Source organism: Peromyscus eremicus, chromosome 15, assembly GCF_949786415.1.
Source record: "Peromyscus eremicus chromosome 15, PerEre_H2_v1, whole genome shotgun sequence".
NCBI classification, from domain to species: Eukaryota; Metazoa; Chordata; class Mammalia; order Rodentia; family Cricetidae; genus Peromyscus; species Peromyscus eremicus.
In genome coordinates, this window is record NC_081431.1 from 65,526,377 (window position 1) to 65,598,465 (window position 72,089).

Sequence of the window (72,089 nt, forward strand, 5' to 3'; positions counted from 1 at the left end):
ACTGAGAAGTACCAGATATGTAGAAGAAAACTGAATCCACATTGACTGGAGTGTGGAGGACATGCCTAGGTCCTTGAGCTTCTGGCTAGCATAAAGCTGAGCATGCATCAAGCCTCACTGTCCTATTCCACCCCTTCCTTGAGAGAGAATCTACAGTACATCCATGTTGTCTTCTGATGTCAGCCATACATTTGGCTGAGTAAGGCAGAGAGAGTTGAGAAGAACCAGTGGAGGTGGTTAGTGGTGCCTGCGGCCCCATCAGGCAGAGCCAGCCTTTGACGCGATGACGGACATTGCCATCTGAGGATCGCATGCTCCAGAACTGTGCGGTTGAGCTACAAAACTGTTCTGTAAAAATCTCATCATTGTTGCACAAATCTTAAAAGGTCTTATTAATTAAATCAAACCTGGGGCCAGGTATTGTGGTGAATGCTGGAAGATCAGAGAAGCAGAACAAGCCACAGCTACCTCACCTCTCCAGTTCCTCAGCTGATCCTGTTTCCTCAGACTGGAAACCTCTGAGCCCTCATCCAAATGGATCTCAGCTGAACTGCTGCTCAAAAGCCTAAAAGCTTAACCAACCAAATGCTTCTAGTTTCTGGTCCTCACGCCTTATATACCATTTTGCTTTCTGCCATCACTCCCTGGGATTAAAGGCCACTTCTTGGGATTAAAGGCGTGTGTCACATGCCTGGCTGTTTCCAATGTGGCTTTGAACTCACAGAGATCCAGAGGAATTTCTGCCTTTGGAATGCTAGGATTAAAGGCATGAGTGCCACCATTTTCTAGCCTCTGTACCTAGTGGCTGTTCTGTCCTCTGACCCCAGATAAGTTTATTAGGGTGCACAATATTTTGGGGAACACAATACCACCACACATCATGGCCTGGGGAGACAGCTCAGGGAGTGAGGTGTCGCTGTGTGAGCATGAGGACCTGCGTTCAGAACCCAGGTGAAGCAGAATTCTGTAGCATTTGTCTGGAATCCCAGTGCGTACCTGTGACCTCAGTGTTCCTTCAGGAAAGTGGGAGGTGGAGACAGGATGGAGAATCCCCAGAAGCTCACGGGCCAGCTCCCCCCTGTGATAAGCGGCGAAAAAGCAAAAATGAGACATGGTTGCAAACAATGTGAAAGGCAAGGGCTGGCACTTGAGGCTGCCCTTTGACCTGCACTCATGAGCTGTGGCACACATGTGCCCACACTGACATAAATGTGCATGGACAGACAGACTGACACAGAAAGTTTTTATTGAGAGAGAGAGACAGAGAGAGAGAGACCGCTCAATGCCTACCATGTTTTGGGCTGGAGTGTGTATGCTTGTTTGTGGGATGTGCCTAAACTATCAGGGAGAGAGCCACAGTGGAGACATGCCCAGAGACCACATGTGCTCACCCTGAAATTAGACAGAGCTAGGGCCAACTTCGGTGGTTTAAACAGAACCCCATCACCCCATCTGGTAGATTTCAGAGCACAAGTCTTTCGTATTTTCTAAACGGATGAAATTTTGCTTTTCTTTCTAAGTGGGCATAATTTCTCCACAGATTAAGCGGGGCACTCTGTGGCACTGGCTGAAGCCCTTTGTAATGTCCTCATTGTCATTCCCGAGGTCATTTCCATCGCTGGGGAGTTTCTGAGAGAGCCCTGGTGAAGAAAGGGGTCCCCACCCTCAGGTGGCGTCCCATAACAGCCTCTCACTGCTGTGATCCTAGGCTTGGAAGCACGAGGCTCCCCTTCACCATCTATTGATTCCCTCTTTGCAAGCATTTATGCCTTCCTTGTCGTCCCTGTATTGAATTTCACACACATCTTGTTGAATCTTTGTTCACCCCTATGATTATATATTGTTCTTTCTTCTCACTTATTGTTCAGGTCGGTTTTTTTCAGTACAAAACTGATAAATAACCAATGAATAATTTCATCGTTTATCTTTTCCAGATCACTTTATCGCCTCTTCAAGTTACCACATTTGTTAAAGATTCCCTCTAGCGGCCTGAGAGATGGCTAGGTGGTTAAGAGCACTTGTTACTCTTCCAGAGGACCCAGGGTTCAAGCCAACAGGACCACAGGGGATCCAATGTCCTCTTCTGGCCTTGGAGGGCACCCCACACATGTTGCATACACCCCACACATGTGCATCCACATATGCGCATACACCCTCCATGTACAAAAACAGCTCTAGCTTGTCTGGGCTTGCATTTCAGCTTTCCTCGCTCCCTTCTTTCTTCCTTTGTGGGGGACCATCCCACCCCCACTTTTCCCCAGGGCACTCTTGAGTAGGAGCAGCAGGAAATATTAGAAATATAGAGGGGAGAGAAACAGATAGAAAATACAGGATAGCCTCAGAAGGGCCTGGATCCTAATCCATTGGGCCCTGACCGTCTCTGCCAAAGGGCTTTTAAAGGAATGCCAAGGGGTGAAGCAAAAGACCTCCCCCCAGTACAGCCAAGTGCAGACCATCTCAGACACCTGGTACTCAGGCCGGTGGTCCAATCATCCTCTGTATGCAGACCTGCTGGGTAAAGCCACTGGAAACCCTAAATGGGCTCCAACATTCCTTTCTTCTTTCTGCAGTGAAGTTCCATGGTCTGTTTTCCCTAAATGACTCCAAGGTGCCTCCCAGACACGACAGGACTGAGGCACACATGACCTACTGCCCAGAGACCAGGCACATGCACAGGTTCAAGAACACAGGGTCCCAGCACTGAGGGAAGTGGACACAGTGTCCCGCTCTTAACCTAGAAGTGATTTGCAATTAGCACCAGCTGGCGAAGAGAAAATCAGCCTTTTCCAAAGGTGTGTCACTGGGTATATCAACTACACCCCAGGGCAGGCCCCGTGCCCAGTAGTAGCTGATCAATACAGAACAAACTCCATGCCCCTCCATGCCCCACCTCCCTGTGGGCTTTTGGTTTAATTTTGACTGTTTTCATCTTATTGGTTTCTATTTATTTGTTCAGATTTTTACTTCTCTCTCTCTCTCCCTTCCTCTTTCCTCCCCCATCCTGTGTGTATGTTTTGTTTTTGAGAAAGGGGGTGGAGAGAAAGAGAGCTAAATCCTGAAGTTGGGTGGGTAGGGAGGTAGGCAGGATCTGGAAGAGGTTTGGGAAATGAAAACATGATCAAAATATATTGTGTGTGTGTGTATTAACTCAAGTCCTCATGACTGAGCCAGAACTTACCCACTGAGCCATGCATGCCATTGCTGGTCCTTTCTTGGGAAAACTGATTTGAGTTATGCAGCCAACATATGGTAGCAGGGAGAGAAGAGAAAGTTCAGGGCATGGTTACAATACCTTTCCGTCCAGAGTCTTTGAGAAGAGCTTGTGGGTCTGACCTGTCTTCCTGCTGGCAGCGGTTATCCAAGACAATGGCAGAAGAGAAGAAGAATTAACACAAGGACAGCGTTGTGCACTGGGAGGCCCTCGTGCCTTGCCACCTCAGCACTGTGACACAGGTATAACCATCACTTCTCTGAGCAGAGGACTCTGCACCTCAGACCAGCTGAATCGCTTGCCCATAGCTGTCAATAGCAAAGCAGACAGTGTGACCTTAGGTGCCTAACTGTGAATCCTTCTGCTGTAAGCAGTTGTTTGGGCTGGAATGGAAGGTTGCTTTTTTTTTTTTTTTTTTTTTTTTTTTTTTTTTTTTTTTTTTTGGTCATGAAGGACATATATGGTGGAGATGAGGTTGGGGCAGTTGGTCAAACTAAAAAGATGTCTTGAGAGAAACTGGGCCCCAAATCCCTCTCTTCCGTGTTGCTTCCTCTTCCATGGATAACTAAGTCTAGGATTGTCCCAGTCCCATAGGCTAGTTAGTACCATTGAGGGACTGATATCCTCGGGAAATAACCAAGTTCTCTAGGCAACACATGCCTATGAAAACCCATAATCCCAAGACAACATACTTGTGTGTTCCTGTAAATATGGTGGGAGCATTGCATACACACACACACACAAACACACACACACACACACACACACACGTACACAGGAGTGTATGTATATACTCTTGTGTGTGCATGCTCATGTAATCATGTTTGTAGGTATATGGACATGTTCATATGAATATGTGCACATCTATGTGAATGTGTGTAGAGACCAGAGGACAACCTTGACCTTCCCTCAATTGCTCTCCACCTTGGTTTTTGAGATACAGCCTCTCATTGGCTTGCAGATCACTGATTAAACTAGAATGTTGGGCCGGTGAGCCACAGGCTCTGTCTGTTTCTCCTCCTCTTTGCTGGGATTCTTTGCTGAGTTTTTTTTGTTTGTTTGTTTTTTTGTTTTTTTTCTTTTTCAAGACAGGGTTTCTCTGTGTAGTTTTGGTGCCTGTCCTGGATCTTGCTCTGTAGACCAGGCTGGCCTCAAACTCACAGAGATCCGCCAGCCTTTGCCTCCTGAGTGCTGGGATTAAAGGCGTGCGCCACCGCCCCCGCTGCCCCCCCTCCCCCGCTTGTGCTGGGATTCTAAGCATGGGTTTTTTACATGGGCTCTCAGGATTGAACTCAGATCCTCATGCATAAGTACTTTACTGAGCTAGCCATCTCCCGAGCCCCACTATATCGTTCATACTGGTACTCATCCTAAACAAAAGAGTTTTACTTTACCCAGTGTCCCAGTTACCTTTAACTGTCAACTTGCCCCAGCCTGGAGTCATCAGAGAAGAGAGCCTCAACTGAGGAATTGCCCAGTTCAGATTCGCCTGTGGGCCTGTCTGTGAGGGGTTGTCTTGATTGTTAACCAATGTGAGAGAGCTCAGCTCACTGTGGTAGAGCCTCGGCAGGTGGCCCTGCACTAAAAACACCAACTGTTAAAGAAAATAGCAGACCATCGGGGAGGTGATAAGGGGAAGCCAGAGCTGAGCTACTCAGCTGCTTGTCCCAAAGCTCAGGACAGCGGTTGCTGTGAGTCTCAAGAGAGCAGTGTTCGGAAGCCAGAAGGGCCCCATTATGTTACTGTCATTGCAAACGTCAAGTCCAGTCTCTGTGTCCCCTCTCTTCCATCTTTCAAATCTGGGTAATCATGGTACCTACGTGCAAAGAGCTAATTCACCCCAGGACTTGGCTGAAGACCCATCACACAGACGCAACCATGAGTGTCTTGTCTCTTAGACATTTGTTGACCTGCTTCTCTACAATGCAGCGACAGAGACTTTGGAGGCTGTGAGGTCTCCTCATGATTGCCTGGGACAATAACTAGGGAGGTGTGCTTGGCAAGAACAAATTCCAAAGCTGTGCACTCATCATCTTGTCAATTGACTTTGGTGAACTCTTCAGTGGTCAAGATCCCACGGAAACTGTAAGACTTTACTTGACTACAGCAGCTGCACTTGTGTGTAGTGAATTTTCTTTGGCTTTCCGACACACTGGTGAGGTGTTCCTTCTTCCTGTCTTCTGAAGCACTTCTTTTAGATGCAGGGACTTTAAAACACCATCACTGAGTGCAGAGAACATTTAAAGTCCCCCTTTGTCACTCTCTCCTTCCCTCTTCCTCCCTCCTTCTCTCTCCTTCCCTCTCCCCTCCCTCTTTCTCCTTCCCTCACCCTCCCTGCTTCTCTCCTCCCTCTCTCTCCTTCCCTCTTCTCTCCCTCTCTCTCCTTCCCTCTCCCCTCCCTCCCTCCCTCTCCTTCCCTCCTCCCTCCCTCTCCTTCCCTCCTCCCCTCCCTCTCCTTCCCTCCTCTCTCTCTCTCTCTCTTTCCTACTCCCCTCCCTCTCCTTCCCTCTCTCCTCCCTCTCTCTCCTTCCCTCTCCTCTGCCTCTCTCTCCTTCCCTCCTCCCTCCTTCCCTCCTCCCTTCCTCTCCCTCCCTCCTCCCTCTCTCTCCCTCCCTCCTCCCTCCCTCCATCTCCCTCCCTCTCTCTCCCTCCCTCCCTCTCCTTCCCTCTCCCCTCCCTCTCTCTCCTTCTCACCTCCCTCCCTCCCTCCCTCTCCTTCTCTCTCCCTCATTACCTCCAGAGTTCCCCAGGTCAGCATCTTGTCCTTACTCAGGCCTTAGGCCTGCATCAGCACCAAATCTTGGGGTGAATGAGACTACCAAAGAGCTGATTGGTTTTTGTCTCTTGGTTTGCTTTTGACAGGTGGGGAGTTGAAGGGAGAGATAGACGAGCAGGGTTAGAATCTCTGCTCTGCCAGCTTCTAGAAGTGACGATGTGAACATCGTTGACAAATCTTTAACCCAGTTTGTAAGTCTGCAAACCGAGGATAAATACTGCTTACCCCATAGCATTTCATGAACACTGAATAAAGGCAACACAAGTAGCGTCTAGAACAACCATGTCCTGGTTAATTTTATTAAACTTTTTTTTTGAGAATTTCATATGTAAGTACTATATTTCATCATTTCCACCCCTCCCTCTTCCCTGTCCTACCCCCAGTGACATCCTCCATCAAGGCTGCACCTCCTAAGCCTCCCCACGCAGTAGCTCCAACTGAGGACCAAGTGTTCAAACGCCCAGACCTAAGGAGGCCATTTCATATTCAAACCACCACCCTGGCCAACAGGTCTAACCATGTCTGTGAGCTCTGGGTTCATCGAAGAGACCCTGTTTCAAAAAATAAGGCTGAGAGAGATTGCGGAAATGATTCTTGTTGTTCTTTGGCCTCTACATGCACACACACACATCACACACATACAGGTACACTTGAACATAAACAGGCCAAAACAAAGTAGGAACATGTGTAGCAAAAGAAAGCATACAAACTGGACTCTGTATGTCTGTCTGTCTGTCTGTCTGTCTGTTCCCCCCCCCCCCGTGATTATTTTCTTGCTTCTAATGTTCTTTTAAAAATAACAGAATCAGTTAATCTCTGAAATTCTCTTTCTGGAATGCTGATCTGTTTGCTCATTAAACACTTATGTCAAACTTTTAGAAGTCCAGGTAACAGGCAGGCCCAAGATACCAGAGACAGGAAGTACTTGACACCTGAGACCAGAGTTCCTCTCTTAGCTCTTCTGTATGCCTTCTGATAAGTCCAGGGAGGCTACCATGCAGGCGTCAGGGCAGGCTGTGGAGAGCACTCCAGGGACACCGGCTCTTCTAAGAGCTTGAGAGCTGCTGGAAGTCACAGTGGTGGGTTAGCCCTGCCTTTGGGTTTGGGGACCAAAGTTCACGTTATCTAAGTTAATTTCAAAAAAGAAGATGGCCGGTTGTGCATGGATCTTTCTGCCCTTAACACAACTTGGTGGGGAACTGACTTCACGGGGCAAAGACTCTCTGAACCCATCTGATGCACCAGGGTAAAATGCTTATTTTAAAATGCACACAGAGAATTGTCCTGCCTGTGTTTGCTGGAGACATTCTCCATCTCAGACCTCCACCCACCATCCTCCCAGCAGAACACTGAATAAGATGAACATATGGAAAGCACTGGTCATGCACCCTGTACTAGGCTCTTCCCTGTTTTTAAATATCATCCTGTGTTTAATGTCATAGATAGCTGCTATTCCTCTCAGGGGCAGTTGCCGGTTTCCCAGTTCCAAAGCAAACTGAAATCCCAGGGTCCCTTATTCAGTTAAGAAGTCAAGAATGGCAAGAGGAAGGGGAAGCGTGATCCTAATTAGTCTTCACAATAAAAACCTGGAATCAAATAACAAGGGAGAAAGCTGAAAGGTCAGAGAAGCAGAACAGCCACAGTTACTTCTTACCTCTATGACACCTCAGACTAAAAGGGGGGCTCCTGTCTTTAAGAATCCTTAGACTGAATGGGCAGGGGAGATCCTGTCTCCACCCGCTTTATATTCCTGTCTCCACCTCCCTGGTGCTGGGATTAAAGGCGTGCACCTCCACCACCCAGTTCTGTTTCTCTTTTAGACTGGACCAATCTCCTGTAGCCCAGGGTGGCTTTGAACACCTGATCTTCTTGCTTCCTCCTCCCAAGTACTGGGATTAAAGGCGTGTGCTACCACTCACTGCCTGGCCTCTATGGCTAACTAGTGGCTGGCCCTGCCCTCTGATCTCCAGGCAAGCTTTGTTTATCAGAACACAAACAAAATATCATACTGCAGGAAGGCCCGTGAGATGGCTCTGCAGGTACAAGTGTTTGCCACTGACCTGAGTGGAGATCCTGATGACTTGATCCTGGGGAACCCACAGGAACTCCTCTGACCATCTACATGGGCACACATATACACAAAGTAAACAAATTCATGTAACAAAACAACCGTGTCAAAAGGTAGCACATTGTTACACCTACAAGTCTCTGCAGAGGACAGAGTTCTGCAGGACTGGGAAGATCACACGTCCATGAAGCCAGCCTGGTCCTCTCTCCCAACCTTCTCTTTAGCTTCCCAGTGTGCTGGGTTTCGCCTTTGAGCAGTTCAGCAAGCCGTCCTGAACGGCAGGCACATACATCACCCTTCCTCATGTTCTGTCTTGTTGGGAACCACAGACAGTTTTATTAATATGAAGAAAAGGCAAAGGAATGAGTGTGTCAGTGTTCCCCGGCTCACATTTTCCACAGAGAGACAAACTCAGGCTGTGTGCCTCCTTCTGGGTAGTCCACTAAAGGCAGGTGTTGGGAAGAAAGATCAGCAGGGCAACCCAGGGGGCCTGGGCTTTTAAAATCTGTAAGCCCAGGTGAGCTATACCCCTGGGAAACCAGCAGTCAAGAAAAACTCGAAGGCTCTTCCATTGACTTATTTTATCTGACTTATAGCTTGCTTTGTCATTATTCTATTTTTGAGACATTTATCTACTTATCGACTGTTTGGTGTCAGAAACTGCCTAAACTGGCATTTTTGAGTGTTTTTTTTGGGGGGGAGTATGTGTGTGAGAGAGAGTGTATACTCACTCATATTTGTCCGAGTATATGCATGTCCATGTCCATGCGGAGGCCAGAGAAGGAAGTTGGGGGTCCTCCTATATCCCCCTCTACCTTGTTCTGCAGTGACAGGCTCCTTCACTATAGGGAGGCTTCCAGCCAGCAAGCCCCGGGTTCCCTCCTGCGGAGATGAGAGACGTGCACAGTCACACCTGGCTTTTTATGTGGGCTCTCAGGATTTGAACTCAAGTCCTCACGATTGCCCAGCAAGTGTTCTTATCCACTGAGCCATCTCCCAGCCCCCCTTTGAATGTTTTAAATTCTAATCAGGCTTGTAAATTCTATGTGGTGATGATTATCTGTTTTGACTCACAGTGAATTTATTTGGAGCTGGATCTAGCAGAGGCCACAAACCAACCAACCAGCCAAGAGAAAGAAAGACAGTGAGCAGGTACATATTACTCATGGACAATATTTATTGTAGCATATGGCTAACGTATAAGGATGAAATAGTACCACGTATCTCAGGGGCTCTCGGAGAATGAAAATTACTTGAATTAACTTTTCAGGCAAACCGAATTATGCATATGCTACTTCTGTAAGGCTATACAAAATCAATGTTTGTGGAGAGCAGAGCAGGGACCCTAATAAATCACCCCTTTCAGAAAGAACTCTCCTACCTAGAGGGATTTCCCCCTCATTTTGGCTTTTTCAGATGAATGAAGAATTTTCTCCACAAATTATTAATTATTCCAGCTTGCCTCTAGAACTCCGTTCCTTGGAGTTATGTAGGAGTCAGAGCTATTCAAACCGCCGCTTTTGATGAAGTAATCGTCCGCTTCTGGGGCCTCTTTTCAGCTGCCCTGGGCGTGCTTCCCATGTAAACGACTGCCAAATAGATTCTTTCGACATTCCAGCCAATTAAAATACATTTAAAGTGCAGCTGGTGGAAAGGCAAGCCGGGGGATCCCGATCGCGGGGAGAACTTCGGGGCAGTGCGATAGAAAAAGAAACTTTGGGGCTCCCACAAGGCAGGAGAGAAGTCGGAAAGGGGAGCTACCTTTCCCGCTAGCCTCCAACCAGAGATGACACCTGGATCCCCCACCTTGAGAGACACCGAGGAGGGAAGCCTGTTTGGGAGGGTGTGAGTTTTTCTCTCATTGCCTGTGGAAGCTGAGTGTTGGCCGGATGCCCAGTGTGGTACTGCATTCAAACACCCACAGAACACAGGCGTGTTTGTTAAGCAAGCCAGTGATCAAAAACTCCTACAGGAAGATCCGAGAACCCCCAAGAGCCCTCCTGGACAGCACTAGGACTTTGGATGGAGTGAGACAGAACGCTCACGCTGGCTGAAGGTGGCAGAGCATCCTGCTGGTCCGTCTGCTATGCCTTTTAGGTAAGAAGAGAATTTTTCTTTGCTTTGCTTTCTGCCCCGCCGCTTGCGCGCGCGCGTGCGTGCGTGTGTGGATGTTGGTGTAGAGAATCAAGGTCACTGGGCTCAAGAGGAGCATTACAATGGTCTGGCGTTCTGGTTTGCAGGCGTGGGCGAGTTTTCTGGAGGACTCTGAGGAGCCGCTCAGTGTTAATAGTGTAAATAGATCCAGACATCGCCCAGCACGTGGAGGCTGCGCTGGCGCTCACCATGGTGCCTTTGCTCGGTGTGACTCCTTGTGGTTCCTTGCTCCTTTCTTCCGGTACTCGCTTTGCAAGAATCCAGGTGTGTGGAGTTCAATGGTGAACTGCTTCCTCCTCGAAACCTGTAATTGCCCGTCTAATGGCTGTTTGAGTTTTAGTCCCTATTTTTTTCTTTCTGTTGCTCCCTTACTGTGCTACCAGCCCCACACCTGTACAGTCAAGCAAAGTTTGTTTGGTTGTTGTTTTTCCTCCTCGGTTAATATTCTCTTCCTAAAGAAAAACCAAAATGTTTGGAAATGTCTTGGTAAATCCTGATTTTCTTCCGCGAAGTTTCTTAACAGGACGGTCCTTCAGTTCACTATTTTCTCGTACTTCAAGGAAACACATGCAGCCCAGATATCTTGGCACTTCTGTTTGCTCTATCTGTCCCTAGCTCAGGGGTCCCGTGCCCCTGCCCAGCTTATACACCAGAGAACACTGAGCAGATGTCTAGTTGAGCGCTGGGCATCAGTTTCCACCCACCGGTTTGCCAGATGAAAGATGTTCAGGCCTCTTGACTGTTTCCTATCCCCGCGTGTCACGGTTGGCCCATCCTGCCTTCAACTTTGTTCACGGTGAACAAAGAATCTCGCACATTTCACGGTGAGGGATCGTGTTGCAGCATCCTGAGCACCGTTAAATGTGCTTTATTAATCTCTGACGTGCCAGTAGCTCAGAGACCATGCCAAGCAGAGACTTTCCAATTTTTTTTTTTTTTTGAGCTACCTGCTGCCAAGATAAACGGTGGTTGGCTCGGGAGGGGTATTTTAAGGGATCTTGCAACAGCGACATTTTACCCATTAAGAGTGGCGTGAGTCAGTGAAAGAAATAGTGAATAGAAGAGATTTCAGGAAAAACCTGACTCAGCTCTCTGCCCACTGAATGGACTCCCTGGAGGGAATCCATCCTCTTGTACACACAGGACTCTGTGCTCCTGGCGGGGAGGAGAAGAGGCACTTTGCTGTATGTGCACATGGAGCTGTGTCCATGTAATAGGTGATGTGTGAATGGAGACATGTGTGAACACAGATAGCTTCTCTGTCTGTGGCAGTATCAAAGCCTGGAGGGAAAACAAGGCCACGTGCATGATCTGTGCCTGCCCCATGAAGGATTTTAGTACCACCACCACCCCATGCCCACCCAAATTGAGAGCCAGGCAATGGCCTCAGAAGTCCATTTGGACCCCAATGCAACTTGGTGATGAATAATGGGGTGGTAGACCTGGGGCAATGGAGTGGCAAGGTGACATACAGAATTAGTTGAGCCTGGACTTTGTTGGCAGGTCCAGAGAGTGAGTGGCTGGCCTCTTCAGGCTCTGAGTTACTCACCAAGCCAGATCAGAATGAGGGGTACCAAGCTTGTTCCTGGAAGGTGGGGTAAAAGACATATTCCTGGGCAATTCTTCTTTTAGACACATGTTCCATCAGCAGCTACTTCTTTAAAAGAAACAATACTTTTATTAATTTGTACAGACATGCAGTGTACATGATCATATTCACTCCTGCTCCCAAACTACTCTCAGCTCCACCCCTACTTCCTGACTCTCCTCCCAAACACATACCCACTTTTTAAAAAGAGATTTTGCTTTTATGCATATAGCTGTTTTCATGTACTGTGAGCACCACCTATATACCTGGTGCCCACAGAAGTCAGAAGAAGGCATCAGATCCCCTGGAACTGGAGTTATGGATGGTTGTGAGCCACCATATGGGTGCTGGGAATTGAACCCGAGTCTTCTTCAAAAGCAGCAGGTGCTATTAGCCACTAGGGCACTGGTCCAGCTTCCAACTCACTCCCCTTCCCCTTTCTTTTCAAAAAGGTAACCTACCAGATTCAGTTTGAACTGCCTGTATACTCATGGACTGTCCATTCAAGCAAACTTGACTTACCAGGGACCACACCTAAAACACAAACAAACAAACAACAATAAGTCTTCCTCCTTCAAAAGCCATTATCCACCACTAGCTCTTCAGTTAGGAGTGGGGGCGCCTGAGTCCCCATCCCTCCATGCTGGCATGGCGGTTGGCTTGGTCTTGTGCGGATCTTGTGCAGGTCTGCACAGCTGTTGTGAGCAGCACAGCTGTGCAGCACCTCTGTCATGCCTAGAAGACAGTTCTGGCATGGTCCACCCTGACCTCTGGCACAACAGTCTTTTTACTCCTTCTTCCTCGATGGTCCCTGAATCTTTGGGTGGAGTATGATGTATAGGTGTCCCGTTTATGTCTGGACACTCCATAGATACATATTCTCTACAAGCAGAGACTTCTGCCAAGATGGCTGGGAAAGCCTTGACCAGGAGCTGGGAGGAGCTCCAACTGCCTTTCTGAAGGAGGGGCCAAGACACAAAGATTTTAACCAATACACTTGGACAGTGATGAGAAGGATCATGGGAAAGATAGCACTTCCACCAGGCAGGTGGTTTTATTTTCTTTAGGTCAAGTCCAGTCTCCTTCCTGTGGCTTAATACAGAGTTGACCAGCTACAAATCAGGCCAAAGCCTGCCCACTATGTGTCTGTGTAGATAAAGTTTTATTGGAAGACAGCCACACCTGTTTGTTGACTTACTGTCTGTGGCTGCTGCTAAGCTGTTCCAGCAGAGTTGAGTCATGGTGGCCACACAGAGCCGAGAAATACGGACTATCTGCAGGAAAAGTCAGAGGCGAGAGAGACCTAGAGAATGATGCTTCCCGAGCTACCTGTGGTCTAGGACTAGTCTTGTTTGGAATTTCTATTCTGTCACGGGTGGATCATTTTATAAAATGTGATTTAAGTATTGCTTCAGCATTGTGGTACTGTGAAACTGCTGTGGAGTCTATGAGTATTCTCTCTCTCTCTCTCTCTCTCTCTCTCTCTCTCTCTCCCCTCTCTCTCTCTCTCTGTGTTGGGGGTGACTTTGAAGTCTTGAAGTCTACCCCCACTTCCTGTTCTCTCTGCTTCCTGTGTGTGGCTGATGTTTGATGTCTCTGCCTCCCGTCAGGCTGGCCTGAGGCAGCTGCTGTCATGTCTTCCAGCCGTGATGGACTGAATCCCCTCTGCAACATTTAGCCTTCCTTCCCTGACTTGTTTTCTGTCAGGGTGTTTTATCCCAGCAACAGAAACGTTGTAGGGATCAGAACTCATGTCCTCACACTTGGGAGACAAGTCCTTTACCCAGTGAGCCGTCTCCCCGGTCTGGGAGGTTTTGTTCTTGGTTTTGGCATGATCTAGTGGTCATCAGCAAGTTGTACACAGACTGGCATGAGTCCGTGTGCCAACTTGGAGCAAGTCTAGGACTGTACAAGGTTCTGCGGTCATTGTCCCCAACCATGTTGTTCCATGTACCTAGGAATAGATGCAGCAAGTTTTTCTCTACTTTGGGGCCTTAGTCATCGACGTTTGTTCTGTGTGGACTTGCAATCATGAGAACCTGAGTTCAGATTCTTGAGCCAACACAGAAAACAACAAGAACGGCTGGAAGTAGTGAGGGATACCTACAATTCCAGTGCCCGGAGGTGGAGACAGGAGGATGCCTGGGTCTCACTGGCCTGTCAGCTTAGCCTACCTGGTGAGTTTCAGGCTAGGGGGAGACCCTGTTTTAAAAATACAAGGTGGAGGCCGGGCGGTGGTGGCGCACGCCTTTAATCCCAGCACTCACTCGGGAGGCAGAGGCAGGCGGATCTTTGTGAGTTTGAGGCCAGCCTGGTCTACAGAGCAAGATCCAGGAAAGGCGCAAAGCTACACAGAGAAACCCTGTCTCGAAAAAACAACAACAACAACAACAAAAACAAAAACAAAAACAAAAACAAGGTGGATGGCATCTTATTAATAACAACCAAGACTGTTCTCTGGTCTCCACATGCATGGGCACATATAGCTAGACACACACATACACACACACACACACACACACACACACACACACACATACACATACATACAAATACACATATAAATACATACAATTTAATACATATAAGTACACACATATGCAGACACACATTCATAGCATCAATTAGGCCTTTTGACCACTTCATCTCAAAAAAATTTTCCCCATCTCACAGTTTTTCTTTTTAAGATTTTAAACATTTGTTTATTTTGTATGTGTGTGTTTATGGGGAATTGATTGTGCCTTGGCAGATACATGGAAGTCAGAGGACAATATATGGGAGTCAATTCTTTCCTTCAAACATACAGGTCCCAGGGATTGAACTCAGTTTGTCAGGCTTGGCCGCAAGTGCCTTTATCCACTGAGCCAGCCCGTTGCCCCCCCCCCCATTAGTTTCCCCCACTGTCTCGTTACTGTCAATGTTCCCTTGTTACTACTTCCTTATCTTCTTAGTCCACCTTTCTGAGTCAGTCTGACTCAGTAATGGACACCACCATACCTCTGGGCTTAAGTGGAAGGGAAGACTTTTCTCACTGGTTTTAGGTGGCATAGAAAGACTCGCAGAAAGAACCAAGCACTGGGCAGACTTCCAAGGGATTAGGCCTGGGCACAGGCTGAGAGACTCTACCAGCCGGACTGTGTTAGCACCACAGGTGCCCCACAGCGAGCTCCAGGGTCCTCTGCTCTGTGTCCTCTCCTCCGCTGAGATAAATGCTTCTGTTCGTGAGTCCTTGCTGTGAGGCGAAGCGGCCAGAGCACAGTACTGTGACCCTGGTACTGTTTAAGGGGGCCCTAAGGGGTTCATTTGATTGAAGGCCACACCTGCAAAGAGATGCCCCACAGGGGAAGATGGAACCGATGGTAGATGAGGCCTTCTAGGAAGTCCTAAAGTCACTGGTGACATAGTCTCTCTCTCGTCCTGTCTCCACCTCCTCCTCCTCTCTTCTCCTCCTCTCTCTTTTCTCTCACTTCCCTCTCTCCCATCTCTCTCTTTCTTTCTTCCCTCTCCCCTCCCTCCCCCTGCTTTCTCTCCCTCTCCCTTTCTCTCTCACTCTCCTCCTTTCTTTCTCTCCTCTCTCTCCAAAGCTGTTGGATAAATACACTTTCCTTTGTATGCTCCTTTCCTCTGCCGTTCATTACAGGAAGCTGGGTGGCTGTGCGGAATCTGCCTCCCGAGGCTCTAAGGCTGCTGTGGTCTCCTGGATACAATGTGTATTGCTGTAGAACTTAGTCCACAAGGACTCGGACAACACCGGACTCGGTACCTTCAACTCGATACTGGGACGGGGTAGAGCAGCAGTACCCTGGAGTCACAGAAGCAGGAGTATCACCCAGAAAGCTGATGGCTTGGGCCATATAGAAAGACCTTTTCTCAAGAAAACAAAAACCAGGAACAAAAAGTTAAAAAAAAAAATCCTAACAATAAAAATTAAACTCAACCCTAACATCTTAGTTTCTTTTAGTCTCCGTATTAGAATGGTATCTGGAACCCGTCTCCTCCCTTCCTGGGAGTCAGTCTCTATTAGGAGAGGGACCCTTGCCATCCCTTCATCCTAGAGGAGAGCTCAGGTCAGGGTCTAACCGGTGTACACATGCACAGTGGATTTCTTTTATTTATTCTTCCACAGTTTCACACACATATAGAATGTTCTAAGTCTTCCCATGACCCTCTCTTCTCCTCCATTCCTCTCCCATTAAATCTCCGAAGGGTCCTCTTCCACCTTCATGTCTTTTTTTTTTTTTTTTTTACGTAACACTGCGATGAGTGTTGCCTGTGTGCCCGTGAGTACGAGTTATTTACTTGAGCAAGGATAATTTACCAGTGCCCTCACCACTGATGAATATGACTGCCCCGCCCCCAGCAGGTCACAGGAAGAGGGAGGGCCTCATGAGCCTCTCCCCATCCATGACTGAATGCTGAAGGACTTGTCCTGTTCAGGTCTTATGCACAAAGCCAGGGCACGCAAGGAGGACTCTATTACTGTGGAAGCATGCGCTAGTTACAGAGGTCTGTAACTTGCAAAACATTTCACACAAAAGGATTTGTATATACCATCCAGCCTGAGAAAAGTCTCTGGTAGGATATGGTCTTATATGGCCGATAGATTCATCTGGGAACTGTACCTTGGCCTGCAAAGTTGACATCTATCCACATAGGTGCTGCTAATCAGCCTGCTCATGGATAGGCTACTTGGGGTGCTAGATGATGTAATCATTTTCTGGGGGTTTATCATAAGCCCTGCACTGCACCACACTCGACACACATACGCTATACTATTTAATCTGCACAAGATCATGGGTGGTGTAAGCATTAGTATTTAATAAAAGGAAGTAGAGACCGCCTGGCCAAATAGCTTGCCTAAGTGTGTGGTGGAGTTAGATTTAATCTCTTGACCTTCCCAACCCAGGAGTCTAAGCTCTTACCCTCTAGTTTAACCCCACTTGTGATTTATTGTTCCGGATGTCAGCCAGTCACCTGAGACTTCCCATTCAGTTTCCAGTGTAGTGACGTTAATCTACCACTTTAATCTACTTCATACCTTAGCAAGGTGCAGCCTGATCATATGGGCTGAAGTGGCAGAACAGGGCACTGGTGACTCCTGATGACCCTGCTGATACCGGCAAAGAACCTGTGAGTCTGTAGGTCAGGTTCTAGAAGAGGTAGGAGAGAATCTGATTTTAAAGGAGTCAATGACTGGCAGGCACCCTAGATTCTAGAACACCCCTCTCACCTTCATTCCTGTGCTAGATGGTAGATAAACATCTTCAAGTCTTTGGGTTCTATTTGGTTGAGATTCTACATTGCAAGACTTCCTTTAAACTCAGCAATGTTGGTAATAGTGCTAAGGTAGGTTTATAATGTGACTATCTTTTTCCCACTCTCTCTTTGTTGGGTGGATGTTGAAAGCATCATATATTACATCATATATTACATAGTGCTATGCTGTTACTTTTTCAAGGAGAGTTAAGAGAATTGGGAATGGTAGATAGTTTCCCTATGTCTGTGCACTCTAGTAATTTAGAAAAAAACAAAAAGTTCCGTTGATTTAGTTTTATGAGCTATATAGGTCACCTTCTTAGACTGTCTTCTCTGCCTTTTACAACTATCCTGTATGGCAGGAAGGGCAGGATTCTATACAAGAGAAGGGAGAAGCTTTACACATCTTTATACTTACATATGGATGAGATCTTCTACACTGACATATTGACCAAGATCTTATATATTGATCAGGATCACAGAGAAGGGTGAGGGGTGAGGGTCTGAACCCTCATTTTCCAGAGGACCCCAGTGAGTTGTGACTATTGGTTTATTGACTCTGTCCAACTGTCTTACTCTTCCACATCATTCTGTTCTGCCTAGAAGGTCATTCTGCGATCCGGTCCTGATCCATCTCTAACGAGGCCGGTGGGCAGAGCCTAAAGGAGGACTCAGGGCCAGGGAGGAGGCTCAGCTGACAAAGGGCTTGCAGTGGAAGCACAAAGACTTGAGCATCCAGAATCCACATAACACTGGCTGTAATCCCAGTGCTGGGAAGGTGGAGACAGGAGGATTCCCGGAACTCTCTGGCCAGTCAGCCTAGCTTGTTCCATGCCCCAGGCCAATGGGAAATCTGTCTCAACAGACTAGGTGGACATCAGAGGTACTCTTCCAGTTTGTGCCTGTATGCTCTTACACACGTGTGCACACCTACTCATGTGAGTGCACCAATACACACGTGTACACACTCAGACTTACAAAAGGAAAGGTTGCAGTTAAGACACCCCTGGTTATAACCAGGAGGTGTGGCTTAGAGTAGGAAGAGAGAGAGGAAAGGAAGGAAGGACGGATATATCTGCAAAGGCCATGGGGGTGGTATAAATAAAGGCAGCTACCAGCAGAGAGAAAGAAGTCAGCTGTGTGACCATCAGAACTGCCACTGGTCCTCGGGGGCAGGATGGCGGGGACTGACCTCGATGAGGTGATCTGGGGAGAAGGTCAGCAGGAGGCGTTCCAGATTCAGCATCATTCTGGTCTGGCATCAGCATCATAATTGTTGAAAATAAATTGAGTCTGCATTTTTAAACTTTTAAAAATTATTCAGGAGAAGCTAGATCTTGTAGTTTTAGGTAAAATCTGCACATTCGAAATGCTGTCCCTAGGGAAGAAAGTGATAAAATATTTTGTAAACAGACAAACATATATGGAAACGCCAGCCAAGCCCTCCAAAGCTGCTGGTTTGTGGTTTCTGGTGCACGTTAGCTCGGAGAGCTTATTGTGAGCTTAACAGAGGGAATTCAGTTTCTGTTCCCTTGATATCCCAGTTACAGGGAAGTGATGCGTGTGTGTGTGTGTGTGTGTGTGTGTGTGTGTGTGTGTGTGTGTTTAAGAGAGAGAGAAAGTGACCAGAATCAGAGACAGAGACAGAGATAGAGCATGTGTATACGTGCTCAGGTATGTATATGCTCACATATGTGTGTATTCATGTGTGTATGTGCATGGGGCATGTGTATGCATATGTGTGAACATGTGGAAGACAGAGGTTAACCTTGTCACTCTTCAGGCAGGGTCTTGTGTTTTGGAGACTGGGTCTCTCACTGGGGTGGAAGTCATTAAGAAGCCTATACTGACTGGCCAGCAAGTCCCAGGGAACTTCTGGCCTCTGCCCACCCAGTGCTCGGATTACAATGCAAACTTCCATGCCCAGCATTGTCACATGGGTTCCGAGGACCCAAATGCAGATCCTTCTGCCTGCACAGCAGACACTTTGTCCCCCGAGCCGCTGCCCCGCCTGTGGTGACAACCCTTGACAGCTCTGTGTGTGCGTTCGGAAAACATCCTCTTTCTTTCCATCGCGCCCGTCTAACCCTGCCATACCCCATCACGGCCCTTTCTCACACTCAATTTAAGAGATTGTGCCTGACAGGATATCCCCCAGCACACCCCTGAACAGCCTGTGTAAACAGTACTTGTAGTGAACACGAGGAATGGCCCCCAGGGCTCCAGAGAGACATGCTTTAATTAAGCTGCATTTCTGACTTTAATTATTGTCTAGACTAGGGTGTTTGCAAGCCTGTAGATGCATGGGTAGCGGCCTGGTGAGACAGTCGCCCAGCTTTTCCTCACCTAGGAGGACTCCACACAGAGGTGACAGGAACTCGAAGGCCCGTGCACCAAGGTGCAGATCTCCGTGATGAGCAGCAGTGTGCATGAAACATTCGGTCACTGCTTTGAAACTGACAAATATGTGCTCTCCCCTCATTGCGTAGGGGAGGTCATGGCAGAGGGGAAAATTGAATAACACACACATGCACACGTGTGTATATACAAAGACATACAGATACACATATACTCTTCTATGTGTATGCAAACATGCATACACACACATGAACACACGTATACACTCACACATGCACACACATGAATATGTAAAGATGTATATGTGCACACACATGAATATGCAAAGATGTGTATGTGCACACACAGACACACCATTTAGTCTGCTGGAAATTCTGATATACTCTTCAGGGGCCTTGACTTCAGAGGTGAATCTTTTCATAAACCATATTTAACTTATAGCACTTAAATGTATATTTTTTATGTACAGAGTGTTAGTAGTGATATTCCTAGCAACATTGGAAAACACCACAAGGTTTATGAAAGAGAAGTAAAAAAATAAATAAATATATAGAATCTCTTCACTGGGATATCCAGAGACTTTTTTCTGTGTTTTCAGGGAGAAAAGATAACAACAGCAAAAGAAAAACCATAAAGCAAACAAAAATGTTATAAGAAGAATTTTAATGTCACCAATTATATTTGTACAGGAAATTGGTTTATCCCTTCATGAGTAAGTGTTAGTCAAAAATACAGGTTAGGCCCAGTAAGATGGGACTCAGCAGGCAAAAGCACTTGCCACCAAACCTGAGTTTGATCCCCTGGGCCCACACAGTGGAAGGGGAGCAATGGCTCTGCAAGTTGTCTTCCAACCTCCACACATGCGCCATGGCACGCGCGCACACACATGTGTGTGCACACACACACACACAAATACAGTTAAGAAAGTTAGTAGAAGGGACAAGAGGGCAAAGACATCCTTCACACCTTGTCATCAACACTGAGGCCAGGAGCTGCCTGTCATATGCAGGTTATTGTCAGACAAACATCCACACCCAAAGGGCACTTATTTTTTGAGGAGTTTACACTTTGTCGTGTAAATATACCCTTTCTGAGGACCAGACTCTGCTGAGAGACGAAGCACAGCTCTTCTTATGAAGATTGCAGTATTACAGCAGAAACTGGGCTCTCTGGGCCTTAAAAGTCAGTATTCACTGCAAAACAGCTCCCGACATCAGCCAGGGGCTGGAGAATGGGCATCCTCTGGGAGGAGCAAGTCTGGGCTCTGCAGCAGTGTGGACAGCCTCTGTCTTTGGATAAGGGCATCGAGGCTAGTGCATGGTGGCCACTGCAGATTTCCGCTGTAGGTACCAGGCGTGACCCTTCCTGTCTCCAGGTCTCTGGGTGAATAAGTCCAGATCCACAAACGGAAATGGATGGCCAAGCGTAAGCTGTGTGCCGTGTTCCCTGTCGTACCCATTGAGGAATCCCTGAAAAGAACAGGGTGGGTGGATGACAGTGGTGCCCGCTTGCAGTCAGCACATGTACCCTTTATTTACCCTGCTATTCCAATTGCTTTCTTTGTATTCATGAGTCAGAGCCAAATTGGCCTCATCTGATCTTTTGTGTTCTTAATATTCATCATGAGCTGTCTCCTGAGATTATAATCTCCGGTGTTCAGAAACCATGGCTTAGATGCAGCTACTTTTCAGCTCCTGATGGGCCTTAAACACAGGTTTGCAGCATGTGTTTTTAAATTACACATGATTGCCTGAGGTGCCCCAGGGATGGTTATCAGTTCGCCACTTCCCACTTGTGGGTTCTGCGTTGCTGATTTCCAACCTTAAGTGTGGTTTCCCTTCTTTTGGGTTGGGGATGCCCCAGCGGGGAGGGGATTTGCTCCCTTTGGCGTTATGACTCAGATGAAGGGTGGGATTGGTGGAGTGGGATGGACTTAGTTATTCGAGGCACAGCCTCGCCTGGTCATGTCATTAGCCTTACCCCACCACATCTGTCAACACTGCCCTTGTCTGGAGCTTCCCAACTGTTTCAATTAGTTTTTCTTGGGGCTTGTCTTATCCATCAGGATCCCACGGAGTTCTGGGTTCTTTCCCTTGTTTATTACCAGAGGCCAGAACCGGTTGTCTTTTCTGAGTTACTAACCTCCAGGGCGATGGATGGAATCTCCCAAATAGTTGAGCTCTGACTCAGAGAGTGAGCGCCTTCAGCCAGCCTCAGCTCCCTCCATACTTTGCTTGGCTTCCAAAGCACCCAGGTCTCTGCTCACAGCAAGACTCTTGCTGCATTGCTTTTTGTTGATGCTGAGTTCTGACTGTGACCATTTGAGAGCAAAAGAAAGGGTTCTGGATGTCATACAAACAGAAAAATGGGAGCAAAATTGTCTAGAGGAACCAAGGGGACTAATGGGGTTGGTGGTGGAGGGGGCAGTGATATGCAAAGTGTGTAACTTATATGAAAATGTCCTTCTTTAGTACAATGCCGTGTACAGTGGATTAGTATATACAGTTAAAATACACACACACACACACACACACACACACACACACACACACAGACAGAGACAGAGACAGAGACAGAGAGACAGACAGACAGACAGACAGAGCATTAATTTGTTGAGCCCTGCCTTCAGTTCTTATCTGTGGATGCACTGGCTGCAGTATCTCTTGCATTTTCTGACTGTGTAGATTTCTACATTTGTATTTGGAAAGTCCAATCTATTTCCCTAAGGGGCTGGAGGAGAAAAGGCTATAGATAGTTACTGAAAGTGAAGGAGCACACTTACTATACTGTAAACTGTTTGCAGCAGTGGGGTATTATGGGGCTACTGCCATTATCTCTGACTGGCTGGAAATATGCACTGTGTTTTGTCTCAATGATGACTTTCTTCTTCTTCTCCTTCTGTTTCTTCTCCTCCTCATCATCATTTTTTTTTCAAGACAGAGTTTCTTTGTATAGCTTTAGCTGTCCTGGAACTCACTCTGTAGACCAGGCTGGCCTTGAACTTAGAGATCTGCCTACCTCTGCCTCCCAGTTAATGATTTCTTATTATTAATTTTTGTTTTTTTTTCATGGATGTCTGAGTGTGTATATGTGCATCACATACTTACAAGTACCCGTAGGGGACAGAAGAGGGAGCAAATCCACTGGAATGACAGATGGCTGAGGGCTGCTCAGTGTGGGTGCTGGGAACTCAGAAAAGGTCCTCTGCAAGAACAGTAGGCTCTCTTAACCACGGAGCCATCACTCCAGCCACGGATCCTCAACATGGCATGTTAGTGTGATCCTTTATCTTGATGATCAGCTTGACATGATCTAGAATCATCTAACATACTAATCTCTGGGCATGTCTATGAGGGAGTTTCCAGGTTGGTCAATTGATTTGCAAAGGCCCACCCTCAGTGGGGTCAATATCATTCATGGGTTGGGGTTCTGAACTGAATAAGATGGAGAAAGTGAGCTGAACACCAGCATTCATCTCTCTCTGCTTCCTGAGAGCCAATGCAACGTGACTGACTGCCTCATACTCCACACCGTCCCTTATGTGATGGACTGTTCCCTCAAACGGTGAGCCAGGAAAAAAAAAAAAACCTTAGGTGGTTTTCCTCAGGTACTTTGTCATAGCAATGACAAAAGGTAACTAATACAGTTAACAGGTAGCAATGTGCATAGCCAGCCACCCCTTCCTCCTCCCCACCGCACACACACAACCCTGGGGTGGCAGCAATCTTGTTCCTACTTACTGTAGGGCCTGGAGAGAGAGGAGATGGGAGACGGCAAGGGCCACAATGTCTTGTGTTGTGCATGTTGAAGCACACAGAGTTGCTTTGTGATGGTGGAGGTGGTGATGGGAGATGTGGGAGTGGAGGAAAACATCTTTCTTAGGATCCTCATCCAAGGAACAAGAAACGATATCTCTAATTGTGAGGTTTTCAATGAAAGCCTTTTGTTTGAGAGTCCGGGCTGGTGGTGTGAATCTGTTATTTGGTGTATTGTTGATTAATAATGAGCCTTTACTCCATTAAGAGAAGGGTCTGTGTGTGCTGTCTGTGCCTGAAAGGGGAAACTGACACAGGAGTGTATGAAGGAGCGGGTTGTGGAACTTCATCATTTTTCATGATGTTTTAGGACTTGCACCTCTGTCTCGAAAGTTTTCTCTCTAGACCCAGCACACTAGAAAAGCATCCTCTTCTCCATCTTGAAGACTTGCCATGTGAGGTTTTCATTGTGTTTGAGACAGGGTCTCGTACACCTAGGCTGGTCTCAAATTCACTGAGTAGTTGAGGATGATCTTGACCTCCTGATCTTTCTGCCTCCACCTCTCAAGTGCTAGGATTACAGTCCACCATGATGTCTGGTTTCTGTAGTGCTGGCAATGGAGCCCCAGCCTACATGCATCCTGAGAAGCAGTCTATCAGGTGAGCTACACTCCCATTCCTGCTACATGTGTCGTGATAACAGGATTCCTTTAGTGCACCTCCAGTGTTCCAGGCTCCGTCCTAACAGCAAGCATAATAACCATTGCATCTCTGTTTCTTGCTTGCTGGGTGCTTTGCATACTTCTCCTTGGCTCCTTGGAGATTATATATATATATGCATATATATATGCATATATATATTGTGTGTACGATGTATGTATGTATGTATATCTATTTTGTAGAAGAGACAGCTGTCAGCTGAAGCTCAGGAAGGTTGAATGATTGTGCAAGGCCAGAGAGCTCAGTTGTATGAGCCAGGATTGAAACTCAGATTGGCTTCACTGTTGATCCATAGCAGAGCTCCACAGACCACCTTTCAGTGTATCTCCCTGTCCTTTTAGTATACATGTTGTGTTTGAACACCGAGGAGGCCATAGGTCAAAGCCTTTGAAAATTCATGATCATTAATATCGAAACTCAAATCTAGCTGCTTGGAGAAAGTCTGGAAATGGAGATCTCCCCTGGTGCCATGGCTTATACATGATTGAAGCATGTCTCTGGAGAGTTTTCACATTGACAGTTTTGTGTCCATTCTCCCGATGCTAGTAGCAAAACTTTTAAAGTTTGGAGTCAAGCTTGTCCCTTATGTCTGTCCTTTAGTATCAGGTGTTTTAGACAGGATTCTCTGGAAGAATAAAATCCGTGGGGTGTATACATATTATAAAGGGGGATTTATTAGATCGGCTTACACAGAACAGAGGTTGTCTGCACGCTGCAGAGGCTGAGAATCTGGTAGCTGCTCAGTCCGTGAGGATGAACATCTCAGCAGTCTTAATGTGGTGATGAAGGCCTGGAAGACTCCAGGGAGCTGCTGGTCTTCAGTCTGTTGAAAGGCCCAGGAACTTGGAGTTTAATGTTAGCAAAGGTTGGCAGCAGCATCAGTGGCTAGACCTTCACCAGCCAGAAGTGCAACAGGCAAGCAGCCCTGCTCTTTCTTTGGACCTCTTTACATCTAAGTTGCCCACTGGAAGGTGCTGCCTACCCTGGGAGAGGGACTTTCCCTCAGTGAAAACTTTCTGGAAATGCCTACAAGCCTGTCCAGAGGTGTGTCTTTTAGTTGATCCCCGATCCAACCCACTTGACAGTCAAGATTAACCATCATGTCATGTGATCTTTTTTTTCTCTCTCTCTCTGGATTTGATGTCATCATGGTACTATCAGCCACGTAGTGATGGGGATACCTCAAAAGAGCTGGTGACCTGCAGTTTTCATGTTTGGCCTCCAAATAGCTCCTTTAAAAAAAATAAACTACCCATCTCTTTTTAATAAACTACTTATCCTTGAGTATAGCATTAGAGCAAATGGCCTAATGTACTTGGGAATGTAATAATCTCAGTGGTTTTGAATATATGAGTGGAGACTTTCCAAACTCTTTTCACTCCATGTACCTATCAGACCTCTGCCTGCAAAAATGCCCATTAGAGCCAGCCCGCCTCCTAAATGGCATTTCTGCTGTGGACAGCTACTGGTACTATAGCTAAACATCTGCTCCTGATTTCAGTAGCTGTGGTTTCCCTATTAAAACTGCTGATTACTGATCACATTATGTATTTTTACTTTAGAAAGATATTTAAGACCCCCAATCATACCACAAAGGGCCAGGTTTCTTTTGGGTTCACAAGCCTCCAAACTCTGAGTATCTGGTTGGTGGGATACCCTACGAACGTCAACTCCTGAACACAGGAAGGCCCTGCTCTGCATCACAGTGACTGTCTAAGGTGCCTAGGATCATGAGTGATGGGAAGCAAAGACTTCAGTCCCTCCTCTCCACTCTGCTGTTTGCTGACATCCCATAGAATCCCCCGTTTCCTGTGAATTGTTTTATTTCAATTTAAGGTCACTGTAGAAAACAGAAATTCAACCATGAATGAATTCTCAGTAGGGGCCCAAGGTCTGATATTGACTTTATAGGATTTCGCCTCTAGATAAAACTGCCATGTGCTTAACTTGACTGGCCACATGGACACATTGATCCGATGTCTCTGGTTCGTAGATTAGTGAGTGTGACTAGCGCTGTGATAAGCGTGGATGTGCTATGCTGTCTTGGAACGCTTTGGGGAACTACCCAGGAGTGCTATCTCTGGGTCATATGGTTTGTCTATTTTATTTATGAGCCGTAGACTTTATATAACTGTCTAAAATCATTTATGCACAATAACAAGAAAGTAGATGGAAACTGTCTAATGAAACAGAGGCCTAATGGGAGGGGATAGATGAGAAAGAAGAAGACAGTAGAGTATTATGGGGAATATGCTCAAAGAGTAGTCATTTAGCATTTAACGTGTCTCTCTCTGTCTCTCTGTCTCTGTCTCTGTCTCTCTGTCTCTCTCTCTCTCTCTCTCTCTCTCTCTCTCTCTCTCTCTCTCTCTCTCTCTCTCTCTGTGTATGTGTGTTATATGCATGTGTATATGTTCAGGTACAGGTATATGCCTGTCTGTGGAGAACAGAAGTCAATTTGGGTTGTTTTCCTATATCTCCCTTTACCTGAATTTTTGAGACAAGGTTTCTCACTGAACCTAGAGCTCACTGAATCAGTAGCACTACCTGTCCAGGGAGCTCCAGGGATCCTGCTGTCTCCACCTCTCTGGGGCAAGGATTATAGGTGCATGCTGCCGTACAGCTCTTACATGGATGCTGGGATCTCAATGCAAGTCCGCATGCTGTCTGCTCAGTCCCACAAGATTATGTATTTGTATGAAAATGGCTCATGTAGCCCAGTATTGTACACACTTATAGATGTATGTGCATATACATACACATGCACACACGTATATGGCTAGGTGTTTATATGGAAACTTAGCAGATGAGAAAAAGCAGGTTCACAATGGAGTGATGTCTATCACCTAAGGAAGACTCTGCAATTGGAGAACATTCTGCTGCATAAGATTGCCACAGTCTTATTAGGTATGAGAGGAAAAAGAGTAAAACATGATGGTACAGGCCTGTACCAGCAGTGCTGGTGAGGCAGAAACAAGCATATTTCTAGAGCTCACTGGCCAGCTAGTTTAGTCAAATTTGTGAGCTCCGACAAGAGACCCTGTCTCAAAAAATACAATGGAGAGTGGTAGAGGAAGACTCTATATACATGCACAGACAGAAGCAAGTACACACGAACACACAAATCCACATGTGCACACACACATACTCAAAAGAAATATACAAGTTGAATCCAGATACAAATCTGGGTGACTGAATGATGGTATATGCTTACCATTAGAGTGGTTAGCTTCAGGGATCTGACTCATATTAGGCTTCTGCAATGTGACGTGTGGGTCTTCTCGGACACCCAGATGAAGGTTATTGCAGCAAGCACAGACTATAAAGAAATGATCCCACCTACATTTAGCTTGTGAACCAACAGTTTCATTGGGGTTACCCATAAGACTATGAGCAACTTATGGATGGCTACACCTCTGAAGACATTGTCTCTGCCAGCCACCATTAACTGCTTAGGCACCCTCAGGGAAAGGGTGAGGCCTCATGAACCCTTACCTCAGCAAACCATTAACTGCCTATAAATACTTAGGAAGGACAGGACCTTGGAAGTCTCTCCTTTTCTCAATGATAGAGCATTTATGGGGCCAATCTTGGGCAGATCTCCAGGGCATCAAAAGCAGCTTCATTAGGAATCTCTGCAAAGTTAAATGAGATAGAAACCATGGCAGGTGGTTCTGTCATGCCTTACACTCATACAGCTGCTCCTCATGGCTGTGGAGTATCACAGACCCATGGAGTCATCACCCCAAAGCCTTTCAGTACTGACCATACACTAGGTCTTATGATGGGCACTGGGATGCTTTTGTGAATATACCACGGTACCTTCCCCCTAAGTCTTACAGTCTCATGACACTTTTGGAAAAGATGAGGCATGCACTGTAACATGGGCCCAGACTCTAGGGAAAGGCTGTTGTCAAGGGGCAGTCAGTGGAAGGACGGAGCCTCTGAAGGCACAATCAGAGCACCAGCCACTGCTCCTGAATTAACACTATGAAGAGGCTGGGAATGGGTGTATCACAGTGAAAAATTACAATTTTGTTCAATTATATCTATTTTTAAGTCATTTTAAGAAACTGAAGTCTAAAGATTTGAGCATTTTATTAAGCTTGAAGGTGAGGTAGCAAAAATCTGTCTGACTCATAATGCAGAAAGCTTGCTGGCCAGTCACCATTGCATCCCCCTAAGACTCCCAACTGATGTTTTACCTGAGGTGGCTCATCCAAGCACACACTGGTTCTTGGTGATTTGGCCAGTTAACTGTTCACCCAGAGGGCTGTTATGGAACACTGTCCTTGGCAGGGCATAACTGCTACTCCCTTGGACTCGAGATGATCCCAGGAGATGTGCACAGGATTGGTTCCATTAAGGTTCCATCACTAAGAAGAGGAGGAGCTTACAAAGTCCTGTCCTCCCTGAGTATTTATAGGTAGTTGCCCTGCCAAGAGAGACATTTGCTTCAGTAGTGTGGACACTCACATATTGCTCTTCCAGGGAACCCCTTACCCATGCTCATGTAAATAACGCCAATTAACTCACAGCTTCCCAAGCTAGCCTCCAGTGGAGTTTTTTTCTTTGGTCTGTGCTGAGTGTAGTATCTGAGGTAAATAACCATTTGTTAATCTCCCCAGGAAAGGCACACAAAAGTCCCAGACTAAGAACAGTCCAAGGTAAATGCTTTGGCTTTCCCCATGGTGCAAAAGTGATAGGCATTTAGTAAACCTGGTTGTCTGTGAGCGGGCATCTTCCTGGGCTGTCACCAGGCAGTGTGATGCTTTCTGAGATGTTGGCCTTCCAGCTGTGAGCCTGAGTCCCATCCCAGTCATGTAGTTACAGAGAACAAAGACCACATGCAGCATGCTGCTATGGGAGATGAAACCATGGTTATAACTTTAAGTAGCTTATTGGGATGCTGCCCCATCAAAGTTGAGAAGCATTTTGTTTTCCTTCAGGGCTCAGGGCTGTGCTACCCAATCTTTTGAATTTTCCATCAGCTGTCAACTCTATGTCTTATGTTTTCTGGTTTTCTCTGTAGCTAAAGGCAATACAAGGACCAATTTCTGCAGAAATGTTTACATAGCCACACTGTCCCTGGGAATCGGGACAACTGCTAACTGATTTATGTGGCCTGGTCCTAGATGTTGCTGAGTTTTCAAGAACCAAGACTTTATAGAATATTGTGCAGTTTTGCAATAGAGATTATTTTCAAACATTTCTGTCCACTGCTTAACCATAAGCATTTTGATGACATAAAGGTGACTTTTGATAGAGTCATTTATTTATTGTGTGTGTTTATATGTGTCTGTACGCACAGGGATGTGCATGAATATGTGTGTGCATATATGTGGGGGTCACAGGACAGTACTATCCCTCAGGGCCTCTCATGGAACTTTCCCAAGCTGACCAGATGGGCTGGCTGGAGAGTGAGCTTCCAGTGATGCACCTGTCTGCCCCTCCCATCTTGCCATCACTGGGATTATAGGAGCATGCCACCAGAGTCAAATTTGACCAGAATCCCGGTGATCTAAACTCGGGTCTTCAGGCTTGCATGTGATTGAGACATCTCCCCCAGATCTTTGAGAAGGACCTCTGTGGACTGGGTTGGTCATCATTAAACTCATGGCAATCCTCCTGCCTCAGCCTTCTGAGTGCTGGGATTACAGGTGTGAGCCATCATGCTCGGCCGATAGAATCATCTTAAAAAGACATTTAAAATGGGGTTTGTAAAAAGAGATAGATTTGTGTTGGGTTTTGAAAAATTCTCTGGTCTGGGTTGTAAGTACAATGGTGGATTAGCAAGTGCCGAGTGAGTGTCTGGAGAAGGAAGCTGCGCTTTATTGCACAGGAGGAAAAGGAGTAGAAACATTCCTTTTAAGAATCTGACCATTTATTTGAAATGAGGCATGTGTCTGAGAACAATTAGAGAACCACTTGGCAACACACTCTTTAATAAGCACCGAATTGAAGGCACACGTTCCATTGCTGGCTTGGTGAGGGATACAGAAAAGAGATGATAGAGTGGAGTCCTGAGTGTTGACAGGACCAGGAAAACGCTTGCCCAGGGCAGTCGCTAATACTCAGACTCATCCAAAAGCCTTGTGGCCAGGGCCAGCTGTACAAAGGTCCAGAGCCTGGAAGATTTACACTAATCCATCAGGTGGGGAAGGGGGACAGAGGAGTGCAAGGAAAGGATGGGGGAAATGGGTCCCAGTGATGAAGGATGAGAGCCAGATTCTGCAAGCTCCTTCTTGCTTCTATTCACCCCATTTGCCACCTGTTACTACTTAGGGGAGGGCACTGATGTTCACATAGGCAAGGACAAACTTCACCCGGGATTAGACTCGTTCCTAGGGCAACCTGCATTAAAAAACAAAACAAAACCCTAGTGTGAGTTCTTTGTGGTGTGTGTATGTGTGTGTGTACGCGCTTGTGTGCACAATGTGTGTTCATGCCGAGCCAGAGATCAGCTTTGACTTTTATTCCTTAGGATACTCTTAACCTTATTTCTTTAGGCTGTCTGGCCCATGAGTCCCAGGGATCCTTCTGCCTCCCTCTCCCCGGTGCTGGGATTATAGGCACACACTACCACGCTCAGATTTAAAAAAAACTATTTACATGGGTCAAACGTGGGTCCTTCTGCTTGCCAGACAATCGCTTTACTGACTGAGCCATCCCCCAGCCTCTAGTGGGTTCTGATAAGTGACCCAAGAGAACTGCAGGCTGTTCCCTCGTCTTTGCAAGTCACCTAAACTCAGATACTGTGATGACTGGTTGAGGTTCTTGCCCACCCCCGCCCCTGAAAGCTCAGAGCTGAGCCAGGCATGGCTTCCAAGCCTGGGAGACGACCTGTCTGAACTTCTTATTCCCCTAGTAGCTTTTATAGAGTTCTCTGGCCAGAGGGAAACTGCAGACCCACTTGAAAACCATATAAAACAAATGTGTGATGGGATTGGCAGTGTTCTGAACAGCGCTACCAAGAATGCATACTACAGGGAGGGAAGGAGAGCCCATTTCGGACTGAGACCTATTTTGAATGGAAAAGCTTTTATTACAAGAATTCTCTTCATCAGTGAGTTGCACTTTCTATTCGCTTGCCTCTGTCCCGTGTCTCGGTTGTTAACCTTCCAACAGTGTACGCCATGATGACTACTTTGAGACACACTGGGGAATTCTGTCTTTGAGAAGAGCATGTGTTCTTTTTTTTAAGAGGGCACGAATATCTGACTGACGACTCTACACACTGTTGTGTTATCGTGGCCTGTCGCTTGTTACATTTAATGTGTGATAACTATCTGTCTCTATTCAATTTGAAGGGCCTCATTGTCCCAGTTCTGTCGTTCTGAATTAGGAATTATGTGGATAAATTATAGTCCTCCTATTTTAGGATATGGTTAGGAGAAACAAAGTATGTGCTTATCGGGGCCTTGCACAATCTGTAAGAAACGGTGAGTCACTGCCCACTCCTGGGTTGGCTTCCAGACCCAGCAGATGAGCACAGCTTCTCCTCCAGGCCGCCAGGCACTCCCACTCAGCCTTCTTGTTCTCCTGGATGCCAGGGACGTTTCCAGCAGCTGTTCCTGCCTTTGGGCCCTGAACTCCTCCACTTGGGAGGGAGATGGCTGAGTGACTGGGAAGGGTGTCTGACTACACAGGAGTCCCAGACCTGAAAGGATAGTGTGTCACCTTCGATGTGCAGCATTTACTCAAAGGATATACATTTATATGTATGTGTGTTTTAAAGCATATGTGCATGTGCTTGTGTGTGTATGTATATATATGTGTGTATGTGCTTGTGTGTGTACGTATATGTGTATGTGTGTGTGTGTGTGTGTGTGTGTGTGTGTGTGTGTATGTGTATATGTTTGTGTGTAGGAATGGCTATGTGAATGCAGGTTTCTTCAGAGCCCAGAAGAGGATGATGGTTCCTCTGGAACTGGTTTTGCAGGTAACTGTGAACCACCCAACATGGGTGCTGGGAACCAAAGTCATGTCCTCTACAAGGGCAATACATGTTCGTAATCCCTGAGTCAGCTCTCCAGTCCCTTATATATTTTTTTAATTTTAAAAAGGGAGTTTCATGATGGAATTTCCATGTGTACATTAAATGCATTTTCATATTTACCCACCAAGTAGGGCCCGTATTCTCTTCCCTGCCCCCCTTTCTTATCCTCAGAGACCCTGTTACTCTCAAGTCCTTTGGCTGCAGTAAATATGAAAGTGCTAATATCTGTGATGTTCCAAATTCAGCTTGTTGGAGAGCCAGTGAGAAGTGGGATTCCCAGGTCGTACATTACATGCTACTTTTATTTCCTGAATTATTTTTAACATCTATCTATCTATCTATCTATCTATCTATCTATCTATCTATCTATCTATCTATATCTATCATCTATCTATCGGTCATCTATCTATAATCTATCTATCATCTATATATCTATTGCTATGTGTGTGCACATGAGTGCTCAAGAACAATGTGGAAGTCAGAGGACTGTTGCAGAATATTATTTTAAGGTGTGTTACTTTTGTTTATGTTGCATTTGTTTAACTCTGTGAAGCTGTGATACTGTGCCTGTCTAAAACACCTGATGGTCTAATAAAGAGCTGAACAGCCAATAGTGAGGCAGGAGAAAGGATAGACAGGGCTGGTGGGCAGAGAGAATAAATAGAAAGAGAAATCTGGGAGAGGAGAGATCTAGGAGTGAGAGAAGGAGGAGGACATCAAGGGCCAGCCACCTAGCTACACAACCAGCAACAGAGTAAGAAAGTAAGGTACACAGAAATAGAGAAAGGTAAAAGACCAGTGGCAAAAGACAGATGAGATCATTTAAAGTTAAGAAAAGCTGGCTAAGTCCAGTCAAAGAGAGAGAAGAGGGATTCTATGAGCAAGGGGCATCAAGATCGTGATGGGGAAACCTACAGAGACAACCGAACCGAAACTAGTGGGAACTCATGACCAACAGCTGTGGAGCCTCCATAGAACTGGACTAGGCCCTCTGCATAAGCAAGACAGTCGTGTAGCTTGATCTGCTTAAGGGGCTCCCCGGTAGTAGGATTAGGATCCATCCCCGGTGTATAAGCAGGCTTTTTGGAGCCCACTGCCTATGGTGGGACACCTTGCACAGCCTTGATGCAGGGAGAAGGGGCTTGGACCTGCCTCTACTGAATGTACCAGGCTCTGTGAACTTCCCATGGGAGACCTTGCCTTGTTGGAGGAGGGAATGGGGGGAGGGTGAATTGTGGGGGGGAAGGAAGGAGGGGAGGGAGGAGGGAGGAGAGGGGGATCTGTAATTGGTATGTAAGATGAATAAAAAAATCCTTCAAAAAAAGAAAAGAAAAGCTGGCTAGAAACAAGCCAAGCTAAGGCTGGGCGTTCATAGTTAAGAATAAGCCTCTGTGTGTGATTTATTTGGGAGCTGGGTGGTGGGTCCCCCAAAAAGAGTGAAAACAACGACAGAGGACAACCTGCAGGAGTCAGCTCTGTCTTTCTACTATGGAGGTTTCAGAGGCTGAACCAGGTCATCCTGCTTTGCAGCAAGTACATTTACCTGAATCCTCTCTCTAGCCTTCAGTATTTTATTTCTTTGGTTCTGTTATAAACGAGATTCTTCTCCTGATTCTGTTTGTTGTCACACTGTAGCTATTCACCCGACTTTAACATGTCGATTCTTCATCTTGTACCTTGCTTAATTTTTATTAGTTAAAACATTTGTGTGTGTGTGTGTGTGTGTGTGTGTGTGTGTGTGTGTGTGTATGTGTGTGTGGTCATTATGTTTTACTTATACTTAAGATGTAATTTGAAAAAGAACAGGGATTTTTTTTTAATCTTATTTCCAATTTGGATGGCTTTATCATTTATTTTCAGGTTCATTTGTTCTGGCTGGGCCATTCCAAAGTACAAATTATACTGATTAGAAGTGATGAAGAGAGGAATCCCAGCCCAGTTTCTGATCTTAAAGAAGAAATTCTTAAAATTCTTAGTTTTCATCACTGAGCAGAATGTGGGCTTCTCATAGATGATATTTATTGTGCTGAGGTCATTTCTTTCTATTCCTAATTTGTTGGCCATTTTTTTGTTAATCTTTAAGGGGTGTTGAAGTTTTTTGTTTGTGTGTTTTTTTTTTCAAGACAGGGTTTCTCTGTATAGCTTTGGAGCCTTTCCTGGAATTCACTTTGTAGCCAGGCTGGCCTCGAACTCACAGAGATCCACCTGCCTCTGCCTCTGAAGTGCTGGGATTAAAGGTGCGCCACCACTGCCAGGCAAGTTTCTTTCTTTCTTTTTTTTTTTTTTAAGTGTACCCACATACACAGAACAACACATAAAGCCATTTTTATTCAGATCGAATTTCTCTGTCTCTTTTCCACATTACTTCCATCCCTTTCATCCTCTCCTCTCTCCCTCTCTTCTTGTTTTGATTTCTCATTGGATGCTTCCATAACCAACATTTGCGTGAACTCACTCCAAAGCCAGGAAAGTGGTTCTGTGGGTGAGAGCACTTGCTGGACAAAGCATGAAGATCTGAGTTCAGATTCTATCCCACAAAAAGAAAGCTGGGTATGGCTGTGGATACCTGGAGCCCCAGGGCTGAGACAGAAGGACCGCTGGGGCTGGCTGCCTTCTGGATGCTAGAATAGCTCCAAGTTCAGTGAGAGACCCTGTCTGGAGGGAATAATGCAGAGAATTGTAGAGAAAGACACCTGATATCCTCCTTTGGCTTTTGTGTGCACACATGCTCACAGATGTGTCCTACATGGGCATATACACACCTACACTGCCTCAATTATATCCACTGTCATTGAAACACATACATACACACACACACACACACACACACACACACACACACACACACACACACCTATTCATTGTGCTCTTAACTAGAGTTCTATAAATTCTAATATTTTCTATTATATACTTGGTATCCTGCAGCACCAATATTACTGATTAATATGCTGTCAATATTGTTAGTAATACAAACACCAAGAGCAATCAACAATTTTTGAGCATGACTGAGTTGGCAAGTTCTGAGTTAAGTAATTTACATGATTAAAAAAAACAATGCTTATAAAAACTCTGTAAGATAAATAAGCATATTCATTAATTTTGATGAGTATTCTCAGCTAATACTATCCAAGAATAATCTAAATTACATTCTTCATGAAAAAAATCTACAAATAAATAAAACAATTTCTGTTTTTTTTAATCAGTTTCTTCTTATCAGTATATTGCTTCCTTAAATTTTACCTTGACGCCCTCATCCTTTCTATTTGCATTTTGTCTTAGAGTTTCTGATGCTTAAGTGAAATACCATGACCAAAACACAAGTTGGGGAGAAAAGGGTTTATTTATTTTACACTTCCTTATTGCTGTTCATCATCTCAGGAAGTCAGGACAGAAACTCAAACTGGGCAGGATCCTGGAGGGAGGAGCTGATGCACAGGTCATGGAGGACTGCTGCTTACTGGCTTGCTTCCCCTGGCTTGCTCAGCTGCTTTCTTATAGAACCCAGGACCACCAGCCCAGGGATGGTAACACCCACAAAGGGCTGCCCCCCCAACTTGATCACTAATTGAGAAAATGCCTTACAGCTGGATCTCATGGAGGCATTTCCTCAACTCAGGCTCCTTCCTCTCTGATGACTCTAGCTTGTGTCAAGTTGACACACAAAACTAGCCAGTACAACTGACCCCTTGTCAACTTGACACAAACACAACACTATTAAGCCACAACTTTCTTTTCTTATTCACCCCCAAGATCTTAAATAAGTTTAAAATCCCACAGTCTTCACAAATTCAAACACATTAAAATTTCAGTTCCTTTAAAATAGCCAATCTCTTTAAAAATCCAAAGTCTTTTAAAATTCAAATTTCCTCAACTGTGGGTTCCAGTAAAATACTTTCTTATTTCAAGGGGAGGGCAGGAATCAGGGCACAATCACAATCAAATCAAAGCAAAACAAAATTCTAACCATCTAATGTTTAGGATCCACTTTTGATCTTCTGGACTCCTCCAAAGGACTTGGGTCACTTCCCCAGCTCTGTCCTCTGCAGCACACACAGCTTGTCTTCTAGGCTCCAGCGGGCTCCACCTCACTGCTGCTGCGTTCTTGGTGGTCATCCCATGATACTGGCATCTCCAAAACATGGGGTCTTCTTCTGCATCTGGGCTACACTTTCATCAATAGGCTGTCCTCATGGTGTCAAGCTTCAACTTCTTTGCATGACCCCTTCAGTTCTGGGCCTTTAACTGCCACTGAGACTGCACCTTCATCAGTGGCCTCTCACAGTGCCAAGCCTCAGCTGACACCTTCATGCCCTCAAAACCAGCACCACCTGGGTGACTCTTACATATTACCAAGTCTGGTTGCCAACATGAGGTACAACCTTGGGCCGCCTCTGGAACACAGCTTCTCTATGCTCTCAGGAAACATGTCCCAGAAGATTTCAACTTAGTGATGCTGGTCTCTTCTTAATTGGCACTAATTCCTTAGCTCCAGATGACCAGCATCAAGTATCTTGTTAATCACAGCTGATTCTTCAGCCCCAGTTAACCAGAACCACAGAATCTTACTTCAAAATAACAAATGGCCCTGATAGAACCTTTAAACTTTCCTCTGAAACTTCACAAGCCGGGTCTCCATCTTCTGCACTGCTCTTAACATTCTTATCTTCTAATCTCCTAAAGAACATCTCACTGAGCTCTTAACAATCAATGGCTCTTCTAGCCCAAAGTTTCAAAGTCCTTCCACAATCCTCCCCAAAACATGGTCAGGTCCGTCACAGCAACACCCCACTATGCTAGTACCAATTTGTCTTGGTTAGGGTTTCTGGTTTTTTGATGAAACACTGTGGCCAAAAAGCAAGTTGGGAAGAAAGGGTTTATCCAGCTTACACTTCCGTGTTGCTGTTCATCACCTAAGGAAGTCAGGACAGGAATCCAAACAGAGCAGGATCCTGGAGGCAGGAGCTGATGCAGAGGCCATGGAGGAGTGCTGCTTACTGACTAGCTTCCTCTAGTTTGCTCAGCCTGCTTTCTTATACAACCTAGGACCACCAGCCCAGGGATAGCATCACAAACTGCCCTCCCCAACTGATCACTAATTGAGAAAATGCCTTACAACTGGATCTCATGGAGACATTTCCTCAACTGAGGCTCCTTATTCCTCTCTGATAACTCTAGCTTGTGTCAAGTTGACACATAAAACCAGCCAGTACACATTTGCTTTGTATAACTGAGTCTCTCTTAATATTTAATCTTTGAATCACTTAGCATGGGTTTGGCCTATGTTAGTGAACAGAACTTTTATAATTACTTTTTTTTTTTTTTTGGTTTTTCAAGACAAAATTTCTCTGTGTAGTTTTGGTGCCTGTCCTGGATCTTACTCTGTAGACGAGGCTGGCCTCGAACTCACAGAGATCTGCCTGCCTCTATAATCACTTTTAAAAACATTTGTCTCTTTGTGATCTAGTGTGAAGTAGTTCTTATAAGTTTAACCCATTTATATTTATTGTGATAATATTTTTGACATATTTTTTAATCTTTAGTGTTTTATATTTTTATTTTAATTTCAGCTTCCTTTTCAGGCACCAAATGGATGACAGTTCTCTAACTATGTACACATATGAATTGGTTTAAAGTATATACAACTTGATTTCATTATATATTCCAGTCTTGACTGGCACCTGGCTTCCCAAGCTGAATATGCTCGTATTTCCCATAAGTACTTGGAGATTTCCTTATATCTGCTACTACCCAGAATTTCCTTTTTATGTGCCAACTGAGAGTAAATTCTGTTTATGATTATGTATTTATCATTTGGTTTATGACCTCATTTGAAATATTTTATTCTTTTGAACACAAATTGTATTTGCTACACTATATAGTCTTCTTCAGATATTAATCTTGTTCTAGTCATAACTTATGTAAAGTGATGTCACATGAATTCATTATGTGTTCTATATACTGATAAATTCCATAAGTTTGAAGGAGAAAAAGGAACAAAATGAATTTCCTGTCTTGTAGCTTAAAGTACAATTGTCAGGGGAACTACCTATATACACAAAAAAGTGAGACAACTCAAAAATATGACACCCAGAATGGAACAAAAATAAAGGTCATGTACAAATGTATCATGAGTTCAGAGGTCATTGTCTGGAGTTGGATTGTTGAGATGAAAGGTTTCTGAGGAAGGACTTCCTTCCTAGGGACCAACATAAGGACCAATGAATGCAGATGATTGTGTATGGGGCAGGTTCACGGGGTGGTAGGAAAGCAGCCCAGTCAACCAGAGTTCTATAGAATTGGAAATATTTATGAGAGTACAGCCTTTAAATATGTACTAAGCATATACTATTCACATTGGCCCATGTTCTTTAAAGACCTGAATCAGTAGTGTGTTACGTTTATGTTTATGTATATACATATATGTACATTATACATATATGTGAAAGGAGGGAGCATTAAAAGGAATTATAAACAACTAATGCACTTGACTATGGAGTTTGAGCAGTCTAGAGATCTTCTGTCAGCAAGCTGGAAACCTTAGAGAGTGACTTAATTCCAGTCTGAACCTGAAAGCTAAGACAGTCATCACCAAAAGAAAATCCTCTCCTGTTCTCTATTGTTGATTTAATAAGACGTTCCATAGATGGGGTAAGGCCTGCACATGGAGGTCGACATTATACTTGCTTTACATATGTTAATGTTAAATGTATCCAGGAAGATTCCCACAGTCACACTTAGAGCATCTAGGTAACCAAACATCTGGTCACTCATAATACCTAGGCAAGATGACATATAAAATCAACCCTAATGGTACCCAGAGAACATACAGAGGGCACGAATATACCAGAGAAGGCGCCTGTGTGGAACCACGGCTTGGATGGAGTCTCAAGAGCCAAGTAGGAGTCCACAGGTAAATGTTTCAAATTGGTCAGGGAAAGTGGGAAGAAATGTTTTCTAGGCAGAGGAGGCCAAAGTCGTGGAGGTAAGTCAGTATAGCATGTTAAACAATTATAACTGTTCCATTGTGGCTGGTACAGGGAACATGGAAAGGACGTTGGATAAGAGGATGGAGGGAGAAATGATGGTACAGATAACGAGTGCTTTGGGTACCACATGGATGCCCTGTATCTCATCTGTAGGACTAGGGTCATGAGTACTTTAGGTGCCACATGGATGCTCTGTATCTTATCTGTAGGGCTAGGATCACGAGTGCTTTGGGTATCACATGGATGCTCTACATCTTATCTGTGGGATTAGGGTCATGAGTACTCGGGTACCACATGGATACTCCATACAGTATCTGAAACTAGGGACACAAGTGCTTTGGGTACCACATCAAGGCTCTGCATCTCATCTATAACCCTAGGGGAGCCTTAAAACTATTTTGAAGAGGAGAATGAACAGGAAACTGGTGGGAAATAGAATGGTTAGAGTCAGAGAAAGCTATTGAGAGGTTCTTGTTTAATTCTAGTAAACAGTGCCCAGGAGATAGACAGAAAAAGCAGCAGTGTTGATTTATTTGAGAGCAATTGAGGAATTAGAAGTTACTGACTGCATGCCAGTGAATGAGAAAGGAAGTTGGGGTTTGGGAAACAAGGATGAATTTTACTATCCTGGCTTCTAGAAATGGCTAAGAGTTCAGTGGTATAGAAAACATGTCAGGAAGAGACAGATGCAGTCCAGAACAGTTTGGAAAGGGAATGATAGCTTCCCATATTCAATATATACATGATTGTAAAGTTTTCCTCTTATTTGTGATATTTCCAACTGAGAGTTTAGAATAATGGGGCCTTAAATGTTGGTGTTTCTTAAGATGAGAACTTCAGAAAACACGTCTAAAGATACAGGCTTGCTGTCAGAAGAAATGTATTCAGTCCATAAGTAGCAAGACAATTAACAATGATAAAGTTTATTTCAATGGTAAAACCTTCCAGAGGGGTGCTCTGCGTGCTTTTCAACAGAACAAATCCCTTTCCTCTCAGATGGCATGTGGACCAATGTCACTTTTCCCCTTCCATCAAGAAGAAAGAAGAAAGAAGAAACTTGCTCTGGTTTGCAATATCCCAGTGATGACATTGTTTTTCAAAGTCATCTAAAAAAAGACGCTGTGAACAGACGTGTATTCACACTGCCAGAAATGCATGCCTGGCCCCAACGCAAGCCTGTCATACTTAGGCATTTAGATAATGGCTTCCCCGTGAGCTTTCCTAACATTTATTTACTGCTATAAATGATTGCACCGAACGCGGTTACAAGCCAGGAATCCAGTTCCTCGGCATTCAGCGTTCTCACTACCGTCCCTCAGCTTGATAAAGGGTATTCTGGCAGTCAAGTGGCTCCTGTCACTGCTTAGGACAGTGTATGCCCCGGAGGGTGGGTCCTGACTGTTTACAGTCCTGCCTGCTTGTGAAACCCACTGGCCTCGCTCCACAGAGACCAAGCCCTGGTTATAAATATTTCAACTCCCCATCCCCAATATTTTTTCAGGGTGGATCAATCCCTGTTTTCTTTCCCCTCCCATCTGGCTGACTGATTCACACTCTCCCGTGAATTGTCACAGCCAAAAAACAAGCGAAGACTGCCAAGCACTATAGGCAAGGCTTTTTCTACATTCATTCGGGTGAAGGGGCCAGACAAGGCTGGGATGGATGGGCTAATGCATGTTGTGTGGGTGGATGTCTGAGCATCCGATGGAAACAGCTTACTATGGTATTCTGTTGAGACCCAAGAGGCTAGCACTTGATGGTAAACCTGCCCCTGAACTCAAGGTGACTCTGCTCAGCAGAGCTCTGGCTTCTATGGTCCTTACTGCTAAGGTGTGTGTGTGTGTGGGGGGGGGTTCCCTCAAATAGAGCTGGTTAAACTGGCTGAACCACAGCCTTCCAGAGCAATCTCTCCCAGCAGTGGCCAGAAGGTAGTTCTGCCCTGGCAGGAAGCTGAGCCCAAGGGTTTACTTTCCTGCCTGGGCTCACAGTTAGTGCCAGACATAGCCAGGCCAGAGCAGGGCTTGGTCACAGACAGGGTCGCCACTTCCTGATCCTGGCTTGCCTCTGGAATCCCAGCTGGCAGGATTGTCATGCATGGCTGGCCTGTCATGGATGGCTATGATTACAGATGAACACTCAAGAACCTTCCCCGGGAAACAGAACCCGGTAAAGCCAAGGAAGAAGCCGATAGAGACAGTGATGGAGAGAGGTAAAATCATGCCTTTTTCTTTTGTCTTTTACGCTAAGCTTTTAAATGCAAACTGTTTTCCTCTTATTGCCTTATTTTAGAGCTTATTGTAAATATTTGATAGCCCTCAATATATCTGTAGGCACTAGTGTGAGAGCTCGGTGGGTCAAGGGGCATGCCATCAAGCTTGACCACCAGTTTGATCCCTGGGACCTACATGGTGGAAAGAGAAAACGGAGTCCCTCAAGTTGTCCTCTGACCTCCAGATGCTCACCGTGGCTTACGCACACATACACATATACGACAATAAATGAAAATGGATATAATAATACTGCTCGTCTTTGGATTTAAAGCTATATGAAATCAAGCCAGATTGGATTTCTATAAAAAAGATCAAAATGGCACAAGTCTTCATTGCTAATTTTGAAGAGTCTTCCCTTTAGTCTCCACTGTAACTGGGGGGGGGTACTATTTCTACCCCAAATATTCCCATGGGGAGTCCTCCTTGCCACGAACACACCTGAAACCTCCAGCTTTTGAGGCATGTTAAAGTTTCCTCAACTCCTATTATTTTCCATTCTCTAAAGGTGTCATACAGCATGAAAGAGAGATGGGTAGCTTATCTGTTCTAAGAGATGAGGTTATTGTATGTCAGTTTGCGGGTATTACGTTATTAAACTATTTCATGAGAAAGGTGTGTGTGTCTATGTGTGTCTATGTGTATGTACACACACTCATGTCATGGCCTGCATGTAGAGGTCAAGGAACAATTTATGGGAGTCGGATCTCTCCTCCCACCGCGTGGGTTCCAGTGCTCAAGCTCAGATTGGCGTGCTTGGCATCAAGGGCCTTTACCCGCTGAGCCATCTCAGCAGCCCAGTTTGCGCGTGTTTGACCTGATTCCTCCCTTTCTGTTTTTCTCCCCACCTACGTGTTTACAGTTGTCCATTCAATTGAAATTTCACGTTTAAAAAAGAACGAGTAAGTGTTAGTCAATGCCACTTTCTTCCTTCTTTATTATCACAGCCATCTACAGAGTTCACAAAGGGGTTCCACACTCAAATGAGGAGTCTCTAAAAGCAGCATTCACTGGAAAACCATCCAAGAAAGATTCACTAGCTTGTGACGCGAAGTGTCGCGATGGATGGGATGTGCAGACAGGACAATTAAGTCTGAGACAGTTGATGAAAAAGTGGTACTGTGGTGAGCAACTGGTCTCTGCTGTAGAAGTTTACTAGCATGAAGGATATTTCTGGTAATTCTTTCAATACAAGGAACACATTGTGGCAGACACATCTGGGTGACACACGTCCTGGAACTCAGTAATCACGCCTGGGAGAGAACCTACATGCATGTGTGTGTGTGTGTGTGTGTGTGTGTGTGTGTGTGTGTGTGTGTGTGTTGAGTTAAACAGCTCTCTGTTATGAAGGAGTGGAAAGGGGCCCCAAATATTGTGCTGAAATGCAAGCTAATTGATGGACAGCATAATCACCACCTTAGTCAGAGCCCGGGGACTCTTCAAGCAGCGAGCTGTAAATTTAAATGGGAACCCAAGGCTAGCACACCGCCCCCAGCTCTGTGTTCCATTACTTCATGTGTGAAATATTCAGTGAGTATGAGGGAGGCTGCAGAGGCACTGGGCTGTGATGGAGTGAGACCGAGGCAATTGTTAAGACTCTCGATCTAACATGTTCAGATGAGAACTCCTGTTCTAAGGATTAAGCTTCCTTCTCTGCTGGGGATGAGGTAGCACACAGCAGTCTCTTATCTTCGACCAGCCCTGGACAGTGTAGTTGTTTAGTGATTATGTGATTTAGGGGAAAGATGGATATAGTCAAGAGCCCAATTCATCATGTTGTATTTATCTTTTTGATGCACAGTCTTTGGCATTTGCCAAAGCAAATGAGTTTTCTAATTGGACTGTTTGGGTTCCTGTCCCACCCACCTCTGCTTCTTGCTGGCACTCTCCATCTCTCAGGGCTGGGGGAGTAGAGGAACCGACTTTATGAAAGGCAGACTACTTGAGAGTTATTAGCTGCTTCACGGGATCTAGCTTTAGCCTTTCTTATCTGCTGTGATTTCTTAGGCTCAGGTCTGCCTGAGCCTGGATACTGGGCAGCTTCCCAAGAGCAAACATTTCCTGATGTCATTTCTGACTCATTGGCATCATTTGGTGTCTGCTGTAGATGAGGGAACATCTTTGTCCCAGGCAGGAGACAGGAGAGGCAGGTTTAGAACTTACTGTATAGCCCAGACTGTCTTCAAATGCCTAGAGGATTCTCCATCTCTGCCTTCTGCATGCTGGAATCGCAGGCTAATGTGATTACACCCAGCTCAAAATTCTGGGTTTTAATAGTTTTTCCAAACTGATTAGAAGGCTCAGTGAGTAAAGGTGCTTGCCACCAAGCTTGATGACCTGTTTGATTCACAAGACCCACATAGTAGATGAAAAGAATGGACTCCTGTAAGTTGTCTTTGTGACCTCCAGATGTATGCCATGGGATGTCTATACATACACTCATGTGTGCATGTGCATGTGTGCTTACCCACTCATACACAAACCACTAAATAAGTAAATAAACAAATGTAACAAAATCAGTTTAAATACAAAATAAAATAATTTTGTAATCTTCGAGTCTATAGTTAACATAATTAAGCATTCTTTCTTATGAGGCATTTGGGTTGTTCAAAGTTGATTAATATAAATGATTTAAAATGAACACCTTTGTGAATAATCAGTTGTCTATGTTTCTGCTTATTTTCAATAATTCAGCTTTTATTATTCAAACTTCTCAAAATATAATGCATAAAGTAACAGGCGTATAACTTTTTTGGGGCTCCAGAGGTTAACAGAGAACTGGCTGTCCCTGGTTTGTGCTGGTTCTGCAAGGCTGAGCCACTTTGGATGACCTAATTCACAGGATTGGTGCAAAGGGGAGACCTGGGACTGGACCCCTCTGGCCCCTCATTCTCCAGAGCCCAGCCTAGTCTTATCCTTAATGGAAGAAGGTCCTTCAGCATCAGAGGAGAACAAGCTTCATTGTATGAGTCATTTCTGAATCTATTCATGCCATGTGTTCTCAAGACCAGTTTACCAAAAGAAGCATGGCAGCTAGGGCCAGGCTCAAAGGAAGGAGAAGTAGACCCAACTCTGATGGAGTATAATGTGTAGAGATGCAAAGTTGTCTTGAAAAGGCCTAGACACACGCAGCCAAGAATGATGGCGGCTGCTCCCTTTCTGGTGTGGATATCGCTCTGTATAAACAAAATGCTGATTGACCAGTAGCCAGGCAGGAAGTATAGGAGGGACAATCAGAGAAAAGAATTCTGGGAACAGGAAGGCTGAGTCAGGAGACACCGCCAGCCGCCGCCATGAGTACCAAGATGTAAGATACTGGTAAGCCACGAGCCACGTGGCAACTTATAGATTAATAGAAATGGGTTAATTTAAGATACAAGAACAGTTAGCAAGAAGCCTGCCATGGCCATACAGTTTATAAGAAATATAAGTCTCAGCCGGGTGGTGGTGGCGGAGGCGCACGCCTTTAATCCCAGCACTCGGGAGGCAGAGCCAGGAGGATCTCTGTGAGTTCGAGGCCAGCCTGGGCTACCAAGTGAGTTCCAGGAAAGGTGCAAAGCTACACAGAGAAACCCTGTCTCGAAAAACCAAAAAAAAAAAAAAAAAAAAAAAAAAAAAAGAAATATAAGTCTCTGTGTGTTTACTTGGTTGGGTCTGAGCGGCTGCGGGACTGGTGGGTGAGAGAGATTTGTTTTGACTGTGGGCCAGGCAGGAAAATTCTAGCTACACCTTTCTGCAAGCACTGTTCTATGCTGTCCTGAAAATGTCAGATGTGTAATGACTGCCCCAGAATATGAACTTGGTTTTTAGATATTTCCCTTGTAAACGCGATCTTATTTTGAATTTTAGTTATGGTATGTGTGTCTCTGTGTGGGTACGTACACATGTGAATGTAGGTGCCTGTGGGAGGCCAAAGGAGGGCGTTGGATCCCAGGAGCTGGAATTACAGGCAGTTGTGAGTTGCCTCATGTGGGTGCTGGGAACTGAGCTGGAGTCCACTGTAAGAGCAGATTGTGCTCTGAGCTATCCCTGTACCCCTAAAACTTCATTTCATCTTCATTTTTCACCTTCTCCAGCTTGCCCTTCAAAGAATACACACCGATTCGTATTTCTGACAGTGGTATATTTTCAGGCCTTTATAAAAAACATCAGATGCCAGTATTGTATGAGTTTTAAAACATGGTAATTATATGTTCTATTTTCACTCACCCATCTTTAGTAGCTCATGGTGGTTAAATATTTTTATGCTTCTTAGCTCTTCTGTTCTCTGCTTTATGAATTATCTTTTTATATCCATTTTCTTGAGGTCCTTTTGATTTTTTTCCCCATTATACTGAAATAACAGGAACCATTAATCTGTCACAATTTGTACAAATATTTTCGTCTTTTATTTTTAAAGATATGTGAATTTCAACATTTTAATGTCAACATATCTTCCTTTGTCCTTGTGGAATTTATTATTAGCAAGAGAAAAATATTATTTATCTAGGTGGTTTTCATTTTTTTATGTGAAATCCTTTTACAAAACTTAACTATTAAATTTATTTCCAGCTTTTTCTGGCCTGTGATATAAGTAGACATTCCCCCAGTAATTCCTTTCTTTGAATTCATATAAAATATACATCCTCTTTAAAAAACGTACTCTCAAAAATTAGAGAAAATATATTGAATCTGTGCAAATCTTTCACCCACATCAAAAATTTTATCTAATTTCCAATACTTCAAAATACATTTTTAAGTATATTCTTTGAAAACTTCATACATATATACATTATATTCTGATTATATCCAACCTAAATCCTCCTTTCCACTGCCCCCTTCCCAACACGGTTGCCCCTCCTTCATGCACCCACCTCTTGTTTTCTAATAACCACTGAGCACAATTAGTGCTGCTGTATGTGTGTGGCTGTGGAGATATCTCTGGAACAAAGACAGCCCTACTAGTGGCTACACCCCAAAGGAGAATGTCTCCTTTCCCCATACCCCCACCACCCTACAGCCAGTAAATGCTAATAACACCTCACTTAGAGGTCGAGCCTAGGGAGTCCCTTTCCCCAAGTCGTGCTGGAATGTTGACCGGCTGATCTTGTACAGACCTTGTGCAGCTCACTACAGCTGCTGTCAGTCCATGCATGTAATGACCATGCAATGTCCAGAGCTCAGCTTTCCACAGCATTCCTTCCCATTCTCCAACTATTACATTCTTTTGTCTCATTCTTCTCCAATGACCCTGAGCCTTGAAAGAGTTGATATAGATGCTCCACTCAGGGCTGAGCACTCAACTGCTGCATTTATTCTCAGCACGTTAACCTGTTCTTCATTTCTGGATTAACCACTGAGTGATACAAGAAGAAGTATCTATGAGCAGGGCTGAGAACAGCACTAATCTGTGGGTCTGATGCCCAATCTTATTTTATTCCCCTCAGCATCCATAGATAACCTTCTTACTGTCTCATTGTATGGCAGAAGGGCCAAGTGAGAAGGTGATTGAGTTCCCCCTTTGGAGTGGCATTGATCCCATTCCTGAGGCAGCATCTCATGATCTAAACACCTCTATGGAACTCACCTTTTACAAAGCAATTGGGAAGGGTCATGAGGCCTCAACCCTAGACAAAGAATTGTAGCAAACTAAGGAACTCTGAGAGCCAGGGGAGCAGCACATCAGTTGGTTATCCAATGCCAAATGGTCAACCCTGAAGACATACATACAAGGTATATGCAATGAACAGGTTCTATTTATATATTTAGGAATATATATATAAACATAACAAAAATTAAAGAAGGACAAGCCATACATTTGAAAGAGCAAAGGGGCAATGAGGAGAACATGGGAAGGCTTGGAGGGAGGGAAGGGAAGGGGAACTGGAGGGGACAACAGTCTTTAGCAGGGGATGACAGCCATCATAAATGTTCATCATGTAAATTTATTAATAAATTCCCAAACTTGGGGCAATAGTCTAATTTATCCTTTTAACCTTACTTAATTAGAGGAATAACTCCATTTAAAAGTTCCCTAACCCACTGGCTACCTGTGAAACAATCTATAAATTCTCCCTTACTACTATTTATTGCTTCTAATACAGTGAGTTAGTAGTTTATTAGCATTCTCCAATGGAGTCAAAGACTTCATTTTTAGAATTCTTACAAAATTACATATTTAAAAATTCAATGTATGTTGAGTTTTAGCAGTTGTTGTTCTTAATTTCTGCTCAGATTTTTCTCACCTCTAGTCAGCAGGACTCTTCTAGTTGCCAGAGTCCTTTTGACATGACCTTTGAAGTTTTTGTTGTTGAGACTTATTTTATTTTTAATGATATATGTGCCCTGTGTATGTGAATGTGAGTGCAGGCACTGGTAGAGACCAGAAGGGGGTGCCAGACCCCTGTAGCTAGAGTTGTGGGCAGACACCTGATGTGGGTGCTGGGAACCAGACTTAGCAGTGCACGCTCTTAAGCACTGAGCCGTCTCTTCAGCTCCAACTATGAATTCTTTGATGGCTTCCTTGGCTTCGGGTGTGACAAGCTGTTCTAAGGTATGTACTGCAAGCTTCACACTGTGATTGTTGATTGATTCAAGGAATCCTGGCTCCTTTTTATCCAAGTCAGTATGTGCAAAGCCCAGCTGGAGTTCTAGAGGGGCACATTACTAGTGGCTTGATCGCCGCTTCTTGCTCTTATCCAGATTCTTCACATATGATATCATTTCATCTTTAAGATGTGTATGTAATGAGAAAGATATGGACATTAGTGTAATGTGTATGTATGGAATAAACACGTTATCTCAAAGATAAAATATGTCTTGTTCACATTCGGGGCTACAGATGTATTTTTTAATTTTTACTTTTGGTGTGTGTGTGTGTGTGTGTGTGTGTGTGTGTGTGTGTGTGTGTGTTCATGGAGATCAGAGAACAACTTGTAGGAGTCAGTTCTCTCCATGCAACTTTGTGGGTTCCAGGGATTGAGTTCCAATCCTTGGGCTTGGTGTCAAATGTCTTTACCTACTTAACCATCTCATTAGCCCTCGGAACTACAGAATCTTAACAGGAATGTTGGTCTTACACCCATCTTTCTTTTTCCAATGCTAAAATAAATTCAGTCTGCAATAATACCAAAATAATTCTTTCACAACGATCCTTTCAGAACAGTCCCCAAGCATCTCCTGATGATCAGTGAAGAGACTTTTGAGGGCTGTTAGGTGTGTGCACTTGTGTGCCTTTAGAGAACATCCCACTGCCACTTGGTGACTGTTGCTGCATCCTCTGTACATTGTGTTGCCAACATAGACATAGGCTTCTTTGTCTTACTTGCTTTTGGTGACTTGATGGCTCAGTTTTGATCATTTTGCAAAGGTTTTTTCCTCCTAATCTGAAGCTCTTCCTCTTGCAGCTGTATTTCATAGTTGGAACATTAAATCCAAATAATATGACATATGGAATATGGAATTCAAATGCATCACATGTGTGGGAACGTGCCAGAGCCTATGAAAGGGTGGCGAGTGCAGGAAGTAGTTCTAGCCAAGTAGTGCTGAAGGGATGGATACCAGATTAAGGGTTTGCTAACTGAATGCTCTTACACAGGGTGGGACATCCTGTTGCAACTGTGTTCCAATCGTTGCCAACCTGTTTACTGTTGTTCTGAGCTTTCTAATCCCCTCAACCATGCTGCCAGAATTCTGGTGTTAGAAAATGACCCTGAACAAAATGTACCCAGAGAAGGGCCAAGAAGGAGCATGATAGCTGTACCGTGCTCTGTCAATATGCAGGAGCCTGGGGCTCCATGGTACAGCCCCAGGGGGTGGCTTTGTAGGATGGATGCTTAGGCCCCCCGGGTGGGAACTCGTAAGATATGAACTCTTGGAAATAGACTGGGCTCTGTAGCAGTGGGTCATAAGAGATCTCGCCTCAGAAGGTCCAGTGGCTGCTCTCTCCAAGGACTCCCTTAGGAACTAAGAATAACAACGGGAAATAAAAGATCACTTTCTTTCCATGTCTACGAGCAGCCCATGAATGCAACTTAGTCTTGACTTCTGGCTCAAGTATAAACACATGCTGTCCAAGATTGGGTGAGGGCCTCATTCCCACTTTTGGAAAGGATTGCTGGACCACCCCAGAACAAGGAAGAAACCATAAAAGAGCCTCACATGGCATTAGTGCCCATGTGGGCTAGAAAGAACAGTGGTGGGCAATTCTCATAGGACCACAAGAAGAGTATAGATTGCTCTAGAACAGACCAAAGAGCATGGTTATAGCCATACCCAGCCAAACATTTGTGATGAACTACACTAGAACAGAAAGAACAAAACAGGGTAGAATAGACTGGGGCAGAACAGAACAAAATAGAAAGATAGGACAGGATAGACTGTATAGGACAGAAGAATAGAACAGAACATATTATAAAAACAGAATAGTACAGTATAAAATAGGATATGATAAAATAGGATAGACATACAGAATAGAATATAAGGTTAAAATACTATACCATAGAATAAGATAGAACATAATAAATATATCAGAATAAATGTGACAGAACAGACCAGACAGTGTGGGATAGAATAGCAAACTAGATTAAAATATAAGAATAAATATAATATAATGTAATATAATAGACTAGAAAGAATGGAATGGAATAGAGTTAAATCTCCAACCGAGTTTCGCATCTGAGAAGGTTCTACCTTTAAGTAACTATGAAATTATGACTGCTGGTGTTGTTTGGAATAACCAAGTGGGGACTACTCTTTGGTAAAAGATAGAGCTAGATAAATGCTATTTTTTCTTCTATTAGTAAGGAAACCTTAATTTTAGCTCTGGTGTGGTACCAGTGCAGGTTAACAGTCTTCATGAAGAAAATTTTCTCAAATAATCCTGGTGGACATCTGTGCAGGTACTTCCTCCTACGTCATAGTTCTGTACGCACTGGACATCAGAAGGGTGGAATGTGCTACCCTCTCACAGAGTTTTCATCTAGGAAGAAGATTCCAACCAAGACTGTGAGAGGCTCCTGGAGAGCCAAGTGCCTGGGTCACATGCCTTGACTGTTTTACAGTACTAGGAAAGCAAGGAGCAAGTTTCATCAGAGTGGGAACTGGGGCAGATCTGGGAGACAGGCCACCTAGGTTTAGCCTGTCAGCTTATTCTCTGGGAATGCTTTGTTTAGCTCTCCAACATGGCTTATTCCTATTTATTATTTGCTTTTCATTTATGCGTGTGAGCACATGTGTATGTGGGTCGGTGTGCAGGTCAGAGGTCAACTCCAGATGACTTCCTCAGTCAGTCGCCACCTTCGTGCTTTTGAGACAGGGTCTCTCACTTCTACCTGGATCTTGCAGATTCAAGTAGTCTGGCTGGCCGGTGAATACCAGGAGGGATCTATCCATCTCCACATCCCCTGTGCTGCGATTATAATTGCATGCCACCATTCTTGGCTTTTCACGTGAATTCTGGGTATCAAACTCAGGTCCTCATGCTTGGGAGGTAAGCACTTCGCAGCCTGAGTCATCTTCCCAGCCCTGCCTCTTCTCTTCTCTTAGGCAGGCAAGTCTGCATCTTGCAAACCTATCTATATCATTCATTCTGAGGAGTTCCTTCTCTGTGACTGTTAGCGATGTTGTGTGGTAGGTCAGTTCTCAGTGATTGCTGATGCAAACTCTCTTAGAGACTATTAAAAAAAAAAGGCTTGGCTTCCAGCAGGTGTTTTGGAAGGTCAAGTAGCCAAAGCATAAGTCCTCACATTCATTTATCAACTTTCCCTTTGTGCCTGCCCACGCTACTGTGCTGTGGAAAGTACATGAACAAAAAACTTGTCTTCTATTTTTTTTAAAGCTGTTGTTTCTAAAACCAGTATATTAGTAAAGAGGCAGTGAGGGAAGATGGGCATGCTCAGAGAATGCTTAATTTCATTAAAAACAACAACAACAACAAAACCACAATAAAAAGGCCAGCAAGAAGGCACAGCAGGTAAGGGTGCTTGCTGCCAAACCTGACACTTGAGTTCCATCCCTAGGACTCCCATGGTAGAAGGAGAGAACTGACTTCTGCAAGTTCCCTCTCTTGTCTACATACACACAATGCCAAATGTCCATCCCTGCAACACACGGAATCAATAAAGGAAATGGGCCAGGCAGTGGTGGTGCACACCTTTAATCCCAGCACTTGTGAGGGAGAGGCAGGCAGATCTCTGTGAGTTCCAGGCCAGCCTGGTCTACAGAGTGAGTTTCCGGACATCCAGGGATACACAATAAAGCATTGTCTTTTTTAAAAAAAAAGCAGGGGAGGGGGAGAAAAAGAAGAACTTAAGACCAGAAAACCTGAACAGCTGCTCCCAATCATGGAGCCTCACACTGCTCTCCATCATTCAGTTCTGAAAGTATTTGACTATGTGTGCCATTTGGAATACCAAAGACTGATCTGATGAGTCACTAGGCTATTACATGTTCTGGTAAACAATGCTTTCAGTAGTTGAAACTGAAGTTTATATAGGGATGGAGAAAACGGTGTGTGTATGCATGTGCGTGCATACATATGGCAGTCACAGGACAACCTTGGGTGTTATCCTCAGGAAATATCCTCTGAGACAGGGTCTCCCTGGCCCAAAGTTCTCCTAGTAGGGAAGGCTAGTTGGCTAGTGAACTTCCCCACAGCTAAGATTATAAGCATGTGCAACAAAACCTGGCATTTTTAAGTAGGTTCTGGAGCTTGAACTTAAGTCCTCTGGCTTGCATGACAAGTAATTTAGGAACTGTTGTTTCTCAGTCTTGTCCCCCTCCCCCTCCCTGTCCCCCCTTCCATGCACCCCGCAATTTACATTTAACCCAGATGCTGCAAGCAACTTCAGTTTTCTTTCTTCCTCGGGAATTAATGAGCTGTGTTCTGTGTTCTGAAAATAAGTCCATAGATTGTCCCCTCTTTCCTTTCTCTCTTACACAGTAAGATCTTATTTCCCTACCTGGGAACATGTTTTCTAAAGGCCTTTTGGTATTTTTGTGGTTTCAGTTTTCCATCCTATCTTCCCCGAGAATTTCAAGGCTAACATTGAGCCATGGAAGTCCAACAGTACAGGAAGACGATTGTATCCTCAGGATGACAGAGGACTAAGTCATAGCCTGTCCCCAGACAGAAATCTCCTGTTTCCCATGATAGCAGATGAACAGCAGAGGAAATAAAGTAACTCTTACAACGTTTGGGCTTTGGTGGTGAATTCTACAGACTTTTGCTAGATACTTCCCTAAAAGATATTTAAAAAATTTTAAACAAACAAACCCCACCACTTTGTCTAGTCTATGAAAGGAAAGATTAGTAAACTGTAAAAAAAGGATTATTTGGCAGAGGCTAATAAAAGAGGAAACCTTTTGATTTCTCTTTTGGAAAGAGCAGGGATTGCTCACATCCAGCAGGTCCTGCAGGAAGAGATTTTATTTACCACATCTCCCTCCAGCTCCTTTTCATGTTTGGTAGAATAACCTTCAAAACATTTTGAAGTTATTGTTTTATTTTACGTGTATGGGTATTTTGCCTGCATGTATGTCTGTGTACCACGCATGTGCCTTGTGCTCAAGAAGGTCAGAAGATCCCCTGGAACTGGAGTTACAGATAATTGTGAAGAGCCATGTAGGTGCTGGGAATTGAACCCAGGTCCTTTAAAAGAGCAGCCAGTGCTCTTAACCCCTAGCCGTTTCTCCAGCCCCATATTTGTTAGAAAATCTTTAAAGTCTCAGATTTGGTGTCATTTTACACAGATGGGGCAAGAAATCTCGCCATATCATTAAAGATTAAAAAATAAACCAGAGAGCTGCTTTCTTTTTTTTCTAAGGGCCCAGGTTCAATTCCCGGTGCCCATGTCAGCTCTCAACCATCTGTAACTCCAGCTCTCGAGGATCCAACACCCTCTCTGGCCTCTGTGAGTACCAGTACACACATACATATAAACACAAGTAAAACTTCTTTAAAAATAGTAGGCCAGCCCACACATCAAACACAAGCCATACAAACATAAACAAATACCCCATCCCCATACACATAAACACAAACACGGGCAAATACATGCAAACAAATACACACAAACGCAAATACACACCACTCATCTACATATAAACCTATACCCCAACACACAAGTACAACCCCATACACACATAAGCCCACACATATGCAAATACAGGCACACACATAAGTACAAACACACTAACAGAAACATATACAAGCTCACAGAAGCACAAGGACACAGGAAACTTTTCACAGGGCCAGGCCTCCTGTCTTTGACTGACAGTCAAGGCAAAAAGTAAAGCACAGAACCCCTCGGAATAGGAGGGTCCCACAGCCCTGCCTTATTCTAGCTAAGATAAAAGGGAAGAGCAAATGAGAGCGTGATTTCTTCCTTAGTGATCACTTGCCTGCCTTGGATGATAAGCTGGGTCAACACAGAGCTCTGTGGCTGCCTCTGCCTTGACGGAGGTGGGAAAGGCAGAAATACCCCTTGCAGCTAGAAGACTTGCAGGAGTGTCTGAGATGCATGCACCCCACTTCTGGCAAGTGATCTAATTGAGGTCATCACGCGTCTCAAAGAGCAGAGCGACCCTCACCTCTGGGTCTGGAGCTAAATGCCCTTTTTAGGCATTCAGACGGGCTAGCATTTCACATTTAAATCCAAGGTCATTTCTCTGACCAGGAGGTCAGGCTCTCCTTTCTAAGAACAGAAAAGAAAGCTCACAAAAGACAGAAAACAAAGCCTGCAGAATTCCCTTCCCACTGCAGCACCTTGGTAGCCACATGGGCCCGTCTGGCCAGTCAAGTTGCATTTTTGTGGAAGTCTTTGTCAATGGGAAAAAAAAAAAAACACTAAAGGCAAAGAGTAGCCCCGCCTATAATACTTTCCATATTTGATAAATAATACAAGCTTATAGGCAACGTAGATAAATAAAAAAGAAGACTGAAAACCGTCCACAGTTCCTCTGTTCGAAAACAAATGTCGAAAACATTGTTACATTTTAAAATTTACTTTTTAATGTGGGTGTGTTTAATTTTAACCAGTAGAATAATGCTGGAGAGACTGTCTCGGGGGAGGGGTTTCCATTTCTTCATAACAGGAAAAGACAGGTTTGTCTTCCTTTGGGTATTGGGGCCCAGAACCTACTACTTGCCTTGTGTTTCCCAACTTTGTCATAGAGAGGAGAGAGCCCACTTCTTGTTCTTGTGTGTGTGTGTGCGTGTGTGTGTGTGTGTGTGTGTGTGTATGCATGTGTGTGTGCGTGTGTGTGTGTGTGTGTGCATGTGTGTGTGTGTGTATTCGTGCCTGTGTGTGTGCGTGTGTGTGTGTGTGTGTGCATGTGTGTGTATTCGTGCCTATGTGTGTGTGCGTGTGTGTGTGTGTGTGCGTGTGTGTGTATTCGTGCCTATGTGTGTGTGCGTGTGTGTGTGTGTGTGTGCGTGTGTGTATTCGTGCCTGTGTGTGTGCGTGTGTGTGTGTGTGTGTGTGTGTGTATTCGTGCCTGTGTGTGTGCGTGTGTGTGTGTGTGTGTGCATGTGTGTATTCGTGCCTGTGTGTGTGCGTGTGTGTGTGTATTCGTGCCTCTGTGTGTGCGTGTGTGTGTGTGTGTGTGCATGTGTGTATTCGTGCCTGTGTGTGTGCGTGTGTGTGTGTGTGTGTGCATGTGTGTATTCGTGCCTGTGTATGTGTGCCTGTGCGCGCGCGTGTGTGTGTGTGTGTGTGTGTGCGTGTGTGTGTGCATGTGTGTATTCGTGCCTGTGTATGTGTGCCTGTGTGTGTGTGTGTGTGGTGCCTGTGTGTGTGCATGCGTGTATTTGTGCATGTGTGTATTCGTGCCTGTGTATGTGTGCCTGTGCGTGTGCGTGTGTGCCTGTGTGTGTGTGTGTGTGTGGTGCCTGTGTGTGTGCATGCGTGTATTTGTGCATGTGTGTATTCGTGCCTGTGTATGTGTGCCTGTGCGTGTGTGTGTGTGTGTGTGTGTGGTGCCTGTGTGTGTGTGTGTGCATGCGTGTATTTGTGCATGTGTGTATTCGTGCCTGTGTATGTGTGTCTGTTAGGTATATGTATATATGTGTGTGTTCAGGAATGCGTAGGCCAGAGTGGGACATTGGGTATGTCCTGCTTTATCACTTTCTACCCCAGTTCCTTGAGACACGTTCTCTTACTGAAACTGGAACTACGTTGGTGGCCACCACAGCCCAGCAGTTTCAGGGTTCTGCTCCTTACTATATTAGGGTTATAGACAGCTCAGCCACACCTCCGCCCCCCTCCCCTTTTTTAAAACAAGAACAAAAACCAAACCTGGACACTGGGATCTGAACTCGGGTCTTCATGGACATCAAGCAGTCTTATCCACCTATTGAGCCGTGTTCCCTGCACCAACCCCCTTCTTAGGTCTCTGATTGTTCTGATGATCAAAGAGAGGCCGGGACAGAAGCTGTGGGAACTCTGAGAACAAAGGATGGAGGCTTGGTGAGAACTCAGGGATCATCTCCCTCTCTCTTAGTGCATTCCTCAGAAACTGCCCTCAGTGCACAGCTCACCAGTTCCTGTGTCCCAGCCCAGTTTCCCGGTTTTCACCAATCCAGGGCTTCCTGGGCACTTGCAGGATTGGCTATGACAGAAATATCTGCCTTCTTAGCTTCTACCAAAATCCACCCTTTGAGTTTCCTCTGTCATCCTGGGAGGGGAAAGGCGATTGAGTACAAATTTATACTCGGTGTTGGTTCTGCATCGAAAATTGACACTTTCATTGACAGCGAAAGGGAATCAAGACAGAAGGAAGAGAGCCCTGTCTACCCTGGCTCGGCTGCTTCCCTTGGGAAGGAAGGCCGTCTTTAAAAGTTAACAAGTCCCACATTTCTCCAGAACAAAGCTGACCCAGGATTTTAAATAGAAATTCCTCTGGAGTGCCCTGTGTGGGTGGTACCTTCATTGTCCCCGATCGCCTCATTTATTATTGCTGTTTGCCCGACTCACTCTTCGTCCACCCTCTCCAAATGTGTGGGCTTTGTCACATCAGAGAGAGATCCCTGAGCCTCTTGAGGGATGTCTAGCATGTCTCTCCAACCCCATCATTCTTGTGTGTGTGTATGTGTGCAAGATCATGTGTGTGTTTGTGGGGTGCATGTGCACTGGATTCTTATGTGGGTTCTGGGAATCCAAACCCATGTTCTCATGCTTGAGCAGCGAGAAATTTACGGACTGTATTGCCTCTCCATTCCCTCTTTATTCTTTGGTAAAGTTTGGGGGCGGAATCTCAGGGATGGTAGGCCAGCTTGACAGAGATGGCAGGCCGTTCAGCGGAGATCATACTGGACATGAAGTTTTTCAGGGGTCATCGGAGAGAGATCGAACATCATGGCCCCTAGATAATCAGGAGTAGAGGAGAGAGGGAAGGAGCGGAGGAAGCATGGTTTTCTTAACTGGTCGTAATTAAGACCCAGGACCTCCATAGGAGCCAGTTGTAACTACTCATCCCTGGAAGGAAAAAGGGCAAAAAACACCCCCGCTCCACTTGGAAAGCATTTGGAGCCATGCATAAGCTCATGCAACCACCAAAAAGTGAAGCCCTAAGAACTTCAAGATGGATACAGCACCGTTAATTCAGTCAACAAACGGCATTTTCAGTAGCAGCGCAACCGGATAAGTTGTGAGTTCCTAATCCAAACATCTGAAATCCCAGTCTCCCCAGCACTGGCAAAATTCTGAGCACTGACAGATCCAACAAATGTAAAATTCCACACCTGACCTCCGGTGACAAGTGTCAGTCAAAATGTATGTGGCCTTCTGGTTATGAGTGTGCAGTGTATACAGAATAGAAATGAATTTAATGCTCAGGCTTGGTTTCCTCCCCGGTTTATCTCCTTGTATCTAAGCAAAGTTCTTTAAAAATCCCAATTCTGAGGGATGGGAGGACAAGTCCAGTTGGTAACGTGGAAGGACCCGTGTTTGGATCCCTAGAACCATGTAAAAGCAGGTGGAGTGGTGTACGCTCGGAATCCCAGGGCCAGGGAGGCCGGCATGTAGACCCTGGAGCTTACCAAGCAGCTGAGCCTGTTTGGCCAAGTTCCAGGCCAATGAATAGCCCTGTCTCAGACTAAGGGAGAGAGCACCTGAGGGCCAACCCCTGGGTTGTCCTCCAATGCCCATAAGCACACACACACACACACACACACACACACACACACACACACACACCCCACACATGCATGCATGCACACACACACATTACTTCTGGTCTTAACACTTTCAAAGAAGCAACATTTATCCATCTGAGTTTCTGTCCTCAGAGCATTCCCTGTGTAGTAGCTAAGACATGCAGGTAAGTTAACAAACAAACAGAAAACTAGGAACAGGCGAGAGTTAACACTGTTAGAAATACATTGTAGGGAAAAGAGAATTACTCAATTCTGGTTCCCAGAACTAAACAGTTTATAACTGAAAATTAATGAACGGCATCAGAGGAAGTCTCTCTAAGTAAATGTTACCTTTGACCTGACGAAGTGTGGGGGGAGAGGTGCAGGATTTGGTCAGAAACTGACTAGTTTGTGCAAAGACCCAGATAGTCATATGTAAGAAGTATTTGTTAAGTGTCAATAAATGCAGTGGGTTGTTCTGAGAGCACAGATACCCAAGGGGACACATATATCACCAAGGAGCCTGAAATGAGGGCAGCCTGGTCTCTATTCCCCAGATAACAGGCGAACAAGAGTCGGAAGGGCACAGCAGCACAATCCAGCTGGTGGGGGGGGGGTGAGATAATGCTGAAAGCCGTTCGGAAAAAGCCGAGACGAGACTGGAAACATACAGTTAACACTTTACTTAACTTTGTAACGGAGAGCTTAGCCCTGAACAGAACTAAGGAGTAAGCGTGATACCTCCATCGAGAGAGGAGAGCTGCTCCCATAGAGTCCCACAGAGTCACACACAGCCCAAAGAAACTGTCTTTTCATTGCACCCCGGCCACTGCTGGTGACATCACCTGGTCCTGATGCCACTGCTGGTGACATCACCTGGTCTCGATGAGAAAGGGACTGTTCCACCCTGCCATCTACTCGTTATGGCTGTATGTCTGTCTGTAGCTATTTGCTCTTGACTCTCAGATATTCACACCAAGGAATACTGGGCTCTTATGACATACGTTTTTGACCAAAGAAACAATTTACTATCATCACTTTATTTTTAATAAATAGATTTCTTACCATAAATGGCCAGACTCATTCTGGGTATGAGCGTGTGTGTGTGTGTGTGTGTGTGTGTGTGTGTGTGTGTGTGTGCCTGTGTATGTGTGTGTGTGCACATGTATGTGTATGAGTGCATGTGACTATGTGCATGTGTGTGTGTACATGTGTGTACTTGCCTAAGGAAGCAAGGATTTGATCAGAAGCAAGGTCCACCTTTGTATTGAGGCAGGGTCTCTCCTAGGCTAGGCTGGATGGCCCATGCACCTCAGGCATCTTCCTGTTTCACCCCATGGTGGGATTACAAGCACACACCTCTACATCCAGCTTATTTTATGTGGCTTCTGGGAAATCACACTCGTGTAGCTGAAGGTTTTTGTGTTCCACCTGGCCTGTAGCCACTCAGATCTACACACTCGGGTCCCCGTGAGCCATCTTTCCTGCCCTTATATCTTACTTCTGTGGATCCAGTACCATCAGTGCTCAGATCCATTCTGAATGCTTATGTCCTTACACACCATCAAACACACAGGTCATATCCCTGTCCGTGGTTATAGGGGTTTGACCATCTCTGCAGCTGGAATTTCCTTAGTAATAAAATGCCTTCTACCGAGAATTATCCACTTTCTGAGTAGTCTGTGTGGTTTAACAGAAACTATGTAAGTTAGGACATTGGTTTTATAGACTTCTTCACACTAATCTGCCCCCATGGTAGATGAAAAATATTTCAAGTTGTCGAAACATTCCTAGAATGTGAAGCTATTTGATCATTGGAAAAGACTTGTTTTGGGGATGGGCTGGGGAGATGGCTCAGTGGGTAAGATGATTTAGACCCCTAAAGGTTAAACCTGGGTGTGGAGGCACATATCTACAATCCCAGCACTGCAGAGGTAGAGACATAGGCCCTGGGGAATCACCTGACACCAGACCAGCCAATCAGCAAACGCTGGGTTGAGTGAAAGCCCCTGGATAAGGCAGAGGAGTGTTTGAAGAGAGATGCCTGATATTGACCTCTGTACTATACATGTGCACACACACACACACACACACACACACACACACACACAGAGTCATATGCAGTTCTTACAAACACACAGGATGATAAATTTTGAGGTGGCTTGTTAAACAGAAAACTAATCAGAAGTTTCAATAGAAGAATCCTATAGATATAATTTTATTTCAATTATTTCACAAGTATAAGAGCAACTTTTAAAATGAGTGCTTCCTAAAAGATTAAATGGCTTTATCTTGGAAGTAAATAAACTGTTAGACTCACACCGAAGGGTTCATTTGTTGGTGCCACAGATTAAAATAAACAAAAAACAAAAAACAAAAAGTTTCCCAAATCATTGAAACTTGATGTAGGGTGGGAATTTTCTAGCAAACGTGAGTTAACATCAGATTTGTTGGGTTACTGTTGCTGAGATGTCCTTTTAACAGTTGACACAGTCATTGAAATGAGTTGGGGACTCAGATTAACAACTAAGTGGGACTTTCCTCATAGCTAGCATATTAGTTATTTTTCTGTTGCTGTGATGAAACACCCTGCCTAATGTAACCCATAGAAGAGTTTAATTGGGCTTATGGTTCCAGAGGGATGGCAGTCCATCGTGGCGGGGAAGCCTGACAACAAGTGGCAGACATGGTAGCAGGAGCAGGCAACTGAGCTCACATCTTCAAATATAGGCTGGAGGAGTAAACAGGAAGTGGGGGTAAAATGGTCTGTGCTCAAAACCCGCCCCCAGTGATGCACTCCCTCCAGGGAGGCACCACCTCTCAAAGGTTCTGCAACTTCCACAAACAGTGCGGACAACTGGGAACCAATTGTTCTAATACCCAGGCCTAAGGAGACATTCCTCATTCAAGTCGCCACAGCTAGTCAGGTAAGAAAGGGACGTCTGTGGGGCCAGTGGGATTGGAATCAGACTTAGGAGATCCTTGGTGCTTCTCAGCGAGTGCTTAGACATTTCCACCTCTCTTCATGAGATGAAGGTCGGCCTTCCCCCATTCTGTCATTCATATTCTTTATTGAATTTAAACCTGGGTAGCACAAAGCCCTCCAGGGCAGCATCACATGACTTTCATAATTTGTAATATCTGTTCATGGGAAAGTTCCTTCTAAGAGTCTGCGTTCCTCAGTCTCTGGAGCACCCTCCTGGGCTCCCTGGTCTAAGGGTGGTATTCCCTCAGCCTGCATGATTTTCACACATGTATAGATCTAGTTCAATTTTAGGAAGATGGGGTTGGGGGAAGAGGGAGAGAGAGAGAGAGAGAGAGAGAGAGAGAGAGAGAGAGAGAGCAGATAGAGAGAGACAGAGACAGAAATACATACATACATATATGTACATATGTACATGGATTCACTTCTTCTAAGCAGAGGCACAGCACTCAGTGCTGATGGGGACTCCCATGGAAGCAGCCATACAGGAGAAGAAAGAGGCGAACTCCCCTCTGTGAGTCAGAGCCCGAAGTAAATCTTTTAATGACCCTGAATACCAGATTAGGAGGCAGGCCACCTAGAAATAGACTTGGCTTTCATTCCTCAGTGAAAAATACACTCCAAATTATAGGCTGTGGAGACAATGGAAGTTTTCTATGTAGTACGTGTACTAAATACATTGTAAAAACTAATAAAAAGATTATAGACTTCAGTGGTATTTGAGGCTTTGATTTGGAGATATATAAAAGGAAAAAAAACAGAATTGCTTGTGAACAGTCATCATGCGTGTGTTGAGTGTATTTGAGTGTCTCTGTGTGTATGTGTGTGTGTGTGCATGCCTGTGGAACCCAGAGGTCAGAGTCAGATGTTTTTAGCCTTACTATTTATTTAATTTATTTATTTATTTACTTTGGGAGGTAGGGCCTCTCATGGAATCTGGAGCTCACCATGTAAGCTAGGCTGTCTGTCCAGTAGTACCAAGCTTCTATTTGTCTCTACATCCAGATTACAGACATGTGCACTATAGCATCCAGTTTTTATGCATGAGTCCTGGGAATCTGAATGCAAGTCCTCATGGGTACATAGCAAACACTTTACCAACTAAGCCATCTCCCCAGCCCTCAGAAGTATATGGAATACTTAATGAAACTTACTTAGGAATAGGATTTTTTTTTTTCCAGGAAGCATATCGCATGGAAAGAAATTGCATTTTCTTCACAAAATTGTGCTCCAGAGAAATCCAGAGGCTGTAGTAGGGTCTAATTTGAGTTAGATTTAGTCAGAATTAGCAAGGCTAGGATGAGGCCAAGGTTAACTCATTCAGTGAATGTGGCATGCAGCTGCCCCTGCTTTAATATGCCCACGTAATTATGCAAGGGGCAAAGAGAGCATTTGCCCCGGTTTGAATGAACATTCTTTTGGTGTTATTTTAACATATTATTGTTCTTCCATGAGTGGAGCCCTAGAGGAACCCCCCCACCCCCACCCCCGGTTCCTCTTTCTACTTGGTTTAGCCTGGTCCTTGTAAACCGGTGCTGAAGGAGGAAGAAAGGAATTATAAATATGCCCAAAGAGTAGGAACATGCTTGTAACACTTGGCTCTTTGGGGGATTATTTTAGGGAATAAGCCTCATACATAAGAACAAATCAAGTCAACAAAGACCAAGCACTGGGCTCGGCAAAGCCTCAAATGCAATTTTTTTTTCATATAACAATCTTTCACAAATCAACGAGCAATGTGATTTCTTGTGCCAATTTCTAGGCAGGGCCCTATGACTTATTTAGAGAGTCTGGGTTTAGCTATGAAATCCATCAGCATTCTCCAGCTCTCCTTTCCCACCCACTCTGGGCCGCTCCCCATGTCTTCAGCCCCTCAAGAGTGTTCTGAGACCCTGCCTAGAAGTCAGGACTGCGGTACCAACTGTCAGGGTCTCTTCAGGATTTGAACTGGAGCTCAACGTCCTACCCAGACCACACAGGCATCCCCGCCTCCCATTGCCGTGGGCAAGGATCAAAGATTTTTCACACTTAATTGCATCAGACAGAGGATAAAGTCAAATTCACAGGGACCGAGCCGCCAATTTCAAGGGAGCAAGGAGGCTGTTCTGTGAGGCAGAGGGCAAAGACCGAGTGAATCGGCTAGGAGACTGAGGGGCCAGAGTCTGTCTGCTAAGGAGCTTAAACCCTGGGTAGGGATTAATCCTGCCAACAGCCCAGGGAGGTAGATAAATCTGTATTAATTAAAACCGTGAAATGTTCCCTACCTGCCTTGTTTCGGTCTTGAGAAGAGAATACTCCCAGAAAGGTCCTGGACAAAGGAAGACGTGGTGGTGGTTGTCGTCACTATCTTGTCCCTATCGCTGGAGAAGAGACGGGAGAGTAGTCATCTCTGAGGAGGGGGATACTGTGACCTCCATCTAATTCTCTTACGTCCCTGTTGACTTAGGGCAGCTAGAGGGAGAGAGAATCTTGGGTCCTGACTCAGGTGTCCTACAGGGAGACTGTCTGAACATTGGTATACCAGATAGTGATGTGTTCTGTGCAATGGGCTCTGGTGTCAGCCCCCCTCCAGAGCAGAAAACAGACCCAGAGGCATTAAGTAGCAAGGTCAAATTATTGTCTGGGATTCATTCACTTACCAGCTGTTCTGAATCACTTGCAGTGATACTGTTCTCAGTGATGAACAGGGTAAGAAAGGAAAAAAAAATCCGAATTTCCTTAGGAATATTAATTTTAGTTATGTGACATTCCGATATTTGTTGAGAGCTTCTTTGCAATGGTTGCTCCTTACTGCTGTGGGCTAATTTAAATTGAACAGTCTCTCTCCCGTACCACCCTTTTCCCCAGTGTGTGTGTGTGTGTGTGTGTGTGTGTGTGTGTGTGTGTGTGTATGAGTGTGTGTGTGTGTGTGTGTATGTGTGGTCTGTATGTTTGTGTGTGTGGTGTGTGTATGTGTGGTCTGTGTGTATGTGGTGTGTGTGTGTGTGTGTGTGTGGTGTAGGTGTCTGTATGTGTGGTGTGTATGGGTGTATGTGTGTGTGTGTGTATGTGTGGTCTGTATGTTTGTGTGTGTGGTGTGTGTATGTGTGGTCTGTGTGTATGTGGTGTGTGTGTGTGTGTGTGTGTGTGTGTGTGTGTGGTGTAGGTGTCTGTATGTGTGGTGTGTAGGGGTGTATGTGTGTGTGTGTGTATGAGTGTGTGGTGTGTGTGTATGTGTGGTCTGTATGTTTGTGTGTGTGGTGTGTGTATGTGTGGTCTGTGTGTATGTGGTGTGTGTGTGTGTGTGTGTGTGTGGTGTAGGTGTCTGTATGTGTGGTGTGTAGGGGTGTATGTGTGTGTGTGTGTGTATGAGTGTGTGGTGTGTGTGTGTATGAGTGTATGGTGTATGTGTGTATGAGAGTGTGTGTGGTGTGTATGTGTGTGTATGTGATATGTGTGTGGTGTGTGTAGGTGTCTGTGTGTGTGGTGTGTAGGTGTCTGTGTGTATGTGGTGTGTGTGTGTGTGTGTGTGTGTGTGTGTGTACATTCACTTGGAGGCCAGGAGACAGCCTGGGCTGCTGTTCTTTAGGTACTGTCTTTCTGGATGTTGGAGAGTGTTTCTCATGTCTTCACTGTCTTAGAACTCACCTAGTGGGCTGGGCTCACTGGCCTCTAGAAGCTCCTGGCTTCCTGACTCCTCTAGAGTCTGAGATTACAAGGATTTATCACCACACCTGGTTTGTTGGTTTATTTGTTTGGTTGGTTGTTTTGTCTTTTCATTGGTTTCTGGGCACTGAACTCGGGTCCTTGGGCTTGCCAAGCAAGCACTTTACCCACTAAGCTAATTTTGCAGTTCTCTCCCTGACTGGAATGCACATCACCATCCTCGTCTGCTTTCCTCCTTCCGTCCTTCCCCCAGGTACTGAGCGAAGCCTCCCATGACCCTTCCAGACCTTGCTATACCACCTAATCTTTCCTGTCTCTCTGCATACTTAGTCCACAGTTGCATAGATTAGTGCTCAGCAGAATAGGTGGTGCCTAATGCTTCCAGACCAGAATGGGGGGGTGAAGGACACTGAGCAAGAGGTGAAGTCCCCAGGATCATGAGCTGCAGCACTGGAGCCTGTGTGGTTCTGCAATGCACCTCCTGCCTCTCTGAGCAGTCCCTTCCAGCTGACCAAGCAGAGATTCTCTCCTTTCGGTTCCTGGACACCCGTTTGGGTGCAGAAAAGCACTTGGAGAGTTAAAGCCACCAAGCCCACCAGCTACCAGATGGTAAAGGGCTGAATGTTGGGCTAATACATTTGTCCTTTGTTTTCAGACAATTAAGCACTAAAGGGACAGTTCGCCAGGGAGTTCCGTGCACAATGTCTCTGGGAGCAGTGTGGAGAAGCTTCTGAGAAGAGATGGAGCAGAAACTACAAACCTTTTTAGTAAATGGCTAGACATTGCATGCCCTAGGCCTTGCAAGCTGCAAGCCTTATTTTACACCTACTCCACTCTGAAGCTACAGACAGGCACACAAACTCAGGGGTATGATTGTGTTCACATCAAATGTCATTTACAAACACAGACCTTCGATCAGATTTAGTTTGCTGGCGCAATGCTAGCTCCCGGGTGCCTGGTGGAGAGGCAGTGGCCAGGGTGGGGTCAGAGGTGAAGCAGAACTTCAGTCTTCCATGAAAAACCAGTGGAAGGGCAGAAGTAGAAGCTGAAGTGCATGTTGGGAAATGGCTCAGTCTATGATGTGCTTGCAGGGAAGACCCAAGCTTTATCCTGTGCGGGGGAAAAAAAAGCCAGGCATGGTGGTAAATGCTTGTAATCCCAGATCTAGGGAGGCAGAGACAGGTGGACGACTCCGAGTCAATTTGATCTCCTTGATGAGCTCGGGGTCAGTGAGGTCCCCAAACAAAACAAAACAAAAAAGTAGGCAGTGCTTGAGGATCAGCAGCAACTAAGTTTATCTTCTGGCTTCCACATAAGTGTGCACATGCGCACACAAATATGCCCAGAGTGGGGAGGCCAGGGGCACGACCAGATGCAGGGTCTCAGAACAAGCCACTCAGAATGTTTCTGTAGGAAGTGACTGAATTCAGCTAGCAACTTGGTGTGGCCACATGTGGTGGTGGGGGGTGGGGTGGGGTTGAGGGGCCGATTGAAAGTAAAGTTACTCTGTGGGTGAGCCAGACATGCCTCAGAGGCCCCACCAGAACAAATGTCTCCTGCCTGTGTGGCTTATCTGTGCATCCTGGGAGTGGCTCTTGCTGCTCACAACAAGGCCTGTCCACCTGACTGCAGACATCAGGGGTCCACCAGGAGGGACGCTTTTCAAAAGACTTCTCTCTCTGCTTCCAGAAGAATGGGATCTTCTCTCAAATTAAGGGTGGAAGGGGCACCTCAAGGAGGGCACAGAAACACCTCCCACGTGGGGGTTCATAAGGGAACTTCATCCTTTTACCAATTCGCAGACATCTTTTGGGCTCTTGGCTCTCAATGCAGTCAGCTCCGCTCCAGTGGGCACGCTGCTCAAAGGTGCCCTGTGGCTCATTGTTTGGAGCTGTTGGCTTTGGAACAAAAGTGTTTTGTGTGTTTGCTGCAGTGTGCGCCAGGACTAAAGTGGTTCTCTTTCTCCCTAGAGACTAATCTCTCTCTCTCTCTCTCTCTCTCTCTCTCTCTCTCTCTCTCTCTCTTTCTCTCTCTCTCTTCCTCCCTCTCTCTTCCTTCTCCCCTCCCCCTCTCTCCTTCCCCCTCCACTCTCCCTGTACCTCCCTCCTCCTTCCCTCCCTCAGTCTCTCCTCTTCCTCCTCTCTTTTTCCCTCTCCCTCGCCTTCTCTCTCTGCCTTGTTCTAGGTCTTAGGAAATGTGAACAGAAACATCTCAGCAAACAAATGCACAGGAAGGATGTTTTTGTCTGAGGTGCTGTCTGTAAGAGAACAACTAATTCCTTCACCCCAGTTTTGACCACAATTATATGATCCAATTATGAAAAAAAACCCACATTTCTTCAAATGAGTTTCCTAAGATATCCCTACCTCGTGCAGGTGTGTGTAACTGAGTTCAATCTTTGTGGCTGAGTGGTGGCAGACCTGGGCAGTTTAAACCGAAGGAGGGAGCCACTCTTCCCACATTCCCATGGGGTGAGTGAGGGACTGACTCTTGGCGTTATGCTGTGTATTGATGAGGAGGTTGGATTCTTTCCAAGGGGTACTGGGCAAGCCCTCTCTTCACCATTTCAAATTTTGTGTTCTCTTAAGCAGTGGACAGGATTCCCAGGGAGACAATGATCTTAGCATCTTATGTGGGGCTCCAGGCTACTGAGGAGGATGTCTTGATGCTTCCTAGTATCCAACCTTCCCAGTCACTACCCATGCTTCTCTCTCTGCTAAGTCACCCTTGACTTGCTCTTCCACCATGGTATCCCCTCCACATCTAATGCCCACAGTCTCTTTAACCTCATTCCTGTCTCCCATTTCCTCCCAAGGCTTGGGTCAGGCTTGGCTTTGTCATTTCAGCTGCCTTCTAAGTGGATCTTCCTCCACCTTCAGCCCTGCTACCTCACCTCCATCTTTATCCCCCAGACAGATTCATGGAAAACAGAGACAGACAGGCAAAGAAAGGTCTGAGACAAATCCAGCCCACCACCTGCTTGTGTTCAGCCCACAAGCTAAGAATGGTTTGCACATTTATAAGTGGTTAGAAGGGTAGGCATAGACAGATATTCTTTGTGACACGTGTTAATTATATGAGACTCAGATTTCAGTGTCTACAGATAAAGGTTGACTGGAAAATAGCCAAGCTCAATCGTTTACATACTGTCTGTGGCAGCTTCCACACTACTCCTAGGGTATGTGGTTGCTCAGATACTATATGACCCACAGGGTCTAAAGTAGTTCCTATCTGGCTCTTTGCAGAAAAGACCCAACAAAGTCTACAAAGCAGGTCAATTTCTCTAATTGAGATCTGTAGCTAATTTTTTCCTGTGTGTTTACTTGGGTCTGAGCAGCCCGGCAGCCACTTGGACCCAAGTAAACACACAGAGGCTTGTATTAATTAAAACTGCTTGGTCATTATCTCAGGCTAACTATTGACTAGCTCTTACACTTAAATTAACTCATAATTCTTATTTATGTTTAGCTCTTTCTAAAGAAGAAAAGGGGTAGTATAGATATGATAGGATGAAAGGGTAGATTAATGAACCTACTTTTAAAGAGCAACAACTTGTTTAAAAATGTTATTGCTCTGTATGCTGTGAATGTGTTGCTCTGATTGGTTAATAAATAAAATGCTGATTGACCAGTAGCCAGGCAGGAAGTATAGGTGGGACATGCAGAGAAGAGAATTCTGGGAAGAGGCAGGAGATACCAGCCAGACACAGAGGAAGCAAGATGTGAAGGCAGAACTGAGAAAAGGTACCAAGCCACATGGCTAAACATAAATAAGAATTATGGGTTAATTTAAATGTAAGAGCTAGTCAATAGTTAGCCTGAGCTAATGGCCAAGCAGTTTTAATTAATATAAGCCTTTGTGTGTTTACTTGGGTCCAAGTGGCCACTGGGCTGCGGGAGCCGGGCAGAACCAGGAAAACTTCAGCAGCAACGACCCTACAGGGGGCATTTCAGAAGCTCTCCAGGGCTTCTGAATGAAGTTTAGGCCCTTCACACTGCTGTGAAGGAGCTCTGAGGTCTGTCACATGCCAAGATCTACCGATACACCACCCTTGGCTCCCTTCTTTGCTGGACTGGCACAGTAGAAGGAGAAGGAGAAGGAGAAAGAGGAGAAGGAGGAGAAGGAAGAGGAGGAGGAGGAGGAGGAGGAGGAGGAGGAGGAGGAGGAGGAGGAGAAGAAGAAGAAGAAGAAGAAGAAGAAGAGAGGAGGTCAAGAGCAAAGAGGAGAAAGGAGGAAAGGAAGAAGATAAAGAGAAAAGGAGACAGAAAAGAGAGAAGAGGGGAGAGAAAACAGAAGACAAGAAGGAAAAGAAATAGAAAAAGGAGGGGAATGGAAATACGAGGAGGAAAAGAGAAGACAGAAGAGGAAAAGATAAAAAGGGGAGAAAGAGAGGACCAGAAACAGAATGAATAGGAAAAGACAGAGAAGAAGGGAGAAAGGAAGAGAGGGAAAGAGGAAGAGAGAAAGAAGAAAGAAGAGAGAAGGAAGACAGGAAATTGAAGAAATAGAAGGAAGTTGAGGAAGGAGGAGGAGGAAGAGGAGAAGACTAAGAAGAGGAGGAGGAGCATCAGGAAGAGGAGAATGAGAAGAAGAAAAGAGTGAGGAAGACAACATGGGAAAGAGCCAGGCCTCTCCAGTGAACTGGTCCATGCAGGGCCCACTTAACACTTCATTAAAACGAAACAAAACAGTACAAGACAAAAACACTTTCCACCATGGGACATCAGAATCATGCCTTTCTTGTCTTGTGCTCTTGCCCTAGCATCATTTTCCTGCAATGGTTTCCTTCCCATTTCAGTAGACTGGCTCCTGCTCTTGCCCTAGACATTACCTCGTGACCACCATGTATGGTGAGCTGGGTCAGGTGTCCTCCTGTGAGCACACAGTGTCTACATAGCTTCAGGGCCATAGTCTGGTTTTCTCTAGGAGACTCTGGCACGTAGATGGAGGGTAATGTCTTATTCAACTTTAGAGTTCAGTCTATATGCATTTAAATGGAAAGTGAGGTCTGGAGGAGATATCTCAGTTGGGTGAGGGCACTTGCTATGGAAGCAAGAGAACATAAGTTTGAATCCCTGAGCTTCAGGCTCAGTGAGAGACCCTCTCTTAAAAAATGAGGTGAGGTATGATGGAGGAAGACACCAAATGTCCTCCTTTGGTCTCCATGTATGAGTGTATAGGTATGTACCTCTGCAATACATGAATTCATAAAATACAACACACACACACACACACACACTTAAGGAAGAAAGAGAGATCAAGTGTTTATAATAATGAGAAAAGGAGGAAAGTCAGCCACTCCACAGCACTAGAAATGCTCACACAGGCATGAGGGATGCACCCTTGCCTTATCCTCTTTGTATCTTAAAATAATTGTGTGTTATTTCTCAACTCCTCCATCAAAGTTTCTTTAGAACCAGCTCATCTTGTTCTCCTTTCGCTAGAAGGAAAGGCAGGTGAGAAGGATTATCTCCAATTTGTAGATGAGTCGTAGATGAGAAAACAGTTGGCAGGAAATGGCCCGTTGAGGTCAGGGGTCAGACCCTGGACAATCATTCCATTTCCATGGAACCACATGACGCCTTCAGGTCTATTTCATCACAGTATTGTGCACTTCCCTGGTGTCAGGCATTGAGCTTGACTCTAAAGATCCCTAAATGAACAAGTCTCAACCTGGCTCCAGGAGTTGGGGTTTAACTGATGAGAACAATGTACCAGACTCTGAGTCCTCATTGTGGCGTGGCAGCAAGCTCAAAGAAGAGAGGCGGGAGACCTAGCCAGCTACAGAGCAAGAGCGGGCATGAGATTGCTCAGCAAGCAAATGTGTCTTCCCAGATTGACCTCCACAAATGACTTTCCCAGAAGGTCAACAGATACCTGCTTACTGAGAAGCTCAAGGCACCAAGGCTAGCCACCTCAACATCTTTTACTTTTTCAAGGAGGACTGGAGCCAGGAAGTAATTGTATTGAAAATTGGAGGGAGGCTTTGGAGAAGGAAGAACATGGCTGTTCAGTATGCCTTGCACACAGTTTTAGCGAGGAGAAAATGCATGCATTATTACCACCTCTCACTGTCAATCTCCACCTGGGTCTGGATTCCTGGCTGGACTATCTGGGGAGGACCTGACCACAGGGCTGAGGACTCCAGACGCGTGGGCAGGAGAATGTACCGTAAGAGCAGGATTCATGTAGTCCTGTTGTCCCATGCACATGTCCTTCCAAGCACACTATGCCAGTACACCTTCCCCATAAAGAAAATCCCGTCATCCTCTCCGTTATGTTTGTCACACAGGGGAAAGCAGGGCTAGGAGAAGTGAAGGAGCCTTCATATGGCTGCACATCTGGAGAGGGGTGCAGGGTGCATGATTCTCTGCCGCCTCATGGAGCCCCGTCCTCAGTCATAATGACTGGGGAAACCTAGCCTTAGGTGAAAAGATCATAAGAAAAAGAATTGAAGTCTTTGCTATCTTTTTGCCATTAAAATATTCTCCTATGTGTTTATGCGTGTGCACTGTTGGGAGTGGAAGACAATATTAATCAAGGACATATGCTGTTCATTTATTTTTTTTTAAGATTTCGTCCCCAAATTCCCAGCTTGGGGAAGGACACTTTATCCTACACAAATGGTTAAGGTGCTTTCCTCCTGTGACTTTTGCAAAGACAACCAAGAGTATCATTTCTCACACATTCATCCATCCAGTTATAAATGTGAAAAAGAGAAATGATTAAAAATAGTCCTGCATTTATTAATGAGCTGCTGCTGTTCAGTTTTATTTAGAAACATTCTCCTGAAGATAGAGCAGTGAGGAGTGGTCTAGGTCAACACTACCAACTTCTGCGTCTCCTACAGGAAGGGAATGACCCCCATCCCAACTGTTCCCAGTTCCCAGGAGCCTCAGGATGTGGGGTTGGCCGCATGGACTTTTCATTCTTCAGCTTAGTACTATATATTTGCTTTCTAAACCCTAGGCTGAGGTTGAGAACAAGCTTAACCCAAAGGAATCCTTCACTCAGTCCCTGACTAGACTAGCTATACTCATGATACTAGGATTTAAATTTTCATTTGTATGTCAGGCAAAATATATAATTTTGTCAAAACTCAAGGAAGAATATTGTATTGGCTTAACATAAATACTTCCCTTCTAGGCAAGGCCCTGGGAGGCAAAGCATACATGAATTAAAAATATTCAAGGATAACTGTTATATAATTATATAGATATTGGGCTGGGGATGGCTCAGGTTGTTAAGCATTTTCCACTTGAGCATGAAAACCAGAGTTCAGATCCCCAGCACCCACATGAAAGAGCCAGGCATTATAGGAAAAGCTTGTGGTCACAGTTTTGGGGAGTCAGGGGTGGTGGTGTGAAGGCCTGAAACCTAGTCCTGTAGACATCTTCTACCCAGAGTGTCCTTGCTGAGCCTAATTCATGTAGCAGAGAGCCTGGACCACAGGTCTCTTGCCTGGGGAAATAATATCAGTTGTGAAGTTTACAGATACTAGTGAGACTCTTCTTTCCCTTCCATGAATCTCCTTCTTTTCCCTTTTTCCTCTCAGGTGGAAAGTTGGTACCTATAGACAGTCAATAAATAATGAATTGAATGAAGGAATGGCAGCTTCCTGATGGGATGTCCAGAAGGTTCTGAAAGGCTCCCTCCCTCCATATGAAGGGGCCTTGGGCATCTGATGGGCTCGATAAGATTACAAAGTTCTCAAACATGACCTCACTGTCTGAATATCTTTTCTTCTTTATTTATGTGTACTTTCTTGGTGACCTCATCAGCCTCCTGACTTTAAATACTACTTGCACATGGGCAACTCCCCGGCCTCTATCTCTATCCTGGGTTTCTCTTGAATCCCTAGATTATGTGTTTATTTGTCCATAAGATAATTCTTAATAGATGCTTAGGGGCATCATGTTGATAACATATCCTGCACAGTCCCCTGATTTCCCATGGAACAGGTCTCTCCCACATGACCACACTGCTCCCCAGTAAAGGCAACTCCCCGGATTCCCTTCCTGAAGTTTTAGCCCTTCGCCATTTTCCCCCAATACCAGTAGATTACCAGAGAGTTTATTCCACTTGCTTAGGCTCATTAAACTGTTAAATGTGATAAACCACAGTTTAAAAAGACCAAAACTAAAACCAAAACCAAAACCAAAACACCATGTAAAGGCAGTAAAAGGTCCCCCGAGGGAACAAAGGTTAAAAT

General features: G+C 45.1%; 2 long non-coding RNA genes across 2 annotated transcripts; one reads left to right on the forward strand and one right to left on the reverse strand.

The window, feature by feature from the left end:
• Positions 1-6,813: 6,813 nt before the first annotated feature.
• On the reverse strand, positions 6,814-11,864 carry LOC131925244 (uncharacterized). The gene is made up of 3 exons (XR_009383195.1): positions 11,759-11,864; positions 8,048-8,105; positions 6,814-7,051 (listed from the first exon to the last, which is right to left on the reverse strand). It is a non-coding gene; the product is annotated as an uncharacterized LOC131925244 (long non-coding RNA).
• A 5,169-nt stretch (positions 11,865-17,033) lies between these two features.
• LOC131925081 (uncharacterized) lies at positions 17,034-52,309 on the forward strand. Its single transcript, XR_009383148.1, has 2 exons — positions 17,034-17,143; positions 52,123-52,309. It is a non-coding gene; the product is annotated as an uncharacterized LOC131925081 (long non-coding RNA).
• Positions 52,310-72,089: the final 19,780 nt, after the last annotated feature.